This window comes from Pseudorca crassidens, chromosome 7 (genome assembly GCF_039906515.1).
Source record: "Pseudorca crassidens isolate mPseCra1 chromosome 7, mPseCra1.hap1, whole genome shotgun sequence".
NCBI classification, from domain to species: Eukaryota; Metazoa; Chordata; class Mammalia; order Artiodactyla; family Delphinidae; genus Pseudorca; species Pseudorca crassidens.
The window spans coordinates 15,699,365-15,771,453 of record NC_090302.1 but is presented as its reverse complement, the minus strand read 5'-3'; positions in this window follow the sequence as shown (position 1 = coordinate 15,771,453).

Genomic DNA, 72,089 nt, shown 5'->3' with positions numbered 1-72,089 from the left:
TCTACAGATTCAATGCAATCACTATCAAATTACCAATGGCGTTTTTTATGGAACTAGAACAAAAAATTCTTAAAATTTGTATGGAGACACAAAAGACCCCGAATAGCCCAAGCAGTCTTGAGGGGAAAAAATGGAGCTGGAGGAATCAGGCTCCCTGACTTCAGACTATACTACAAAGCTACAGTAATCAAGACAATATGGTACTGGCACAAAAACAGAAACACAGATCAATGGAACAGGATAGAAAGCCCAGAGATAAACCCATGCACCTATGGTCAACTAATCTATGACAAAGGAGGCAAGGATATACAGTGGAGAAAAGACAGTCTCTTCAATAAGTGGTGCTGGGAAAACTGGACAGCTACATGTAAAAGAATGAAATTAGAACACTCCCTAACACCATACACAAAAGTAAACTCCAACTGGAGACCTAAATGTAAGACTGGACACTATAAAACTCTTACAGGAAAACAGAGGAACAACACTGTTTCACATAAATCACAGGAAGATCTTTTTTGATCCACCTCCTAGAGTAATGGAAATAAAAACAAAAATAAACAAATGGGACCTAATGAAACTTAAAAGCTTTTGCACAGCAAAGGAAATGATAAACAAGATGAAAAGACAGCCCTCAGAATGGGAGAAAATATTTGCAAATGAATCAACAGACAAAGGATTAATCTCCAAAATATATAAACAGTTCATGCAGCTCAATATTAAAAAAACAAACAACCCAATCCAAAAATGGGTAGAAGACCTAAATACACATTTCTCCAAAGAAGACATGCAGATGACCAAGAGGCACATGAAAAGCTGCTCAACATCACTAATTATTAGAGAAATGCAAATCAAAACTACAATGAGGTATCACCTTACACTGGTTAGAGTTGGCATCATCAGAAAATCTATGAACAACAAATGCTGGAGAGGGTGTGGAGAAAAGGGAACCCTCCTGCACTGTTGGTGGGAATGTAAATTGATACAGCCACTATGGAGAACAGTATGGAGGTTTCTTAGAAAACTAAAAATAGAATTAGCATAAGATCCAGCAATCCCACTCCTGGGCATATACCCAGAGAAAACCATAATTCAGAAAGACACATGCACCCCAATGTTCATTGCAGCACTACTTACAATAGCCAGGTCATGGAAGCAACCTAAATGCCCATCGACAGATGAATGGATAAAGAAAATGTGGTACATATATACATTGGAATATTACTTAGCCATAAAAAGGAACAAAATTTGTTGAGACGTGGATGGATCTAGAGACTGTCATACAGAGCGAAGTAAGTCAGAAAGAGAAAAACAAATATTGTGTATTAACGCATGTATGTGGAACCTAGAAAAATGGTACAGATGAAACGGTTTGCAGGGCAGAAGTTGAGACAAGATGTAGAGAACAAACTTATGGACACCAAGTGGGGAAAGCCACAGGGGAGTGAGGTTGGTGGTGTGATGAATTGGGCGATTGGGATTGACATGTATACACTGATGTGAATAAAATTGATGACTAATAAGAACCTGCTGTATAAAGAGTGAGTAGGAGTCCATGAGGTGAACAATCCTCTGTGTGGCTCATGTGAAGAACAAAAAGGTTTTTTTGCTGAATTACAGATTTGATAATACAGTGATGAAAATTTTAATTTGTTTGGATCTGAATTTGCATTTGTAGAAAAAAAGACTGGATTCAGACTGTGAATGGACTGATTTACCAATTTAAAGAATCTAGTATTTACCCCACAAGAAAGTCAAGCGTTTAAGTTCATTATTGTGTTGGTTTTCCTATAACAATATATGGACATAATGTTTGTACCAAGAAGAGAGATCTGTTAAAATTCTCTACTTTCAATTGTAGGTTATGCTGAGTGTGTCTTTTAGAATTTTGTTTGGGTTGAAATAAACAGAAGGGGAGATCTGAAAACAATGTAAATGAGGCTCCTTAAGAGTGTTCATGTATCAGATAAACGTCCAATGCTCCATGTTGGGCTTCTTGATTCTGAGGTGTTCAGTGCATACACTTGGTGGTGGTTTCTGATGCAAAATGGGAATCTTGCCGGAGCATAGATAGCCCTTACAGAAGGAGGGTGACAGGAACTCAACTATGGCCTTTGAATCCTTTGCTGTGAGGCAGCCTTTGGTCTTTGCTACATTGTGCCTTTTTCCTGCAATAACATCAGATTTTTAAGCATTGTCACTTTAGATCCTATATGTCTTTTTTAACGATTGAACTCTGTCTGACATCTTTAAAGCAAGTATGAATTTTTAAGAAGAATAGTCCCTTTCAAAATTATTTCTATATGTGTCGGTTTTAATTTGGGCCTCAGAATATGAACTTACAATATTACATTTACCAAAAGTAAAATTAAAATGTGTTTTCTTTGAAAATTAATAGAAATTTGACCTTAGAGTTCACGTTGTATAGTATGGTGAGAACTTGGAGTATAAGAATTCAAATTTATGAATGGCACATTTATTTATATTTACAAATATATAATTCCTCAAACCTTATTATAAACATTAAGTCTCCTATCAGTTACAGAAACAAATATTGAATCAGGAATTATCAAACTTTCATTAATTGTGAACTGAGTTATTCCATAATGCAAAGTAAAAAAACTTTTTCCAGGAAAATATTCAGGACCATATTAAAACATAGATTAACATTTATGTTGCTCACTGGAATATTATTGTAATGGATGTCTTGCACAATGTGTATTTGCTTAAAGATATATCTTAGTCTAGATAGCTTTGAGGGGCATTTGATGAAAGGTATAAAATCACTGTCAAAAATAATGACAGCATCAAGCTGGATTTGAGTTCAATTTATCTTTTCATGATGGCTATAAATAAAGGAATTATTTGATTTGAATTTAAGCTAGCAAAGCTTATTGGGGGATGCATATCACATTTTTTATCTTTTAAACTCTGATATTGAATACTGAGGAAAATAAGGCACACAAAGTATGTAGAGTGAAAAGTATCTTGCATAGCAGTTTTTGGTAACAGAGCCTTTACGAAATTCTCCAAGGATCAAGAGAAGTTGAGCAGTGAGCACTACATAATTTCACTGATCAAATGTTTATATTGTTTATGGTAGTATTCATAGCTGTAACTAACTCCAAATCTTTAGAGAATTTATTTCTCACTCAAGTTAAGACTTACAATTCAGAGATTAAGACTTTGTCATATTCTAGGGTCCCAGAGGCCTTCCCTTTCAGCCAAGAGATTGGGAAAGAAAATGTGGAGAAAGGATACTTATTAACCACTTTTTCATGGATAAGATACACATCTCTTCTGCTTACACACCAATTGCAAGAACTTGTACTGTGACTCCAAGTAAGGGAGCTAAAAATGTAATCTCTAGTCAGGTCAATTTTTCCCTTTCCACTGCACTGTCAGATGGGATCTGGTGCAGAATCGATCATCCCTTGGCGTCCATTTTAGCTGCTATATGGCACTAGAAGACTAATAGTGATATTTGGTACCATTGCTATATAGTGTTTTCCACAGTTCCAAGGATGCAGTCCGTTGAAATATTTCATGAATAAAAAATAACTTCAATATTGTTTGGAAAATAATCTATGTAATAGTCATCTGCTTAAAGATTTGCTATTCATATTGATACATATCAACTCTAAAAATACATAGCGTGGGCTTCCCTGGTGGCACAGTGGTTGAGAGTCCACCTGCCGATGCAGGGGACTTAGGTTCGTGCCCCGGTCCAGGAGGATACCGCATGCCGTGGAGCGGCTAGGCCTGTGGGCCACGGCCACTGAGTCTGTACGTCTGGAGCCTGTGCTCCGCAGCGGGAGAGGCCACAGCGGTGAGAGGCCTGCGTACCGCAAAAAAACAAAAAAAAAAATAGCATTTCCAAAACATATAAGTTCTAAAAAATCCCACAAAGAAAAACCTGTTGAACTTTAAATTTGTGTTTTCAAAAAATTATTGCATGTTTATTGATATATAATTACATAAAATAAAATTGCATATAGTTAAATGGTTTGTTCTGAAAATGTAGACATAGGCGTATACCTGTGAAACCATCGTCACAATCGAGATAGTGTGCGTATCTCTCTTCTCCCCAAAAGTCTCTTCATGCCTCTTTGTAATACCTTCTTCTCTGAACAACTACTGATTAAATTTCTGGCAATATAAATTAATTTGCATGTAAAAGAGTTCAATATAAATGGAATCATATAATAAAAGCAAAAAACATTGCTTGATCTGTGTTTTATGGCCTAGAATATGGTCTATCTTGGTGAATATTCCTCTGAGCTTGAGAAGAATATGTGGTCTGCTCTCGTTAAAGGAATATTCTGTAAATGTCAGTTAGATAAAGTTGATGGGTATTGCTGTCCAGGTCAACTATATCCTTACTGATCTTCTACCTACTTGATCTACCAATTACTGAAAAAACAACAGTATTGAATTTTCAGTACAGAATTTTTCAATAATAATAGTGGATATGTCTCTTATTCCTTTCAATTATATCAGTTTTTGCCTCATGTATTTTGACTCTTATTTGTACTTGGCTCTGTTAGGTGCATACAGTTTAAGGATTGTTATTTCTTCTTGAGGAATTGACTTCTTTATCATTATGTAATATCACTCTTTATCCATGATAATTTTCCTTTGTTTTGAAATCCGCAAATCTGTATTTTCTTTAATCGGATGTTTCAACATTACCATCTAGGCCTCTGATCTTTTACTCCTTGAATCTGACCTCCATTCCTTTATCCTGTTGCCCTCCTTCCCCTGCTGAACTCCAGAATTCTCCCTCGGAGTTTCCACTGAAGGGCTTTGTGAGTGTCTTTATCTTTCTCCAGTAACCACAGCCAACCCCTGGCTGTGCTTCATTTCCTACAGAAATTCAGCTGCTTGGGTACCTATTAGGAGCAGCTGTTAGACAATCTGGAGGGCAAGCCAATGATGCTTGACTTGGGGCAGGATTGCTGATGGAGAGGAAAAGCGGAGGCATTAGAGGCATCCAGAGGCCTTGGATGGAGGGTCTCAAGGGGGATATCAGAGAGGAAAAAGACATGACCAGAAGTCTCGTTGTCTGGTGCCTCCTCACCTTAGGATAAGGGTACTGTGGGTTGTTCAGGCATAAAGGCCAGAGGCGGTGAGGGTCAGTGAGTTGGTAGTAGACACCAGTCATTGGAGCCACACCTGTGAGCGCTGCTTGCCTGCAGGAAGAGATGGTACTTCCTGCTGAGCCGGGGACACATTTCCACTCCCTAGTCCACCCTCTTCTCACCTTGAGGATGATCTTCAGGCCCCAGAGGTGGGATGAAAGCAGAAGTATTTAAAGCTGTCCAAGCAATCCCTGGAGAACTGCAGTGTGAAAAGCAGCACTCTGCTGAAAGCAGTAACTGCTTGTTTTGTCACAGACACTGTGTTAGGAACTTTTTGCTCTTTCATTTAGATCTCACAACTTGGTCTGAGGTGTGTGTGTGTGTGTGTGTGTGTGTGTGTGTGTGTGTGTGTGTACACACGCATGCATATCCCTGTTGTAAAACTGATTGAGTGAGCTAACTATTTTTTACATCACACAGAGATTAGAGGATGCATTTGTTTTAACCAATGTCCCTTGGACCAAACTCCTAGCCCCTAACTCATAACTGCCACGGGATAGGGCAAGAGTCTTCAAGTCCTTTCACAGTATTTAGAGGTGCTGTTTGTATCTAGCAGGAGAGCCAGGACCTATGGGTGAAAGTGATAAGGTGACCGAATTCCCCTGATATAATTCTGAACTTCTTCACAAATGAAGATTCAAGACAATTGGATGGGCTGCCTCACTAGAGTAGTTTCTTCCCGATTGATTGGAGGCGTTGAAACAGAAGCAAGGCAGATATTCACCTGGAGTGTCCTTATGGTCATTGATGCACAATACAGAATGGGCTAGATGATCACCAAGGTCCTTTGCAACACGAAGGATTTCTGATTCTCTGACTGCCAAGTTTTAGCTTGTTTTAACAGTTGGTGCTCTCAAGACTTCACAAAGCATGCAGTATTTCTCTAGATTAAGATTGCTTGATATCACATCCCTCAAACCCTAAGAGAAACATAATAAATTAAATAAATAAGTAAAACAAAAACATACCACTTAATGATCCCTCATGTAATTCCAGGCACTAAGTGCTTTGTGTACTTTAATCCTCACAACTCGTTGGGAAGGCTATGTTGTAATCATTTTATAAAGGGAAAGGGGAACCTGAGATTTGGAGAGGTTTATACAGTTTCCTCAAGTTCAAGGATAATAGGTAGCAGAAGAGGAAATGGTACCCAAGCCTGTCGGCTGCTATAGCTTTGTTCCTTATCATTTTATTATACCAGTTTTTTCCAAATGTTAAAATTTTCTTCTTCTTCTTAATAATAATAATATATCTGAGGCTTAGATTAAAAGGAATCTCTCATGGACTAATGGTTTCTTAGGTGCCCTGTGCTCTCACTGGACCTAAACAAATTCATTTAATACAATGATCCTCTAAAGTCATTATTATTATTATTATTTTATAAATACAAAACAAAGAGAAATGAAGACATTTCTCTTTGCCACTCATATGATAATTGGCAGAACCAGATACCTTAACAAACCTGGATGTCTGCAGTGAACCACTCTGACTTGGCACATAGGACTGGAAAAGTCCACGGTTATAAGGCAAAGTGACTTGCTTGGACCCTCAATACTTGGCAAATCTGAACCTAGAATCCATTTTTTTAAGCTTTAGTTAATTTTTTTTCCACACCAGCAATGTTGATCATAAAAAGTCAATAAGACAGTGTGGCTCTGTTTATTATAACTAACACTTCAAATCTCATGTTCTCGTTCATTCGTACTGTCTACACAAATGTAATAAGTATTTGCTGTGTCTGTTATACAAGTTGCTAACATCAAGCAATTTTGGGTAAATCTGTCTAAGAGAAAAGAAAACCTGTGCCTGGGCTCTGATACAGGAATCAAGTCCAGAGAAGGTCCCGTCGCACCAACAGAGACGTTGATAGTAAAGGATGGCTTTTTCCCTCTGAGTTCAGACTTACCTCTTAAACTCAGCAAAAGAGAACAAGGGAATGAAATGACTCTGAAGCACATTTTGAAAGGGGAGCAATGTTTCTCTCTCTGGGTTTTTTGAAGCAATGAAAAGATTTGTAGACATATAGGGGAGACAGGGTCGATCTGTGGAACTCCAATGATTTGCTTCAGTCTTCTGCACATCTCATATGTAGAGTTTCTCTCAGAAACTATGTAGAATGCAAAGCAAACTCAGCAGTCCAATGAGCTGTCATAGGTGAGTTGGATTCATCCTCATGGGCTAGAGACTGGTGAGGCTCTTTTTCCTACCACTATATTGTGAGGGAAGCTGAGGGTCAGGACATCTGGGTGATTTTCATATTCTAACACAGTGCTTCCCAAAAGGTGAATTTGTACCTTGGGTGTCTTCTGAATGTTTGTATGTAATACTTAGGATGATTGAAAATGTTCTCAATATGATTATACGTGGTACATAAACCCAGCCCTAAGAAAAAATGAATCACATGATGAGAAAATTATTTTCGTTTTAATTCTCTTCCAATCCTTCAGATGAAGTCAAGGAGAAACCACCATTTTGGGGCTAATAGGTCTTTAACACCTGATTTCACCCTCCTTTTTTTTTTTAACAAAGGAAAAGCAAACCTCATACTGAGAGTCTAGGACCAAAAAGAATATCTATCTGAGATGCAATCAAATGTAATTGTTTTCATTGGATTTAATGTTAAAGCAATAGTTCGTCCTCATTATTTGCAGAATTCACATTTATGAATTCACCTATTCACTAAAATTTATTTGCAACCCCCAAATCAATACTTGCAGCATTTTTGCTGTCATTTGTGGACACGTGCAGAGGGGTGGAAAAAACTGAGTCACCCCACGTAGATGTTCTCAGCTAAGGTTGAACAAGGTGACACTCTGCCTTCTTATCTCAGATCTCATACTGCAGACAAGTGTTCTTTATCATGGTCTATTTAGTGCCACATTTTTCTCATTCTTGTGAGGGGCTTTTTGTTAGCGATTTTTCTGTTTAAAATGGACCCTAAGCATAGTGCTGAAGTGGTATCTAGTGTTCCTAAGGCACAAGAATGTGTCTTAGGAAAATGCAAGTGTTAGGTAAGCTTCATTCAGACATGAATTACAGTGTTGTTAGCTGTGAATTCAATAGTAATGAATCAATAATGTATGTTAAATCAAGTATATATTACATAAGGTGTCTTTAAAGAGAAACTCACAGATACAAAGGTTATGCACTGATTGGTTGATGAGTGACCAGAGGCTCTCAGAAACATAACCCTGTATTCCCCTTAGGTGCAATGGTTCAACATTTGCTAATCTGTGTTTGTGGAGACTATACAACATTACTACCATGAATAATGAGGACTACTATACTACTTCCATTTTAGTCAAGGGATTTGGACCTTCCATTTATGATGGTGCTATTTAAAGTATCCTTTAAAATAAATTTCTTTAAGTAAAAAAGCATTATAAAATAAATAGTACATGTTTTTGCTGTTATAGCCAAACTGAAAAAGTCTGAAGTTTTCAAGTCACTGCTTTTTTGGGTAACCCGCCAACATACTGAATTAATCATTGAGCTTCTGTGCCCTTATCTCTAAAATGACAATACCTTTTCACATAGTGAGGTGCTTCTGAGGAAATAAATAGAGGAGCACTTTGAAGCCTATAAACAACCTTCCCAATATGAATGAGGCATCGTTGCAATCATTGTTACTGCCTGTTGCTGACAAACTGTGAGGATTACCAGCTACTCTGAGCTCCTCTGCTACTGCAGTTCCATTTGTCAGAAGAGAGAGAGAGAAAAAAAAAAGAAAAGACCCACACCTTCATTACCCGCTAATAATGAAAAAATAATGACCTTTTTTCCCATGTTGGTGAATATTTTTCCTGTCAACTCTGATATGCTCATAATGTGGGCAGACAGATTATTTATGACCAGGGAAATTAAATATTATTTCATTTCTCCTAATACAATCTGTGGCGTCTCCCAGCTCCCAATTCCTTCCCATTAAGGTTATTGTCTTTTCTGCTCCAATTGGCCGCATGCTGTTGGGTTGTAACGGCACTGGCAGGATGCTCGGAGCATAATGGAGGTGGGAGAAATGGTGTAATTTGCAAGGCTGCCTTTCCCGTCTCTTCTAAATGAAGACATTTTGTCCCTGCAAGTCAAAACCCATTTTGATGAGTCTAGTTGCATTTGGACTAATGGAAAAGGATAGCGACAGCCATAATGGGTTTCATGAACTGGGTTTTCTTACTCAGAATCGTGAGGGTCATTTAAGACCATCTGTTTCAAGTCTCTAGTTTTGCACACGAGGAAGCTGAGAGCAGGGGACTCATGTAATGAAGTCTGGTGAGAGAGCACAGTTTTCCATTGCCAAATCCCATTCTAATAATTATTCTGGATTTTGACTTATATCTATTTCAGGGGCCCATGCTTTTTCTAAGCACCTGGAGATATGATGACATTGTGTAAGGTCCAGACACAGGAATGTTTCCTTCATGACTCTGTGCCTTTGCTTATTCTGTTCCTTCAGGTAGTTAGGTGACAGCGCTCCTCATGGGATGGGATGGGGTTTTGTTGGGCTCGCACGGCAGCTTGCCTTTTCCCTCTGCCCCCTCTGGCTTTCCTCCCCTCTTTTCATAGGTGTTGATTTCTAATATAAGACCCCATCTCAATGCCTGCTCCGGGGGAACTTAACCTGTGGCCCAGAGGAGATGACATGTAAGGTCCTTCCTTCCCTATTCTTGTATTTGTTTCACACCTCCGGTGTTCCAAAACTGATGAAGGTCTAGTACGTAAGATACAGTCCCTGACAACTTAGAGATCCTACCGTGAGGGTAGAGATGGACGAGTAGGTACAGTTATGTTGAGCCAAGATTTAATCCAGACCACTCTTACCTTTATTTATTTATTTATTTATTTTGCGATACGCGGGCCTCTCACTGCCGCGGCCTCTCCCATTGCGGAGCACAGGCTCCGGACGCTCAGGCACAGCGGCCACGGCTCACGGGCCCAGCCGCTCCGCGGCATGCGGGATCCTCCCAGACCGGGGCGCGAACCCGCGTCCCCTGCATCGGCAAGCGGACTCCCAACCACTGCGCCACCAGGGAAGCCCCACTCTTACCTTTTGACTGGACTATGGCAATATGGCCCTTGCTTGATCCCATTTCTCATCTTGTTCCCACTTATTCACCCAAATCAAAACCCAGATTTGATTATGTCAGTTCTCGGCTTAAAATCTCTCAGTGAAGCACCATTGCAGTTCAAGTAAAGCCCCGGTTTCTCATTTAGCCCTGCCTATTTCCCCAATATCATTTCTTTCTAATTTATTATTCCTTATTAACACTGACCTGTTTTCAGTTTCTCAAACCCATATGTTCTTCCCCATCTCAAAGTTGCCATACCTGCTTTTGCTTCCATCCAGAACATTCTTCCTCTGCCTTCTCTGAGTGACTGACACACTCCCATTCTTGACACCTTGTTTTCTTTGCCATCTCCTCAAGCCTTCCACATAGAGTTTTGCAGGTTCTATACTACAAATCCTAGGGGATGCCACTCACATTGCTAGTCACTGTTGATTTGTATATTTAATATAATTATTAGATGGTATTTGTCAATAAAGACCTTGAACAAGAGATAGCTTTTACTGGTTTGCCAGAAGTCCCAAATAGTCACGATAAGTGGAGGGGGAGTACATCTCCTTAGCCTCCTTCTTTGACCACTGGATACAATTTATTCCCTTTATTGTCATTTTAATTGTTTATTCATTTGCTTGCTTACTTTAGTGTTTTTCCACTGCATTAATTATAAGCACTTCATGGTTAGGAAGATAATTTTTTTCACCCACAAGTATACTGTCTGCCTTGCAAAGCGCCTGCCATATAAAAAGTGCTCAATAAATGTTTGTTGCAAAAAATTGTTATTGAGTAAGTTAAGGAAGGTGAATGGGGGTGGGAAGGGGGGCATTTGGGCTGAAGTATGAAGTAAGCATAGGATTTAAGTACTGCTCCAAGAAAGAGAGGCATTTTTGGTGGTGGTGGAGAGCAGCCCCATATCTGTGAAATGGGACAAAAACACCTGTATTAAAGGAATATGCTTGGGCTTCCCTGGTGGTGCAGTGGTTAAAAATCTGCCTGCCAATGCAGGGGACACGGGTTCGAGCCCTGGTCTGGTAAGATCCCACATGCTGCGGAGCAACTAAGCCTGTGGGCCCCAACTACTGAGCCTGCGCTCTAGAGCCTGTGAGCCACAGCTACTGAAGCCCATGCACCTAGAGCCCGTGCTCCACAGCAAGAGAAGCCACCGCAATGAGAAGCCTGCACACCGCAGCGAAGAGTAGCCCCTGCTCACCGCAACTAGAGAAAGCCCGCGCGCAGCAACGAAGACCCAAATGCAGCCAAAAATAAATAAATAAATTTATTTAAAAAAAGGAATATGCTCACAAATGTAAAGTGCTAGCAAAATACTTGACATGGCAACACTTAAAAGACATTTCTGTTAGCATTATTCTCTACTATGGTTAATGTATAATAGAAACATTACTTTCATCAATTGATTTTTAAGTACACAATTTAAAAAATACAAAAATCAAAAGTTTATTATTACCTTGTCTGGTTTGGAGACTTCTCTGGAAGAATTTAGATTTTATAACTTTTGGGTTACATAACCACCTTGCAATTTATATTGAAACAGTGAAAAAAAAATAGACTTTACAGAAAATTACACACATACATAGCCCAGGATGCTGGGAGAGTGATTGAAGAGAGTACCAATGTTTTTCTTTCTTATGGAATTTTGCTCTCCCCACCATTGCCATGATCTGCTAAACCAATGCCCCTGGGAGGCCAAAGGAAGTTAGACAAAGTCTACATCACCAACATCAGGGCTCTCTTTAAACTGCACAACCAAAGGAAGAACGTTCAATGGCAAGTTTCCAGCAATTCCCTTTTATATCTCCAGACCTAGGAAGACATTGGTACCTCAAAAACACTTTTGAAACATCTTCTGTGTTAAGAAGAAAAACATTACCAACTTCAAAATTCCCAAGTTCATGGTGAGGACTAAGTTGAGGTCACTTGCTATTTTCTTCCAAGTAGCTGATCATCCTTCCATTTCTCACTCTTTCTTTATAGGTCAGTGGATTTTTTTTCATATTAAATATATTCTGTAATACATTGTACTTTCCAAAAAGCCAAAAGCACACACATACAAAAGAAAAATCAACCTAGATCTTAACAACTTCCATCTTTCCACAAGAAAATAAAATGCTATTGGCAAAGCTTTGGGTTGCTAAATGATTTGGGTGTTAGAGAAAATATGGGTGGCAGAATGAAAAACAAACAGAAATTTAAAATTTATTAAATCACCTCCCCCTTGCATCAGATGGTATTTAGCTATTTTCTTTTGATTAGGCTAAATTTCATTGTAAATGATAAACATAAGAATTTTAGTTTTTCACTAAGGCAAAATTCTGTGACATGGTTGAGTAAGCTTTTGCCCGTAGGTAGCTTTGTATCTGTGTATTCTGGCAGATCTTCAGGATCCTAACAAGAAATCATTCTACCTGGAGGCACAATGTAGCAACACTGGTGCTGCAAGGTCCTAAGTGCCAATTAAGATGCTATTCTCCTTACGGCCCAAATCATCCTTCTCTTCTTCCAGAGACCACACAAAGTGAGCCTAATTCACCTACTAAATGAGTCAGGGAAACATACCTAAAAGCAGTCCGTTTTTTAATTCAACATCCCAAGAGGTTGATGAAGCATCTTGCCTTTTTCTATGGTATAAAGTACAAGGAATCCTAACCGGATCTTTACTCTGGAGGAGATATCCCCAGAACCCTAGAAACTACTCTGAGGTCCATTTTTCCTCAGAGTTTATTGTGCACCTGCTGACATGCATGTCTCTTATGGTGACAAAGCGGTACCTGCTACTTTCTCCTCAGCAAATCATATTAGCAGAATGTCCTCAATGTGATAACCATAGCAATGGCCGTTGTAGTTCTGGCTACTATCTGTTGAGTGGTTACTATGTTCCAGGCACTGTTCTAATAACCGTACATGTATTAGCTAATTTAAAAGTCTCTATACCTCCGTGAGGTAGATGCTATTAGCATTTCCACTTTATAGGTGAGGAAATTGAGGCAACAAGATACTAAGTTACTTGCTTAAATTCACACACCCATCACATGGTGGAGTTGAGATATGAAGGTAGGTAGTTACTCTCAGACTTGCCCAAGGTAAGAGAGCAAATAAGAACAGAGACCATTTAAAACAAATCAATGCCTAGTTTTCACATAAGAGAACTATTGAGATGTTCATTCTGATGCTATAATTTGACATGTCATCACATTGGCTATTTGGTTGTCATTGACTTTAGTTTTATGGCTGCAGAAGAGAAAAGTTTTCTTTGTTTTGTTTTTGGTTTTTTGTGTTCCTTAATTCATAGAAAATCCCTAGATTTCAGTCCATGTTTTGAGCTAAGAACTTAGGGATTTGTGCACTCAATTGTCTTTCCTTATGGTTTTAAATTGTGATTAGGAGTAAACATCTCACCCTGCTGCTCCTGTCCTTCCCACTGTTTTATGCCCATGACAGTGTGGTTCCCAAAGCTCTGACTTTTTTTTTTAATGAGTACTTCATTCTAGGAACACACAGATGATACTTTAATTAGCTGTACCACTGCTTCCCGCCATGGGCATCCAAATTCCCTTTCCTGAATTCTAACAGAACTACTACTGCCTTCAGCTCCAACAAGGTCAGGTAATCTATCACAACTTTCTCCTTTCTTCTTGTGGACCATTGCCTGTAACCCACTCCCTGGTACTAATCTCTGTATTACTCATGGTTTTTGGTTGCTAACAACAGAAAGAGAATGGATACTTTGGTGATAAAAACAATTTATTGGAAAGATACTGGGTAGCTTACAAAATTAACCATAGACTAATCAATCAGGGTTCTAAAACATGCAGCAACCTAGAGAAGCTAGGCAGCAGGAGATACAACTGTGGGCTGCGCACAATAGGCTCCTTGCTGCAGCTAGTGGGGGGATTATGGATGTCGCCATTTGTCACTGGACCCTCACACCACCGCTATCACAGGGTTCTTGGTGCTGCTGCCAGCCTGAATAATCCTTTTCCCATCCCTGCATCTCTGCGTGTTTGCGTCAGTCCCTGAAGAGTCAAAGTCATGGGTGGGGCCGTCTGATTGCCTATCCTAGGGTCCTATCCCAGCAGGGGCAGGGGACCTCTCCCTGTTTTTTTCCAAATGAGCAATAGGTTTGAATATGAGAGAGTTATATAAATGGCAAATTTTAGTGGTAGAAAGTAAGTAATAAGTAAATTTTAAAACTTGTTCACGTGTTTTAATCAAGGGAAAAATGTGAGTTGAGTAAAGGGAGAAGTTCTTCTAAGAGATGAAGTAAATGAAGATCATATGGCCACCATCCCACAAAACTTCACACATAATCTCTCACAATCCATCATAAATCACAGCTGTATCCAAGGTGGGCCTTTTATTCATTCATTACAAAAGTACTTACTGAGGACTTATTTTCTAAGCAATGCTGTGTTAAGCATTGTGAGCTCAGCTCCTAACCTCAAGGAATTGACCATATAGTTCATTACTTTTGGTGACCCAACAGAATGAAATCGTTGACTGTCTTCAGTTTTATATACATAAAATTGAAACTCATTATGTCTTTTTCTGCTATTATATTGGCAAGGGAAATTTATTCATCCTGTACACTTCAATACCAATAGGAAAGGCTTTGAGCAAGAAAGCCCAGCCAAAAAAGAAAAGAAAAGTGGTTGGAAGATTGGTATTGGGTGTAAAGTTAGAGATTGGGGTGTTAGATCTGCTCTTAGACCACGGAGAGTCCTTCAGTAGATTAGTGAATCTCAGCTTCAGCCTCTTGATGTGTTAAATGGAGTAACACTTGAATCTACTTGTCTTATCTGTTTACCGAAATAAGATAGGATTCTACCTGGGCTGGGCTTAACTTTGGTTCTTCATAGTAAACAAAGAGACCTACTTTTAGGAGCATCAAGTGACAGATACTGACAAAGTATTTTGCAATCACACTTCATTCTCTACTCTAAGCTGTCAGAAAACATCTAGATATCACTTCATTTGTTCAAGTGGTTTCATTCTCTACCATTTTTTTAAAAAATTAAAAACCCAAGTCTTACAATCATTCCCACTGTCCATACACACACATTTTTTTAAAGTGTTAAGTGGTCAGTCACAAAGCTTCTGTTGCAATTGGATACTTAATTGAAAACTGAGAAGTTTTTCCTCCTATTTTATTATCTCTTCTATGGACAATGAACAGTGGGTTCTGATTAGAGCTAATTTTAATTTTCACTGCTAAGGAAGAATACAAATCCCCTATTGCTTATCCTTTTGTACAAGATAAAAATTTCTTTTCCTGGGGAACAAAATTTGGAAAATGTTTCTTATTCCTCTGGACCCTTCTTCTCTCATTATCAAGAGATGGTAGATTTCTACCAATTCTAATTGGTAGAATTAAGAGAAGGAATTCAGCATGATCAGCTCAGAACCTTTGTGGATCTCCCTTCAGAGTGTCAAGACACAGGCTTCTTTGTTCACTTGTGTCCTAAACTTATAGGAGATTGGGTGATGGATAGAGTAGATGCTGAACTTCCAAGGGGCTGATACACATTTTAGAGACTAAATTCTCAGGAAACCTAACTGTGGTTGCCGATGAGGTTACCAATTCTAATACAACTTTATCTCTAATAAGATGAACATTTTGCTGTCTGTTTGATTCCTTTGTCTATTTCTTAACGTGGCCACACTCAGGAAGTAGCAGGATGTTACTTATGGGATCTCTGAAAACTCTTAGCACATTCCTTCTGTGGCAGCAGTTTCATTGAGCAAGTCCTAATCTACTCTAATAGCCATATTATCAGCACATGCTAAGCATAATTTCTAGAGAGACAGAGGTCTCACAGGAGCGTGGTAAGCATTACAGAGTCTTTGTTTTTAAATACATGCAATTTATTTCTTTTTGAACAACAAATCTTTTTTTTTTTTTTTTTTTTTTTGCGGTACATGGGCCTCTCACTGTTGTGGCCTCTCCCGTTGCGGAGCACAGGCTCCGGACGCGCAGGCTCAGCGGCCATGGCTCACGGGCCCAGACGCTCCGCAGCACGTGGGATCCTCCCGGACCGGGGCACGAACCCGTGTCCCCTGCACCGGCAGGCGGACTCTCAACCACTGCGCCACCAGGGAAGCCCTGCCTTCTTAATAAGTATACTTTGCTCATCTCACCTGATTTTTTCCCTCTAAAGAGAGGAAACCAGCTTTAATTTTATGGCAAGTATCAGTGAGCTCTTTTAAGGGAGACATACAGAGGATTTAACTAAAATTCCCCCAGAACCCTTGTTTGGGGTTTTTTGAGGAGTAAATTAGACATACTAAGATACTAGATTGTATTGATAGAGGTCCCCAGGATAGGCCTTTATCCGGGGTCAATCAAATGACACCTTGAAAGGAGGCTTTTCCCCTGTGATCATTAGATGATTCCCTAACATATATGTAGCCTGCAGATACTAGATTATACACAATATGATGTGATTTTGCCATAGCACGGTAGTTTGGATTTCACAGCATATGCTATGCTTGAATAATAAGAGGGAAATTGGTTTTTAGTGATGTTACTTAAGAAGATTGATGGACTGTTTGTGCAGGGGCAGACTGGTCCTTTAATCCCAGGCCCTTCTTGCTAAGAGCCCAAACCACATCAAATTAACCTAATTCATTCATTCATTTGTTTATCGTCCGTCCATCCACTCATTCATTTAAAAAAATATTGTCAGTTGACCGATTTCAGTCATTTTTTCAAAGTACTAGAAATAAACAAGTCAACAAAACAGATAGGAATCTTGAATTCTAGTGGGAAAGACTGGCAATAAACAAAATACATAAGTAAATTTCAGAGAGAAAAAAATAAAAACAAGAAAGAGGTGTGTCCGATGAACAGGGGCAGAAAAGGTGTTTCACTTTTAAATGGAGTGGTCAGGCAAGGCCATATAGAGAATAAAGCATCTGAACAAAGCCTGGAGGAGGAAAGGAGGGGGACAAGAATATACGCAGGAAAGGGCATTCCAAAGAGGAAAAACATTCTCTAAGGCTCTAAGGTTCAGCCTGGAACACTTCTGCAGGGGCAAAGAAACAGTCAGAGGCTGGCGTGATTGGAGTCAAGTGAGTAGAGAGACGTTTAGGAAGAAATAAAGTCAGAGAGAGAAGCGAGGCCAGGTTACATGGAACTTTAGGGCCATTGTCTTTGAAATTACAGAACTGATACACTATTGACACTATGTATAAAATAGATCACTAATGAGAACCTACTGTATAGCACAGGGAACTCTACCCAGTGCTCTGTGGTGACCTAAATGAGAAGGAAATCCAAAAAGGGGGATATATGTATAGCTGATTCACTTTGCTGTACAGTATAAACTAACACAATATTGTAAAGCAACTCTACTCCAATAAAATAAAAAACTGAGATGAGAAGACACTATAGATTCTGGGCTTTACCTTTGGTTAGTGTGAGGGAATAGACGGAGAGGCGTGAGTTCAATCAAGGATAGAAATAGGGAGACCACTTAGGAGGCTAATGCAATAGTGCAAATATGTTGGCTTGAACCAGATTGGTACCAATGGATATGGTAAGATGCAGTCTGGATATATTTGGAAGATCAAGACAACAAAGTTTTCTATAAAGAGTGAAATAGAGGCATGTTTGGACTGGAAGATTAGGAGTTTTGCTCTAGACGTGGTAAATTAGAGATACCAAATATACAGTTGACTATAGAATGTTTGATTCCAGGAAAAAGTTCCAGGCTGTGGAAACACCCTTGAGAATATCCAGCCTATAGGTAGAATTAAAACCAAGATACTGGATGTGATCACCCAGTGAGTTGGTTTAGATAGAGAGGAGAAGAAAACCAAGGATATTACCCTGGGGTACTGGAAGATTAAGAGCTCAGAGAGATAAGGAAGAACTCACAAGTGAAAGTGAGAAGAAAAAGCCCATAGTTTAAGAGAAAAAGTCTGGAGTGTGCTCACTTGGAATTAAAGAGTAGATAACGGGGTTGGGAGAAAATAGAGTATGTCACACAATGCTCATAGATCCACTGAGATGAGTTCCAAGACTGGGCGTTGGATTTAGAGATGTGGAAGTTGCTTGTGACCTTGACAGGAGCAGTTGTTGCTGAAGTTGTTCCTGAAAGTCTTATGAGATTGGGCACAACAGAACAGTGGTGGATAAACTGGAGACCATGACTATATAGCTGCCTCTGGCCCCCTTTCCTTGAAAGCCTGATGTTTCAGTGGTAGGCAACACTGCTACTCACCAATAATTCTCACGAAATCCCCCTTTAAGCACCCAATAGGCTCACCTCTCCTCTCTGCCTTGAAATTAGATATGACTGTTTGTCTGGCTTTGGCAAATAAATTGTCAGCAAGTGACATGTATCCATTCTGAGCAGATGCATTAAGATCCAGTGTGTGATTGTCCATCGCTTTCTTCTTTCTGCTGTTGCCAGTGATATTCAGTAAGGTGGAGACTTCATCAGCCTTGGTCAAATCTGAACAGTAACCCTCCACAAATGTATGATGTTCATATGGTGTAACTGAAGAATAAACTGTGTTGTTTCAAACCACTGAACTTCGGGGGTCTGGTTACTGCAGCCTGCCCTAGCCTAACGTGACTAATAAAGCAGCATGTGCCCCAGCTCTGCCTCTGTTGTGCCTGATGAAACTGTACCTATACTGACCGACTGACCACAGCCTGCTCAACACTTACAGGGACCTCACAAGCTCTCTGAAAGATGAGCATTTCTCATCAGTATCAGCAAACTCAGAATAGTAATAAGCAGCCCTTATCCTACCCTAGACATAGAGCCCTCCTCTTCTCCCCAGGGAGGTGGCAGGAGACGGCAACAAAGCATGCTTTAGTTCAATGTAGCTGTGGGAAGAATAGGATAGGACCTGTACATTCAGTGTAAGAGTCCACTGGATTAGAAGGAAAAAAATCTGCTTTCGTTTTACATTGGAATTAGGAAATTCATTTTATGCAGAAAAAGTACCCATAAACAATGTGTTTGGTAATTATTAGCTATTATTTTTTGTTGCAACTAGTGCTCTAATATTGCCATTATTGTTGTTGCTTTTATTATTATTATATGTAGGTGGTCATGATGACACTGAATGTCAAAGTAAAATTTTATTTAACACAAAAATTTATTTTCCACCATTCCCTGTATACCAGGGGATACATGAAAAAGAAAACCTGAATTCATTCAATATTTGCTAGATGTCTGCTGCATACTGTGCTTGTACTCAGAAGATGAATGTTGGCCAAGCCATGGTCAGGTTCATTCCTCCACTTCAGCTCCTTGGGGATTGGAGTCATTCACACAGGAAAGGAAAGCTCTCCATCAACCCCATTTATCTTGAGAGGGGAATGCAATAGAAGGCCATATATTCCCCTTTTGGCACACTGATGGTGCTTTTTCCATAAGATTATGGCTCCCTAACCACCAACCTGCAAGTTGGAAAATTGGACTCAATCGGATTAGGTGATTTGTAAAGGCTGAAATGTTAAGTGACAGAGAGAGATAGAGAGAAAGATACAGAGAGACAGAGTGAGTAGAGAAAAAAAGAAGAAAATGAATACCTATGTTCTAAAAAATGAGTTTATTTCCCATTAAGTATTTTTTTTCATTGTCCAAGAGAATGTAAGTTTCTTATAATACATTGAATTTAAACAATGGCAGTTATGCAAGGAAATTGTAGCTACTGGAAACCCGGAACAGTACGCCAAATGACTCTGCATTCATTTTTTTTTTTTTTTTTACATCTTTATTGGAGTATAATTGCTTTACAATGGTGTGTTAGTTTCTGCTTTATAACAAAGTGAATCAGTTATATGTATACCTATGTTCCCATATCTCTTCCCTCTTGCATCTCCCTCCCTCCCACCCTCCCTATCCCACCCCTCTAGGTGGTCACAAAGCACTGAGCTGATCTCCCTGTGCTATGCTGGCTGCTTCCCACTAGCTATCTATTTTACCTTTGGTAGTGTATATATGTCCATGCCACTCTCTCGCTTCGTCACAGCTTACCCTTCCCCCTCCCCACATCCTCAAGTCCATTCTCTAGTAGGTCTGTGTCTTTATTCCTGTCTTACCCCTAGGTTCTTCATGACATTTTTTTTTATTCTTAAATTCCATATATATGTGTTAGCATACGGTATTTGTCTTTCTCTTTCTGACTTACTTCACTCTGTATGACAGACTCTAGGTCCATCCACCTCATTACAAATAGCTCAATTTCGTTTCTTTTTATGGCTGAGTAATATTCCATTGTATATATGTGCCACATCTTCTTTATCCATTCATCCGATGATGGACACTTAGGTTGTTTCCATCTCTGGGCTATTGTAAATAGAGCTGCAATGAATATTTTGGTACATGACTCTTTTTGAATTATGGTTTTCTCAGGGTATATGCCTAGTAGTGGGATTGCTGGGTCATGAGGTAGTTCTATTTGTAGTTTTTTAAGGAACCTCCATACTGTTCTCCATAGTGGCTGTACCAATTCACATTCCCACCAGCAGTGCAAGAGTGTTCCCTTTTCTCCCCATCCTCTCCAGCATTTATTGTTTCTAGATTTTTTGATGATGGCCATTCTGACTGGCGTGAGATGATATCTCATTGTAGTTTTGATTTGCATTTCTCTAATGATTAGTGATGTTGAGCATCCTTTCATGTGTTTGTTGGCAATCTGTATAGCTTCTTTGGAGAAATGTCTATTTAGGTCTTCTGCCCATTTTTGGATTGGGTTGTTTGTTTTTTTGTTATTGAGATGCATGAGCTGCTTGTATATTTTGGAGATTAATCCTTTGTCAGTTGCTTCATTTGCAAATATTTTCTCCCATTCTGAGGGTTGTCTTTTGGTCTTGTTTATGGTTTCCTTTGCTGTTCTGCATTCATTCTTGTCCACCTTTTTCTTCCATAAACTGCACCGAGACAGACCATTCAACTCCACAAGCCATTGAGGACTGTGAGATATTATGTCATTATACTGCTGATCAAACTCATGATCATCAAAAACTACTCAGCTCCCAAAATAGATGCGGCACAGTAAAATCTGGGTGAGACTGGTACCCAGCCTCAGGCCTGTCAGATCTGTTAATGTACTGGGAGCAAAAGGGTTAGTGGAACCAGCATTTATGGAACCTTAGATTCTTCATCTATAAATTGAGAATAGCAATCCTACCCTACAAGGTATCTAAAGGATGAATTCATTAAAAAAATACAATATTTTATTTACAATGTTAGGTCTCACTAGATACATGAGGCTGGCAAAGATTTGATTTTTTTAATCAACAAGCATACACTGAACAACTATACGCCATAATCCCTGCCCTCTGAGAGTCTTCAATCCAGTGCAGGAGACCACCAAGCAAATCACAGCTGAACACTTCCGTGTAAGTCCTGTAACTGAGATCAGAAAACTTGCTCTGATAAAATCAGGAAAAGAGAACAAACCTGGTCTGAGGCTCTCCTAGAAGGTTTCTCTGAATCCTGAAATATGTTTAGAAAATGTCTATGTCTTCACTAAGGGAACAGTTTATTCAAAGTCATGGATCATTGAAAGGGATTGAATTAATTTCCTAGAGTTGCCATAACACTGTTATAAACGGGTGGCTTAAAACAACAAAAATTTATTGTGTCATAGCTCAGGAGGCTGGATTCCAAAATTAAGGTTTTGTCAGAGCCATGGTCCCTCCAAAAACTTAGGAGAGACTCCTTCTTCACCTCTTCCAACTTCTGGAAGCCCCAGGTACTCCTTGGCTTGTGGCAACATCACTCTAATCTTTGACTCTGTCTTCACACCTCTTTCTTCTCCTGATGTGTCTCTGTCCTCACGTGGCATTCTACTCTGAGTCTACGTCTATGTCCAAGTTTTCCTCGTCTTACAAGGACACCAGTCCTATTGAATTAGGGCCCGTGATAATGACCTCACCTTAACTTGATTACATCAACAAGGACCCTATTTCTAGGTCACATTCACAGGTACTGGGGGTTAGGACTTCAGCTTCTTGTTTTGGACAGGGACATAAATCAACCCATTAAATTCATGGAAAGTTAAATGTGGCATACAGGGAACATGTTGGGAAAAGAGAGGAGAAGGCTGGAGCCAGATGGTGAGGAACACAAAATGCCACGTGGAGGAGCCCTTAGGCATGTTTCAGTTGGAGAAGGAATAAAGCAGCTTTCTCTTTATAAAGATAACTCTTAGGGAAATGAAAAAATAGATCAAATGGGAAGTGACAGTCTTGTGTGAAGGCCATAGAGGTTGTCCAGATGAATAGTAGGGAACCACAAATGAGGCCAGAGCTAAGGGGAGTTTCTCAGATGAGATGACAACTGATCCTATTGTGGGAGAATCAAGAGAGGAAGGAATAAAGAATGACTCAGAGGTTTCTAGCTTTGGGCACTGGGTAGTTGGTGAAGCCATTAACCAAGAGATGAGTCGTTTGCAGTAAACCCAACTGGGAATTAGAATATGGAGGAGGCAGCTGAAAAGTTTAATTTAGTATATGTTGAGTTGGTCTGGAAAAATATTAAGCAAAATTTTGAGGAATACAAATGATGAGTTAATTTTGCATTGGGCTAGTTCTTCTACATTTCAAAACTTTGAAGAGGTTGTATTCTTGACGGCTTAATTAATTAATTTAAATTGAAGTACAGTTGATTTACAATATTATATTAGTTTCAGGTTTACAACATAGTGATTCAAAATTTTTATAGATTATACTCCATTTAAAGTTATTACAAAATAATGGCTATATTTCCCTGTGCTATACAATATATCCTTATTGCTTATTTATTTTATTGACTCTTCTAATAGTGAGGCCACCAGGGTGACACATTATCCAAGGTATGTGAATTTTCTATTGCTGCATAATAAATTACCACAAACTCAGTATAACTTAGAACACACTTATTATCTCACAGCTTACATAATTCAGAAGTCTGGGCATGAGTTAGCTGGTCCTTTGTTCAGGATCCACCAGGCTAAAATCAAGTCAGGACTGTGATGTCTTCTTAATCTCAGTGTCCTCTTCTATGTTTACTGGTTGTTGGCAGAATTCAGTTCCTTGTGGTTGTAGGACTGAAGCCCTCAGTCTTCTCACAATTATGTGCCCTGTGGCCCTCTCTATTACAAGGTACTTTGCTACCCTAAGGCCAGAAGGAGAGCATCTCTGCTGCTTTGAATCACTTTCACTTCTAGACCATCATTTAAAGTACTCAACTGACTAGAGCAGACCCACCCAGAATCATCTCCCTTTGATTAACTTAAGGTCAGCTGCTTATATCTGAAAATTCCTTTCACCTTTGCCATATAATGCAACCTGATCATGGGAATGATATCTCATAGTCACAAGTCCCTCCCACACACAGGGAGGGAGGGAATTACGCAGGATGTTTATACTACCTGGTGGAAAACTTGAGAGCCATCCTAGAATACTGTGTATAACACAAGGTAACACATTAAGTGTTGGTAGAGCAAGGACTATACTTCCTATTTTCTGCCTCCAATTTTTTTTAATTAATTTTATTTATTTGGTTGCACAGGGTTTTAATTGTAGCACGTGTGCTCCTTAGTTGTGGCTTGCAGGCTCCCTAGTTGTGGCATGTGAACTCTTATTTGTGGCATGCATGTGGGATCTAGTACCCTGACCAGGGATCAAACCCAGGCCCCCTGCATTGGAAATGCAGAGTCCTAACCACTGTGCCACCAGGGAAGTCCCTTCTGGCTCCAATTTTTTTTTTTTTTTTTTTTTTTTTGCGGTATGCAGGCCTCTCACTGCTGTGGCCTCTCCCGTCGCAGAGCACAGGCTCTGGACGCGCAGACTCAGCGGCCATGGCTCACGGGCCCAGCTGCTCCGTGGCACGTGGGATCCTCCCGGACTGGGGCACGAACCCATGTCCCCCGCATCGGCAGGTGGACTCCCAACCACTGCACCACCAGGGAAGTCCTGTCTGGCTCCAATTTTAATGTTATTTTCCAATTTGTTATTTTGCCCCTAGTGATGACACACATCTGATTCTCTTTGGGTAATAAAATGTTTACGTAGGGTCATGATGCTGGACTCAGCAACTATCAGCTGGACTCTTGTATAAAATGTATTGACCTTCTTAACCATGATCATGAGTTTTTGCACATGCGTACCACCAGAAATAAAGATTCGCTTTGTACTACCCAGAATAAACTAACAAAACAAGAAAGTTGGCAAATATTTTAGAAATGTTTAATGAATTTAAATTTTCTAGGTATCCCCGATACTTCCCAGTCAATGTCACAACTGTAGCAATTAAGAATAACAGTGATGGTGATGATGATTACTCATAATTTGCACTCATCCATTTTCTCAAGTCAGCCTCATTACAACCCTGTGGATTCTATTAAATAAACAGTAATTTATCCTCACCTATGTGTATTTTAGTAGGCTCTATGTGTACAAAAATAAGTTAACTACAATGTTTATCCTGATCTAGCTCAAAGTCTAGTTGTGTGAAATATACAGATCATGCTATTTCATTTAAGAAAGGAAACAAGGTTCATAGAGGGAAATCACTGAGTAGAAACTACACAGTTTATTAAACAGAAGAGATCACGTATTCTGACTTATAGCCAACATTCTTCCTCCTGCCTCTATCATTGTTTTAGTGATATAATATTCAAATAATTCACATACATCTATTTATCCTTTAGAATAACACTTTTAGATAGATATAAGTAGTGGAAAGAGAGATAGCACTGAATAAAAAATGCACTTGATTTCTTCATAGACGCTGCTTTTTCTAAGTGCCTAAAACTCAACACACCTTAGCAAGGAAACATCTGACTTTGGCCAATAGGTTGTGTGGCTGTCTTTGTTGTTTCAATAGGTTGTGTGGCTGTCTTTGTTGTTTCAAACTGTTTGGAGCAATCTCTGACAATGAGACAAGAGTAACCTTCTCTCTAGTTCCGTGGACTGGATTGTTCCTGAAGGTCAGAAGAAATTTCCCAGGGAATCACAGCTGGAAGGAGGGCAAGTTTACCTAATTGCTTTGCTGATACAGAGGGGAAACAAACAAGCGAATGAACAAACAAGCAAACACATTCTGGAATCAGTGAAAGACAAGTGATTTTGAGGTCAGGGCAATCAAAGTAGGAATCCAGATTCTTCAGGGAGATCTCCTCAAGAATAATGCTACCTAAACAGATGCTGCAGAAAGGGCTAAATTGTTTTCAAAATTGCTTACCTCATATTCAGAGGAGAAAACAATATTCAGAAGTGAATGAAATAGCTTTGTGCCCAAACAACTGTATTGTTCTAGATAAGATCCTTGTTATTCCTTATTTAGAACTACTTAAAAAATTCCCATTGAATCCCATTGTATTTTTATGTCTGACTTCTAATTTGCTTGGGCTTCCGTCACCTGGGTCCTCCATCACAGTAAGCTAGGAAGGTTTTTTTTTAAAAAAAAAAAAGGCCGAAGTTTTCTATTCTGTACACAGCATTTGAGAAAGTTTCTTTTTTTCTTTTCATCAAGTTATTCAAATTCACTAATGATTAGACAAAGGGAGTAAATTGTCTGCTAATTAAATCTGCAGATGGTATTCAATTGTGAAGGTACCTGAGGATAAAGGAATAATGTAAGAGGCCTCAAAAGCTTTGCATTCTATATGGGACAGAACAGAAGGGCATGAGTCAGTGTGTGCAATTACATCTGTCAGATAAAAAAGCAGAAGGGAGGCTACTAGGAAAAAGAGCTATTCTATAGCAGTGAGAAGACATTTGCAGGAGAAGCAAGAGAGGACTCTAATAGCTGTGAGATAACAGTGAACGATGATTCCTGTCTGGGTTAGCTCCTTGATTTGTTTATAGGAGACTTCCCATGTATATAATTCTAGAGAGAAAACCCCAAAGCCTTGTCCCCCAAAGAGTTTCTGATATTTGGCAGACAACCAAGTCCACATCCTATCTCTGGCCACAACATGGCTGCTGAATTAGCCTTTGGGGTTTCCTTCAATGTCAAAGTAGAATAAGCTTATTGGCTATATAGTATGTGGCCACATGCTAGGAAGTGTGCAAAACCAGGTGATACGGATGGCATAGATTTCTTAATTATTCATTTTGCTCATGGCAACTAAGGTAAACTTGTTTTTATATTAAAACAAAAACAGGTACTAGTGTGGCAAAGAATAGACAATTTGCCTGGATTTTGAGCTATAACTCAAGACTTGAAGGAGATTAATGCCAGCTTGACCTACATCTCCAGATCTTCCAGGGTCACTGTTCTTCAGTGTTACATGTACTTAGGTAGAAAAAGTTAAGAAACTTGATATGTTCCAAATATGTGCATATCATGATATGAAACAATTATTTATTTTTAAAATGGATTACTGTATTCAGTATTTTTTAAAATTTATTTTATTCAAGTATAGTTGATTTACAATGCTATGTTAATTTGTGCTGTACAGCAAAGTGATTCAGTTATACATGTATATTCTTTTTCATATTCTTTTCCATTATGGTTTATCACAGGATATTGACTATAGTTCCCTGTGCTATACGGTAGGACCTTGTTGTTTATCCATCCTATATATAATAGTTTGCATCTGCTAATCCCAAACTCCCAATCCATCCCTCACCCACCCCCTCTTGTCAACCACAATGTATTAAGTATTAATAGAGAGCCTACTCTGTACCAGATACTTCTATTGGAATGAAAAGAGGTACACTACACTAGTAGGGACTACAATTCCCTACTCTCAGTAACTTGTATTCAAAGTCTATATTATATTTATGAAGTCCTTCATCTATGGTAATTTAACATAATAATGTGTAATGTATTATTAATTGCTATTCATTTATTAGTTTACTTTGTACACATTTCGGGGGTATCGCATGTGCTAAGCACTGTGCTAGGCATTAGAGCTACAGAAGTGAATATTCCAGTCCTGTCCTTTGCCCTAAAACAGCATGAATTCTAGCAAGGAAGTCCATCAATTAAGCAATGAGTTCTAATGCTATGTGGTCACTTTTTTGTTGTTGTTGTTGTTGCTGTACGCGGGCCTCTCACTGTTGTGGCCTCTCCCGTTGCGGAGCACAGGCTCCGGACGCGCAGGCTCAGCGGCCATGGCTCACGGGCCCAGCCGCTCCGCGGCATGTGGGATCTTCCCGGACCAGGGCACGAACCCGTGTCCCCTGCATCGGCAGGCAGACTCTCAACCACTGCGCCACCAGGGAAGCCCTGTGGTCACTTTTATGTAAGAGAAATAGAACTTGGTAAGGGATGCTTCAGCAAGGGTGTTTCATCACACTGGAATACATAAAAGTCCTCTAGAAGGAGATATGTTTAGACCTAAACTGGACAGATGGACAGAGTGGAAAACCCTGTATTTTAGGTAGAGGAGTAGCATGAGAGAGGCGGAGAGTTGAGCAGGAACCGCGCTTATGCTAGGCCGCACATAATGGCTAGAACGCATCATGAACAGAATGTGAAAAGATGAGGCTGCAGGCATAGACCTAATCATGGAGATCCTCACAGGTCATGCTAATGGATTTTTGTGCATTATCCTAAGGACGACTGAAAGATCATGAAGGGTTTTAAGTGAGGGTAAGACATAACCAAACTTGTGGTTTTTATTTTATTTTTAAATTAAAAAAAATTTATTTATTTGGCTGCATTGGGTCTTCGTTGCGGTGCGCGGGCTTCTCATTGCAGTGGCCTCTCTTGTTTCAGAGCACGGGCTCTAGGCATGCGGGATTCAGTAGTGCAGCATGAAGGCACAGTAGTTGTGGCTCGTGGGCTCTAGAGCACAGGCTCAGTAGTTGTGGCTCACGGGCTTAGTTGCTCCATGGCATGTGGGATCCTCCCCGACCAGGGCTTGAACCCATGTCTCCTGCTTTGGCAGGTGGATTCCTAACCACTGCACCACCAGGGAAGTCCAGAGTTGTGGTTTTTAAATGGTCACTTTGGCTTTAGTGTGGAGAATGGATTTGAAAGGGCAGAGTGGAAGCAGGGAAACCATTTAGGAGTTCATTGTGAAATCCAGGCAAGAGAAGATGGACTAAAGTGATATTTAGGAGGTGAGTGCAGAGGATTTGTTGCTTGGTTAGAGATGGGTCCAAGGTGAGGGGGTGGAAGGTGACTCTTGGATCTGGGATGGTTAACGATTTGCATGCGGTCACCACAGTAATTTGGGGAAGAGAAGGATATGGTTGCTTTGGGATATTTTGTGAAATCACTTGAAACATCTAAGTAGAGATAATCAGTGAAGAGAGAACAGGAGCCCAGAAAGCAGGAACAGAGTAGACCTTGAGTTTTTTCAAATAGGGTCTTGTTGACTTTGATGGTAACTTCTGTGGTTGGCAAAGCAACACCCTATTATATTCTGCCTGTTGGGCTAGATTTCCTACCAGGAGCTGACGCCGAGACTCTTCCCATTAAACCAGGGTGGGGGGCCGGAATCTACTCTGTCTTGTCATCAGGGAATAAGTCCAACCTTATCCTGAGACGTGTCTAAAGTGACGTGCAAGGGCTTGCAGCCCACCGGTGGAGAGTGGAGACCTACATGGAGGCCTGAGCCTGGGTCTGTATGCTGCCAATCTAGCATGCTTTTCTTTATCCCACCCCCAGTCCATGAAAGCCCACCCTATCCTCAGAGTCAGTGGTGAGTCTCTGTGTCTTGTTCTACCTTCAACCGTGAAGAGTACCCACGTGTTTTCCCCTGGGTAATGCTACAGGCCCCCACGCGGGAGCCCCTTCTCCCTGCTACAGGCCCCCACGCGGGAGCCCCTTCTCCCTGCTAAAGGAAGCCAAAGGCCCCTTTGAACAAGAGCCCAGTCTCTCCCCTCCCAGCCGTCACTGTCACACACTGGCCAGTCTGGCAGTGCGGCCAGCCGCGAGTGGACAGGCCGACGGACAGGAAGCAGGGATCTGCCGCTCACGTGCACCCAGGCAGCCCAGGGATGGAAAAGAGGTGTGCTGGGCCTGTCTCGCCCTGACGGCTTGTGCCACAGCAACGCATCCATCAGCACCGTGTTGTGCCAGCCCTCATGTCACTCAGAAGTAGTTCGGCACCAGCTCCAGGGGTGGCCTCCGGAGAGCCAGCGAGTGCCTGGGCTCCCGCGTAGAGAAGCGTTACCAGGTCTATCGCAGCATCCGCCACACCTCCTTCTCTTGCCAGATAATTAGGACACAGTCCAGGTGGGCGACTTTGTCCTGCCTGAGGAAGTGACAGCTAATACAGGGCTGGCAGAGGAGAGCATTCTGTGGTTCATAATGACTATCCAAACAGGCAGAAGCTGTCTGAAGCATCTAAGGAAAGTTGAGTTTGGCGTATTTTTTTTGGGGGTGTGGAGGTGGGTGAATAGCAAGGCCAGGTGTGCTTTGAAATGCCAATCTAACTATATGGACACATGTACACTTATTCACAGGGATACACACACTTGCACAAACACCTAGACACAAACCTGCCTATTCGTATACAGGCTAACTTTGCACAGACCACAAGCATGCAAACCGGTATATGTGCGTGGAAAACATGCATGCTAATATGCATGCTTATAAACACACTCGTGCAAACTTGCATTAGGATGCATGCTCGAAAAACACAGATGCATAAGTGCATTTGCTGCATGTGTGGGTGCGCAGAAGCACACAGACATTGACATACAAAGGCACATGTACAGTCAGACTGATGAACTCATATAAACACAGGCAAATACAGGTATGAATATGTGAAAGGACACTTGTAAAACACATGCACTTGCGTCCACGCCTGCACGTGCTGTTATCTCAGGGAAGAATTTAAAAAGAAAGGGAGAAAGGATGAAGAACATTTATGTATTGGATTTTCTACCTGTCATGACTCACATCATTTTCAAGTGTGTAAAGCAGGAGAGGAAAAAATCAATTCTTGATAGGAGAGGTTCAAGGAGGTGTGAAATCAATTATATTTTATTTTCAGATATCATTCAGAGAAGTTTACACTCTTTTAGAAAAGTCTAGTCTCACCAGGGGGCAAAGAACCAGCTGGAAATGGTAATGTGAAAGGCACTGCAAAGTTCAAAGCAAAGGCCAGTGCTGAGGTCAGAAATGACACTTTCATCTTCTCTGGCAGGAGAAGGAGGTTGGGAGGTTTTCAAGTGCCTGATTCAAATAATGGCCACAAGGACTATCTGATGTGACACCGGTCACCTCATTGATTGCTAAGTTTGACTTGGTCAATTCACATTAAAAAATAAATGTTCGTGAGATCTGAAGAGAGCCTTGGAAAACTCCTTTTTTTCTTCTCCCTTTTTTAATACAAAGAGACACAGGGGCTGGAAGAAGAGGCGTGGCTTGCCCAACATCATCCAGGAAGAGGGTGCAGATTCTGGGGCTAAGCCCAGCCAGCTGATTTCCCAGCTCCAAACTTCCTGCTTCTCCCATTAGACATCTGCCTTCAGAGCACCCTCCCTACCAGGAAGAACTTTGGTTCCTCAAAGACCTTTATAAACATTGCAACAAATGAACTCATGTAGTGTTGGGGGCATTTAATTACCAGACACCAGGCTGAGGAGTGGTGGCTGGCCAGAGGTATCAGCAGGGCCCAACGTGGGTGGCATGTGTCTAAGACTAGCACAGCCCAGGCTCTTTTCTATGTGAATACTTCCCTGCCTGTGGGATCACTTTTATTCCTAAAATATGCTAAAGTTGCTTGGGCCTTGATGACCAGGGCTGGGTTCCAGAATATACTGTGGGATGGTGTAGTGAAAAAAATTAAATTAAAAAGCCCAGCATACTTTGTAATGCAGAAACCTTAAGCAGCTCAGCTCAGCAAATAGTGAAAGGATCGGGGGAAAGTGGCAGAGAAGGCGACATTGACCAAGTCAGATGTTACCATTATAAGTTTCAGGTTTCTCATTGAAGCTGAACAAAAAGTTAAATCTGGGTTGCCAGGGGAGTGAAATTAGAGAATGTATCTGAAAACGCCTTGTAAATGTATTGGACAAATGTCAGGTGTGTTACTGTCTACACTCTCAGTGAAGGAAAACATAATCCCAGAGCGTTTCTTTTTGTTTGTTTGTTTTTGTTTTTGTTTTTTTTTGCGGTACGTGGGCCTCTCACTGCTGTGGCCTCTCCCGTTGCGGAGCACAGGCTCCGGACGCGCAGGCCCAGTGGCCATGGCTCACGGGCCCAGCCGCTCCGCGGCATGTGGGATCTTCCCGGACCAGGGCATGAACCTGTGTCCCCTGCATCGGCAGGCAGACTCAGAGCGTTTCTTTATGTTGTTACCCCCACTGCGAACGACCTTATTCTTCACAGAATCGGACTTGAATCGTCCTTTAAATATTGGCCAAGTGAGCTGACCTGAGCCGCCATCTCTCAAGACCATGATTTCTGGCATTTTCCACACTGCTTCCGGGACACATGAAGGGATGTTACTCGGTGCCATGTAACAGTAGGTCTTATAATAAAATAATTTTACGAAGTGCTATAAATAAGATTTCCCTCTTGCAGAGTCACAGAACACAGAAGCATCGTCAGAAGCATCTTCAAAGTTCTGAGAGGTCTTTTGGGAAACAAACCTGCTCAATTTGGTTAAACCTGTTTCTAAAATGTTTGCAGATGTTTTCATCTTGGGCCAGCCGTGCCTCTCTCACAAATACCTTAAAAATAAAAAGTTGCATACCTATTAATATCCTAAAGAGGGATTTTCCACAGAACGCAGTTTTGGGATGTGCTCATCTGGTTCAATGTTCTCATTTTAGATAGGAAACATCTGATGAGGGAAGTAGGTTGGCCAAGATCACGTAGCAAATGAAGGATAGACCTATAATCCCTGATGTTCTTACTCTTCTTAGAATCCATATTGGGTACAATTTAGTACCTGGCTACACCCTGTCTTATTGTGTTATCCTTTATTTATAAATTTGTGCATATTTTAAAATGATGTACGTGTAAGATCACTCACCATAGTTTCTGGAACATTTCAATGACTCAGTGAATGTGGACTCAATACGCCTACGTGTGCGGCTTGCCCAGGTAGACCGTGAGGTCCTGGGAGGGGCCGTGCCTCCTACACTTCTGGGTGTTCCCACGGCTCCTGCAGTCCTTCCAGGCACACCGAGGCCCTCCGTAACTGCTGTCTCACCTACTGATGGCGAATCGGAGGCAGCCCTAGTATTATGCCCATTGGAGGGAAAGGAGAAAGCAGGACCTTAAAGCAATAAAATGAACCGTTTCCCCTACAGAGTTAGTCTAACATTAGTAAAAGCTGCATGTTGCACTATTATCCTCTCCTCTTATTATTTTCATGTATTTCATGCTGGATATAAATGTCAGAACACTTTATCTGTCCTCATTTCCATGGGATTTATTGCCACTGAAGGAACACATGTGGCAACTTCTGGCAAGGGAAGCCTTGTCCTCAGTGGCCTTCCCTCCCCAGCCCTGTCCAAGGTCCCTCAGTGACTGCAGAGCTGTAGAAACTGGTCAGGGAGTGCTGTGTCTGTTGTCATAAGCCAGGATGCACAACCACTTTTCCTGTTTTCCAGTTCGGAGGCTTGGGGCAACTTGCTTTTACTCTCTGGACTTCCCTGATGGGAAGCAGGAATGGTGGTTTTGAAGCATTCGTTTCCCCTCACCACACCCAACTCTCCTTAATAGAACCATGATTGTGTTCGGATCTGTATCCATCCTTCTCAGGATCAGATGATTCATGGGAAGTTATGCTTACCCCAGAACCGGGGATATATTCTTATTAATCTGAACCAGTGATACTTCAATCTGCCAAGCACCAAAATCACCTGGAGGGCTTTTTACAACACAGGTCGCTGGGCTTCAGCCACAGAGCCTCTAGTCCCATAGGCCTGGGGAGGGAGTGTGGAATGTGCATTTCTAATGTGTTCCCAGGTGAGGCTGATGTTGGAGTTGGGCCCCCGCTTTTTAAACCACCCCTCTAAGCCACATGGGGTTTTCCCATTCTCCAGTTGGTCTGGCTGTGCTGTTTTAAGTTGTTTCAACTCATTCGCCTCAAGAACAGGATCTAAGACAAGGATCTGGGCTCATGTAGTTTTTGTTTTTTGTTTTTTTTTCCCCCAAAGTAAACAAGGGGATATCCCAAATTTATTTTTTGAGACAAACATAATCCTGGGGCTTCCCTGGTGGCGCAGTGGTTGAGAGTCCGCCTGCCGATGCAGGGGACACAGGTTCGTGCCCCGGTCTGGGGAGGTCCCACATGCCGCGGAGCGGCTCTGCCTGTGAGCCTGCGTGCCCAGAGCCTGTGCTCCGCAACGGGAGAGGCCACAACAGTGAGAGGCCAGCATACCGCACAAAAAAAAAAACAAAAAAAACCCCCAAAACGAACAAAAAATAATCCTGATACCCAAATCTGGCAAGAACACTACAAGAAAACAAAATTATAAGTCAATCTCACTCGTGAACATAGATCTAAAAAACCTTAACCGAAATATTTTGGCTCACGTGGTTGATTGGGACTTGATCCTAGGAATCACTGTGAAGGAATGAGGATGTGAGAGGCAGAAGCATGGGAAGCCACCAAGGGGAAGTCGTGGGTCAGTGTCCTGTGTTTGCCGTCGGGAGTTACTGCTGTTGCAGACCTTCTGTAAGTCTCAGAATTTACCCCCTAAGGAATGAGGAGGCCAGGATTTTTGTTCCCGTTTCTCACTTATATAAGTTTTCTCCTTAGGACTTTGACTCTCTAGCATTTCCAGCCTGGCCCATGGGATGCTGAGCACAGGCCAGTGATGGCCCTCAGGCTCAGAGATGCAGTTTCCTGAGGAAAAATCAGGACATAGATGGGATTTGCCCAATAAATTTCAGGTGATCTGGGCACAGGCTGAGAGGCATAAGGTGCTGTACTTACAGCGTCTGCTACTGATGAACGTATGATGCGGTTCTGGCCAATAACATGTGAGGAATATCTGCTGGGGGACTGTGGTCAAGGTTTCTTTGTTCTTAAAAGGACAACAGTAGAAGAGAGAGAGTTTCTTCCGGATGTTGTCATAGTCTGCCTTGGACACTGAAATTGCTATATCCATATCATGGACAGGAGGAGTAGCCTTCAGATGAAGGTGCTGCTGAGGAGAGCAGAGTGGGGAGATTGAAGCACCTTGGGTCTCTGATGAATTTGCTGAGATACTGACGTACTATAGCTGGAGCCACCTTACTTCTGGGTCTATTGTATGAGACGTAGCAAATGGTGTCATTGTTTAAGACATTAATCCGTTGTTGGATTTGGGCTTTTCTATTACTGGTTACTGAAACACCTGCTATGCTGATTCCCTGAAATGCAAAACTGAAATGGCGCTTACCACCCTTGCTGCTTCAAGTGTGGTCTGAGATTTAGAAGCATCACTGGGGACCAGAATTTCAGGTCCCACTCAGACCTCCGAATGAATCAGGATTTGCATTCACCAGGTCCCTGGGTAACTCATGTGCATATTAGAGTATCAGGAGCCCTGCCTTACGGAGCTGGTGATGATTAAAAGAGATGATGGACAGGAATCAGACTACCCATGTTGAATTTGGTTATTGTGCTATATTGACCTTCATATCTCCTTCTAGTCATTTTATTCATCATTCCTTATTCTAAAACATTATATCAACCTATGCAAATGTATACAAATGTGAATTTCATTGCTGGTTAACTAGTCTGGAAGGTAATTTCTTTTTTAACGTAGGAGTTAGTTTTCCTAAATATTAATGAGCAATTAGAATTCCATGCTGAAAATAGAAGACATTGTGAGTTGAGGGTGGGTGGAGGGAGGTGAGGAATAACAGGATGCACAAGTAAACATGGTTATATATTGGGATTACTTCATGGCCTTGTACTTTTCTAAGCCTGACACCTGGCAATTCGAATGAAAGTAAACCAGCTAGCATCAGGGTGACCCTCATAAAAAAATGAATCGTCTACTGGAAAAACAAGGAACAAATCAAGCAAATAGCAAGTGTCGCTATCATTTTAGAAGGGCTTGAAATGTGACTTTAGCTGGAGATAGCCTAAAGCATAATTTCTTACGGTGCATTCTTCAGAATTTCATGGAGTAAAATAGGTATCACTTAAATAATGACTGTGGTCAAACGAATTTAGAAAATGTTGGGAAACGATGATAAAGAGGTGGGCAGTTTGTTTACTAGATTATTACAATAGGTCCCTATTCAAGAGACTGTTTTCCCTCTTCCAGAACTTCGCCAAAATGTTCCTAACAGGTTCCTGTGTTTGCACACTTACCCCCCAAAATATTGTCTACACGGAGCAGCCATCGTACTGTTCTCAAAATGCTAATGATTTGGATCATCCTTCTGCTCAAAATGCATCAATGCATTCTATCTTCATATTTGTATTTTTTTTCCCTCTAACATTGCTGACAAATTCTTTCTTTAGCTGTTACGTGTTTTTCTCATGTTCACGGCTGACATCCTCTCGCATTCTTCCATTTTGCTGAATATGCCAGGACGTTTCATTTTTTTTTTTTCTGCGGTAGGCGGGCCTCTCACTACTGTGGCCTCTCCCGCTGCGGAGCACAGGCTCCGGACGCGCAGGCCCAGCGGCCATGGCTCACGGGCCCAGCCGCTCCGCAGCATGTGGGATCTTTCCAGACCAGGGCACGAACCCGTGTCGCCTGCATTGGCAGGCGGACTCCTAACCACCGCGCCACCAGGGAAGCCCGCCAGGACGTTTCTTATCTGAGCTTTCTTACATACTTAAATATCATTTCCTCAGACAGGCCATTTCTTATGCTCTCCCCTTCTCTTAGAACACCCAGTAAATTTCTTTCAGAGCAACTTATAATTCATAATAATCTTTCTATTTGAGTAGTTAGTTATTATTTATTTATTTATTTATTTTTGCAGTACGCGGGCCTCTCACTGTTGTGGCCTCTCTCATTGCGGAGCACAGACTCTGGACATGCAGGCTCAGCGGCCGTGACTCACAGGCCCAGCCGCTCCGCGGCACGTGGGATCTTCCCGGACCGGGGCATGAACCCGCGTCCCTTGCATCGGTAGGTGGACTCTCAACCTCTGCGCCACCAGGGAAACCCGAGTAGTTAGTTATTTAATATTTTTCTCTTCCCCTAAAAGGAAACCTATAAGAGACTTATTTCACTATCATATCCTTGTGCCTGGCACAGTGTCTAACGCATAGGGGACAATAAGTGAATATTTATTTAATAACTGAATAAATTGTGAATTGCTAACAGCAATGCCTGGGGTTTTTCAAATACTTTTTTTTTTTTCTTTCTTTTTTTTCTTTTTTTTTCTCTTTTTTTTTCTTTTTTTTTCTCAAATACTTTTGAACGTGGGTTTTTTTTTTTTTTCCTTTCCCAGCCTAGAAGTAATATTCATGGAATATATTTTGAGAAATGCTTTTCTGAAGTCAAATCTACTCTTCCTAAGTGTGAAAAGGGGAATATAAGTTATAACTACATTTCAAGCTCTGACTAGCTGTGTGATCATGGGCAAAGTTGTTTCAAGCTTGAGACTCACTTGTGCGATGATGAGGCTGGATGAGATAATCTCTACAATCCTTTACAGCTCCCAGATCCTGAAGTTCTAATCACACAGAATCTTGCTCTCTCTTTGGTCCCGGGGTGAGCTCTCCAAGAGTAAGTCAAATCAGACTGACCTCATTTCACTCTAGAGTATTTATAGCCTGGGATGGAAGAACAGAGAAAGGAAGTCGATACAGCATATCTGGCTTTTCCACAAGTCATTTCACAAAGTCTTCCTTGATGTCTTTGTAGAAAGGAGTGAGGAATGGGGGCTTGATGGAGGTGTGATGGACTGGTTTTGTAACTGGTTGAAAGATGGTCCCCAGGAGTGCTAATTAATGGATCAATGCCAACCTTGGGGACAGGGACTGGAGACAGCCTGCAAGCTCTGTCCTTTGTCCAGTCCTGTTCAACATTTCTGTCAATGTCTTGGATAAAGAGTGAGAGCTCACAATCATCAAATGCGTAGGTGACATGACAGTAGGAATATGTTGAATGACGGACTCAGAATTCACAGTGATCTGAACAGCCCAGAGGAATGATCTGTATCTAACACAGAAATGTAGTAGTATAAAAGCAAAGTCCTAGAAATAGAAGCCATTGCAAACATTCATAATTACAAAAATGTGTGTATGAGTGTGTATTTGTGTGTATGTGTGTTTGCACTTAGGTGTTGTATGTATATGTGCCTGGGGAACCTTTGGGGATTTTAGTTGATGGCAAAATCGAAATAATGGCTAGACATATTGTGGTGATCATTTTGCAATATATGCAAATATTGGATCTTTATGTTGTATACCTGAAACTAATATAATGTTATATATCAATTATAACTCAATGGAAGTCAATTTAAAAATCAGAATAATAAAATAATGAAAGATGGCTATTCAACATGAATGTTTGCTCTAAACTGAAACTTCAAAAATAGAAATCTAGCATGTAAAGAGTCAGATGATAAATAACCCTAACTACTATTCAGATGGGGCTCACAGTACCATTTCCAATTTTTAAGAAGGGAAGACAAATTAGAACATGATCAAAGGAAAGAGACTAAGATAGAGAAAGAATTGAAGGAATTGAGATTTAATTCAAAGAAAAGACAACATAATTTGGAGGCCACGGTCATGCTACCTCCGCCAGTCAGTGATATATGTCTCTGTGACGTAACTTTTCAGTACCTGAAACTCTCTCATCATTCACTCATCAAGTTTTGTTTTCATTGCTTACATATGTCCTTCGTGAGGCCAAAGGTTCTATAAGGGCAGGGTTTGGATCTGTTTGATCACCACCAAACACCCAGTGATTACTTCAGAATCTGGAGCTTGAAATCAATGAGTTGATGAATAAATAGTTATTTTCCTTAAATATCTTTAATATTGTAAGGAAGAACCATTTATGTTTATGCTCTTTAATTCAATGGAAGAGCAAAAGTATCAAGGGCAGGTAAAATTTTATTCCGTGTAATAATCATAGGTTTCTAAACACGCCATAGACTATTGGGACAAATAATGAGCGTCCTATCACTGGTGGCAATCAAGCCAAATATGGAATTTGGAGGACCATTTGGCTGAGCCACTAGAGACAGGACTCAAACCACACATTCTATTACAAGTCACCACACATGGGTGACTTTTATATCCCTTAAAACTTGATTTTGATTCAGAGATTTGTTGTTCCATAAAATATGTTCTGATCCAACAGAACGACAAGTTATTTCCTAAATGACCAAAACTAATCCCTTCCTCCTCTTCATTTCTGTAGAACAACCATCCCTCTCTTACATCCTGATCATTTTCTTCCATATAGAGTTAGCTGTTCTGCCATATAGAGTTCTAACTTACTACCAATTCAAAATAGAGGGACATTTCCATGTGCAGGAGAATTCATATATCCATCAATAAAAGGATTTCCCTTTTGTGCCACATTTCTGCTAAAACCTCTTAATTAAAATTGCAAGATTAGATCAGCTACTCAGATCTTTTAAATATGCATTTTTCTGCCTATGAACACCAGAATGCCTCCTGGTATTTCTTTTTTCTTACTATACAAATATGTGTAGAAATAAGTGTCAGACCTGTTTTTCTTTGCTGTGCAATTGGAGACTGAAATCTACTTACCCTCAAGGTGTTGTTGAAATAGAGGTGAAAAAATAAAACACAGACCACAGGAAAGGAAATGAAAAACAAGGAAGGTGATTAAAATACGCATTAAGACTCAGAGTGGCAGAAAGAAATCAGGATGATAATATGTCACTGTCACTTCATTTTGGTTGACACGTTTGTTTACCAACATGCAGCTTCTTGTCTGGCAGAAAAAAAAGGTGTTCAAGAAATTCTGTTGGGATTCTTTCATATTTCTCTTTGGGCATCCAACAGTTTCATCCAAAAATATTTGGATGATTTAAGAATAAATGAAAAGCATATGGATTAAAGTCCCCTTGGAATGTTCTCTGATTTTAGAAGAGAGGGCAAAAGTTCCTAGTGGAAGTCTCTTCCAGGTATGTGCTTGACTTGGGAACAGCGCACATCATCTAGGAATCTCTAGGAATCTCTCTTACTGTGGGTCCACCTCCCCCATACTCCCACCACTGGCTCTTTTTTAATTTAACAGTATTTGGTAGTAATTACTTTGCCTACAGCACTGGGCTTTGTGCCACAGAGAACCAGATGGATTTCCTATCCTTAGAAAACTAATATTTATTAAATATCATAAATAAAAGTCAGTGTCAGGGTTCTAAGCTCTTTGTAGGTATCACTGTATATACTATTTACAATGACCTGATGAGAAAGGTACCATGATATTCTTATTTGTACCATGATATTCCCATTTTCCCTCATGATATTTCGTATTTTGCAGATGAAGAAACTAAGGCAGAGAGGTGTTAAGGAATTCATTCAACATTAGAGAGCTGGCAGATGTGTCAACTGGGAATTGAACCCAGGCAGTCTGGCTCCAGCAATCTTACGTTTAACTTCTACACATCTGTTTCTCAACGCGACAGCTACAAAACACATCCTTTTAGCCCAGAGTTAATATACTGCCTTGTTTTATTCTCAAGTCTACCCTGCAAGGTGGATATTCTTCCAGTAGTTTTATAGGTGATACAACTGGTCTCAGAGGCAGTTTGAAAAAAATGTATCAAATTCACAGAACTCGTGAGTGGCAGGACCCATAATGTGAATTCAGATTTCATCTAACACCTGCCTCAGGCTCTTCTGTGCTCCAAGACTGGCCCCTAAATTAACCGTATCAGAATTGCCTAGGGTGGGGTGGTGGGTTTGTGTTGGTTAAAAAAAGGTCCAGATTTCAGACGATCTTTGTAACCACTCATCTCTGAAGTAGGGCCTCAGGATCTTCATTTTAAAAAAGTGATCAGGTGATTTGAAAAAAAAATTTATTTATTTTACTTTTTTTGGCTGCGTTGGGTCTTCGTTGCTGTGCACGGGCTTTCTGTAGTTGCGGTGAGCGGGGGCTACTCTTCGTTTCAGTGTGTGGGCTTTTCATTGCAGTGGCTTCTCTTGTTGTGGAGCACAGGCTCTAGGAATGCGGGCTTCAGTAGTTGTGGCTCGCGGGCTCTAGAGCGCAGGCTCAGTAGTTGTGGTGCACGGGCTTAGCTTCTCTGCGGCATGTGGGATCTTCACGGACCAGGGCTCAAACCCGTGTCCCCTGCCTTGGCAGGCAGATTCTTAACCACTGCACCACCAGGGAAGCCCAATCAGGTGATTTTTGACTCACAAAATTGAATTCCTCATGCTGCCACCAACAGCCTCTCATGAGGAAGAGACACCCACCAACCAGTGTTATTAGAGAATTTAAAAGGAGATAGAAGACGAGCATGTATTGATTGTGGGCTGACAAAGGAATGAAATAGCTTCAAAAATACAAATTGGAAAATCAGCTAATTCTGTAAATAGTCCATTTCTAGATTCATTGCAGAACTATGGCTGGTTATCAATTCTGGAGGCTTCTCGGGGTTTGGGGGCATGGAAAACAGGAGAGAGGTCAGCATGGTAGGAACAAAGAACATAGCGCTGGAGTCAATCCCTACCTATCACTCTTATTTGGCCTTGACTCTGGGTGGATTATGAATTCTCTGCATTTTAAATTCTTGATCTGTAAGATATTTGCCTCCTTGATTATTTTATATGCAAATTAAGTGAGCTACACGTCTAAAGCAGTTGACACACAGCAAGTATTCAGTAGGCTCTTATTTATTTTCTGTCTGCTTATGATGCTTCACAACCAGTCACATTTCTGAGGCAGATTCAATTGTCAACTGTCTTTCCTACCCACACCTGCATTAAACTAGCCATAATGAATTTCCAGTTTGTCAATTATTTCCATTCCCTTAGACCATAAAACTGTCTCTTTAGGAAAGCATTGGTCTGTTAATGTGAAGTTCATTGTTAATGGTAGGTGATGACTTACCATCCACGTGCACTTTCATTAGAGAAAGATGAAGGCATGCAGGATTATACCAAAGGAATGAATGTCTAATGGGAAAAAAAATCAGAGACATACATTTGTAATAGGAATATTTGGGGGCAAAATTTATTCAAGGATATCATTTAAATCCTAAATTCTATTACCTTCTCTATTTGAAATATCAGTTCAGAAATCACATCTTTCTTTTTATTTTTTGGTGGAAACAAAATTGTCAAGTTGCAAATTTAGAGGTCATTCAGAAAAACTCTTAGGCAGTGCTTCTCCTTGGAGTAAAGAAAGCAACTTGCTCATATTATGTACGCAGAACACTGCGGTTCTCATGTGTTACTCAATAAACCCGATGAGATAGAAAGCCAGGCACCATTTTGCAGATGAGAAAAGCAAGGCTGAGAAAGACACAGATGTTTGCCAAGGTTGCCCAGATTACCCAAGACCAAGACTTGAATCCAAACACTAGACTCCTTCTCATTTACTCCCCTCCCTAAGCTATAGTACTTCCCGATTCCAGGCAGGCAAATTATTACGAATGAATTCCTTTCTCTATCTTTTTCAGTCTCTCTTTTTAGAAACTTTTAATTAGTCTCCGACTCTCTGCCATTATTAGTATTTGTTATTAAGTATTAAGAGCCATCCTTGTTCCTTTCTCCTCTCCTGTTCCCCTCCCCAAGCTTCCTACTCTGAGGCTTCTGGTTTTAATTGTTATATTTTTTCACCAGTGATCAGTGGAGCTTCCCTAATGATCTCAACTCATTTGGAGGGTTTATAGCTCCAGCACAGAACTCCAATAAAAGGAAAAGAGAAGCTTCGCTGGAATCCCCTGAGGCTTTGCTTCTGAGAACAAAATCTGTTGCTGCTCACTCCTCCGCCTAAGCCTTTGTCTTGGGTAGCAAGACTTCCATCTCCTACTTGGGGGGGCTGTTCTCCTTTCTACCCTCCTGTCTTTGACCCCTCCTCCTCCTCATTCTCCCAAGGTATCTGTTTGAGATTTCTGCACACGGTAGGCAGGCACATGATTACTATTTGTTGAAAGATGCAATAAATCAGGGCATTAATGAGGGAAGAAGGGAGGATGAAAGGAAGATTTATGGGCCACTTAGCTTTGCCAGGGATTATGCAAAGTTCTTAGATAACACTACAGTTTACAACCATGTGGAAGTAGTTTTATATATAAGGAGACAGGCACAGAGCACTGTTAATATACTCTTAATGGCCAGACACATAGTGGGACTCATAACAGCTGACATTACTGAGCATTTACTACGTGCCAAGCACTTTATATGTATTCACTCTTTTAAGTATCACTGCAACCCTCTTATGCACTTGTCTTATTATCCTCATTTTGCAAATGGGGAAAATAAATGGGCAAGCCAGTGTTCTTATCTAGGTGCTTCAGATCCAGAGTGTGGGTCCTTAATTTTTACATCATAGTAATACTGTGATATTAGGACATATCTCCCAAGGACTAAGCATGATTATTATGCATTTAAACCTTTCAAAGGCTTTGTCAATCTATTATCTAATTTAATCATTATAAAAATGATCAATGATGTGGCAGAAAAATAATACTCCTATTCATTTTTGATTTTGGGAAGAATTGAGGGCTAGAGAGGATTATGGCCCTTCCCCACATCTAAAACCCTCCAAGGATAGATGCAGGGCCACAACTCAAGTCCATAACAGTGAAAGGTGATAGACAAAGTGACCGTAGAGTTTAGTAATGTCATTCCACCCCTGGCAGTTCCATGTGCTTATCATTTTACAAGGTTTAGGCTGTTTAGCTTCTCCAAGCCCTGGTTTTTCTTATCTGCAAAATAAAGATGAGAATGCCTATCTCATAGGATTTGGGTGAGAATGTTATTAGATATTTTTATCTGCTAGAATATGGTAGACATATTATGCATTTGATTTTCCTTGCCAGGTTCATCATAGATATTTTGTGTCAAAATGAACCCCTCAAATACTCTGGGCAGGAAGGTCCTCAGCTCATACATATGAGACTAGGCCTTCTTATCTTACTGTTCCATGTTGTTCATCCACCAAGGAGAGAAATGAGAAAAACCATCACATATATGTATGAATTGACTTCTCTTTGCTGACTCATGGTTGTCCTAACTCTCTTGCTCCTGGATAAAAAAATGAGGTGCATATCAAGACAGTGACCACAGTAATCCAGACTCCTAGAAACTCAAGGTTGGGAAGAGGTAAGATTTAAATCCCTCATCTTAAAGAGAAGGAAAAATGGATGTATCAGGGGAGAAGAATCACCTATGCTCACATGGTTTGAAATGGCAGAACTGGGACTAAAACTCAGGTCTGGCTAAAATCATACATTTCAATCTTATGCTGCTGTAGTAAGATTACCTGGAGAATAGAGCTTGGCATGGTTTCTAAGTCAGGGAGACCAAAACAAGGAACTCTGAAGGTATATTTCCCCAGTGAAATTGTTCACACCAGGAGCAAAGGCTTCCAAAGCTGTCCAGGGAGTCACACCAGCTGACAGTGATGGAGCCCATCAGTCCCCTGTCTGATTAATGAAGAACATCTAATAAACACGAGGAGAAAGGCCAAGGATTCTAATGTTTAATTATCTGCACAATGATTGAAAGTCTAATTTCATTTGCTTGTGCTTGTTTGTGCAGGCTCCTATATTTGCCAGGAAGGGAAGAACTTCAGAGTGCAGGGATTTAATGCAGATGAATTCATTAAGGTGCTTATTAATCTACACATCCTAGTAGCTTAATATTCAATCAGTTATCAACTCCTTTCAATTCTGGACATGGAACCAGAAAACTGGGAAAACAATATTATGAATTTTTCATTTCAATCCAAACTTAACAATGTATTTATTGATCATCGATTATAATCCAAAGAATTTATTAATTTATTTTGTTTAATTGTTTTGTTTTATTTTGGAATTAGATACAATTATGCTATAGTTCACATGGATGTGCAAAGGGCCAAAGACATATATTTTTGGCAATATGGCAGACTAGAGGGCAACAGAAGCCTCAGTCAGTACACAAAATTTAGTACACTGAATTTAAATAAACAAATATTAACTGTTTTAATTTTTTATGCACCTTAAAAAAATCAGAGGAAAAAAAATGAAGCCAAAGACTACATGAAAGTGTGAACACAAGTGGATAAATGAGAGCCTTCTAGACAATTTTCTGCTGAAAGCATCTGCCCGTTACTTGGGGCCTACACCCAGAGTTTTAAGGACACTTTTGAGCCAAATGAAAGGAGAAAGCCTGGAACCTTGTACTGTGAGTTCAAGCAGATCATCTACATTAAGCCAAGACCCCGAATGGCAACACTATCACTAGATGAACTCAGAGGAAAAATGCCCACAGGGGTCTCTGTGAGGTTTGGTGACACAAGACCTACATTGATGTCTCAATCCTATTCATCAAAAGTTCGTAAATCAGAAGGAAGGTGACCAAAATTAAGTTTTATAAGTGTGCTTCAGGGATTTTATTTTATTTTTTATGGAGAGGTGACTAGATTGATTAATTTTATGTGTTATTAAATATGTATGTTATAATTTCTCAGGTAATCATTAAAAGAACAGTAGAGTGTATAACTTCCAAATTAGTTAAGAAGAAATATTAAGTCATTCTGAAAGAAAGGAGAAAAAAAAAAGAAATAAAAGTAAATTATAGAAAACCGGAACAGAAAGAAAACACATAATAAAAAAAGGCTCAAACCCAACCATATCAGTAATCATAATCAATGCAAATAGATTACTCTTTGCATTTAAAAGATTAAAATATATTTAAAAAATCCACCTATAGACTATTTACCAGAGAACACCTAAACACAAATGTAAAGATTGAAAAACCAATAGAAAAATATAACAGCAAGATACTTAACAGACTTAGACCCGGCTTTGTTGTTCAAACTTCAGATCATCTGGAGACTAAGGATAAAAAAAGATCTTTAGAAGAGGGTTGTTCTGTAGAGAAAATGAATTCAATTTACTAAGAATGTGTCAAAATTTTAAACTTGTAATCACCTAATAATACAGTTTCTAACTGCAAAGTAAAGGATTACGGACCTTCAAGCAAAAGATGACAAGTCCACATCATAGAGAGAAACTGTAATACATTTCTCAGTAATTAATAGAGAATATAGATAACTCAAACAACATACATAACGAGCTTGATTAGTGGGGTACTGCCCCCAACAATATACTGTGGACAATTTAAATTAATTGATCATTTTCTATGTCAAAAACATTTCTCAGTTAAGTTTCACAAAATTAATATTAGATCACTAAATTTTCTGACCAAAATGAAATAGTTCGATGTCAGTATAAAAAGAACAAAAGTAAATATAAATAGATGAATATATATGGATGTGTACTCAGGCATACACATATCAGAAATAATCCCATTTATACATATATTCAGAAATTTAAAATGACATCCTAAATCACCCATGGGTCAGATAAGAAATTATAATGGGCATTAGAAAATATTTAGATCTGTTTAAGTAGGGAAATCCTATCTATCAATGTTTGTGCTGCAGCTAAAATGATACTTAAAAGTTTATAGTTCCAAAATTTTGATATTCTAAAGCAAAAGAGGTAAAATGTAAATTAATTAAAAATTTTAGTAAAAGAGCAGCGGGAAAGTACCTAAAGAAATGAGGATTTAATAATAAAGGTAAAGATGTGTGTGTGTGTGAGAGAGAGAGAGAATGAGAGAAAAAAAGCATAGACCACAATGTTAAGAAAGGGAGACATAACTATAGTTTCAAAAATGATTAATAGAAATAATAGGCAATATGTGTAATAAACATTCTAATAAATGGAAAATTATTCACATGTATCAAATGTTCAAAAATATGGTTTACTAAATTTTACACCCTTACAACCAAAACCACAAGAAAGAGTATATGATAGGAACACAATAGACCACTGCCACTCATGAGCACATGAAAGTTCTAAATAAAATATTAGCAAGCAGCATTCAACACTAAATTAAAAAAATGATGTATCATGGTTAATATGAGATTGTTCTAGGAGTGATTAATATTAGAAAATCTATAAATTTATTTAGTTATATTAACTGACCAATTAAGAAAAATAAATCTGAATGGTTACAATAAAAACTTTCAATAAAACTTGGCAATCATTCATAATGAAAACTCTTACTGAACTATGAATAAACAGGAACTTCCTTACTGGATAAAGGACAGCTTAAAAAAGTCTACCAGAGAAACAGAATAGAAAGAAACCTACACACATAAGGAAATATACTATATTAAAAAAAAATGGCAAAACAGATTAGTAGGAAAATTATAGTCTATTTAATAAGTGGTGCTGCTGTGAAAAGCAGTTCTCCCCATGGGAAAAAATGAAAAGGGATGCTCCTCCTGCATCATAAACAAAAATCATTTCCGGGTAATTTAAAGACCTAAGTATGATAACTAAATCAATAAAGTTTTCAAAGAAAAAAGGATAATACTTTTATGTTTTCTGATGAGGGAAATATTTCTTAAACAAAACCCAAAAGAACAAAGCATAAATAAAATCATCAATTTGACTTCTGTTATATTAGGGACATCTATTCATTGTTAGACCCAATAAAGAGATGAAAAGACAAGCCACAAACTGAGAGAAAACATTTGTAACCACATAAATGACAAAGATTTACCTCGCAGAATGTATAAATATTTTTAATAAATCAATAAGAAAACTCAGCACAAATTAAAAAGGGGGGAAATGGGAAAAGATACGATCCTGCTTTTCATTACAAAGGAAATGTAAGTGGCCCTTGACATTTGAAAAGATATTCACCATATCAGGAATAGGATGCATGTACAATGAGCTGCTTTTTCATAGCTACAAGATTAACAAAATCTAAGACGTTTATCAATACCAAATATTAGCAAGGATGCAGAACAAAAATAGTTCTCATGCTCTACAGTATTTTATGAAAGCAATATAGAAACAGGTATTAACATTTAAAATACACTTAACCTTTGACCCAGCATTTCTTACCTGGGCTCTTTCCCACAGAAATAAAGACTCAGGATACAGACATCTATGGCTACAGATGTTTATTGGAGCATTATTCATAAAGGCAGAAAGTAGCAACAAAGTGACAAATAGGGGAAATGATGAAATAAATTATAGTACATTTACACCAAGGGTCTATGGTACAGCTATTAAAAATAATGGATTAGAGCTGTGCTACCTGACAAAGAGAATTCTATAGGGCATTCTTGATTAGAAGCTTAGAAGTGGGAAATATGTATAATAAGAAAAATAATGTGTGAGATAAGGTCCCATTTTGGAAAGTAAAATTGGCAAAAATCCCCATTCGGTCTTGCATACACACAGACACACAGATGTGTATTAGTATGTGTGTATTGGTGCCCTGTACATAAACATGGACAAAATATGAAAGATACCTCCCATGTTGTTATGGATGCGATCTTGTGAGAGGAAATGGAGTGGAGGGGGGGAAGCAAAGGTAGACAAAGGAAAAAAGACTGCACAGAAATGCCTGATGTGGGCTTCCCTGGTGGCGCGGTGGTTGAGAGTCCGCCTGCCGATGCAGGGAACACGGGTTCGTGGCCCAGTCCGGGAAGATCCCACATGCCGCGGAGCGGCTGGGCCCGTGAGCCATGGCCGCTGAGCCTGCGTGTCCGGAGCCTGTGCTCCGCAACGGGAGAGGCCACAACAGTGAGAGGCCCGCATAACGCAAAAAAAAAAAAAAATGCCTGATGTAATTCTACTGATGTAAAATATAGCCGTGTGTATGTACAGATGAAGTAATTACAAAAAAACCTACTGTAGTATAGATTTATACTGAGTGACTGTACCATTTTGTGATGGCTTCCAAGGGGGGAAAATCAAGCTGCAGATTAACACATAGTAGCATTCTGTGTGTGAAGCAAATTTCTGTATATATATACTTCTAAATACATATGTTTAAAGGAGAAAGGCATATTAGGATATATATCAGGCTGTAAATGTTGGTTACCTAGGGCAGTAGAGGTGAAGATGGTGGTGGTGAAGAGCAGAGGTAGGTAGAAGGAAGATGATTCCATTTGTCTTCATCTATGCACTGTATTGCATCACTTCTCACAACAAGCACTTCTGTATCCATTATCTACTGCTGTGTAATGAACCACCCCCGAACTACGTGATTTAAAACAAGAAACATTTATTCTTTTTATGATTTTGTGGGTTTGCTGGTGGCTCTTCTGATCTGGACTGTCTCAGTTGGCTCAACTGGAGAATCACTCACGTGTCTTAGGAGTTGGCTTGGTGTCACTGATGTGATGGAGATCAATTGGCTATGTGTGGATCACCACTTAGCAGGCTAGTTTAGATCGACGTCATCATAGTCACAGGTCTCCCAAAGCAACAAGGTAAGCTCCAATGTGGAAGCACTTCATAAGTCTCTGCTTGTGACATATATCCATATCATATTGCCCAAGGCAAGTCACAGAGTCCAAGGAGGAGTCCTAACAAAGGGCACAGATAGAAAAATAATAATTTGTAGGCATTCTTACAACCTATCACAATGTATTTGCAAACTTATTTTCATTTCCATTTTACTCATTTCTGTTCTTTCCCACTGAAAGCATCCTGATTCAGGCACTCATTATCTTTTTTTTTTTTTTTTTGCCACACCCTGCGGCCTGCAGGATCTTAGTTCCTTGTGCCTTCCGCAGTGAAAGGGTGGAGTGCAAACTACTAGACCGCCAGGGAATTCCTGAGGCACTCATTATCTTTTAAGGGTAGACTTTCTTAGAGGGATCTCTCATGAATTGATTTTTATTCTCTTCTATGCTATACTGCATCACTCATTTTGTATTCCCCCATTGGAGTGTGGTCAAGGAATCTATAATTCCTAGTTTACATGAGATGGCCCTGGTTTATGTTTGTTGCCTTGTTTCCCCATCAGGTTAGGGTTAGGATTATTACTTATTTTTGCAATAAAACAAGCCAGAATAGGTTTGAGAGACATCTATTTTGCACTTACTGTTTCTGTTATGGTTTCATCTAATAGCCTGTGAGATGCATGTCCAGAAGCAAATTTTCACCTTAGAAAATGCCTATACATGGAGAATGACCAGAAATAACCTACCTCTCTTTTGCAGATCATTTCTACGTGTTATACTATAATACATCTCTCTTCAGAGCCTTGAGGCAGTTAGATTTAGTGTTAGTGTGGTGGAAGAAGTATACCTGCTGCCCCTGCTGGCCATTTGGTGTACTAGCTGCTTGTGCTGTACCCCATACCACGGCATGGAATTAAAATCCCTGGGGCCGAGCATCCAGGGTCAGTGGACAATCTGGGAAATTGCAAGTTACATATACATGAAATACATCAGGAAATAGTGACTAACCATTCTCTCTGTCTGACCACAATCACGACAGCGATTCTTCTCAAATAATTTAATGTCTGGTAATCACTTTGTTTCTTTTTGATGAATCTTGTTGGACACAATGAGATTTAAAAAGTGAATGCTTAATTAAAAATTAATACTGAATTCCAGTTACTAAAGAAGGTTGATGATGAATGCTATCTTCAAAAAACGTTTGTCAACATTTACCATCCACCATGAAAAGCACAGCAAATCACTGACCACGGAAAAATGGAATACACAAATATGCTGGAGAAAAGTCAGAGTTGCTTCAAGTTAGCAGTTAATTTATGAAGAATGTTTCCACAGGGCTTCCCTGGTGGCGCAGTGGTTGAGAGTCCGCCTGCCGATGCAGGGGACACGGGTTCGTGCCCCAGTCCGGGAAGATCCCACATGCCGCGGAGTGGCTGGGCCCGTGAGCCATGGCCGCTGAGCCTGCGCGTCCGGAGCCTGTGCTCCGCAACGGGAGAGGCCACAACAGTGAGAGGCCCACGTACCGCAAAAAAAAAAAAGAATGTTTCCACAAACAACTAGGTAACTCAGGAGACTGCAGCAGCAAATGTTTCCTTATCTGTCTGCAAAGCATGACTTTACATTGAAATCACATGCTGATTCTATTTTCTCTCATTTTTATTTGGAGTTTTCTCCAGCAAATATAAAGCATGAAGTGATAGTTGTTAACATGTTGGTTCCATTAATATAAGAAAACTTCACACACATGTAAATTAAGCAAGTTTTATATTGGTAGCACCATATGCTATAAATAGAAAACTAGTTAATTCTAATAAAGATTTGATTTTTAAAAAATTCTTCTTAAAATCAAAAGAAATCTTTTGGAAGTTCATTAGTCAAATGCTAAACATCTGACATTTGGGAGAATGATGTAAATTCAGGTGAAAGTACAACATTGAAAATAAAATTAGTTGTTTTCATTGTGATAATATGAATACAAACTATGATGGAGCAGATGATGATAAAACCTATGTTTTTACTAAATTTATGGAGAGGAAGTGTGCATGGAATTGTTATTGGTGCCCTTTATAGTCCATAATTATGTTCATTCAAGCAGTTAAAAAAATTCATTAGACTAGCAATGCCTGCTTTCTTCTTGCTGCTCATCATAAATCAGATTTTAGCAATATTTCAGCTTTGGAAGAACTATTTTGTAAATCAATCTGAGTGTTTTAAAATGATAGTAAGCTATTTTATTTTTCAAATGTGTCTTCTAAATTTTGGCTGCATATTGTTAAAAATCATTAACAATGTATTAATGATATGAGTGCCAAAAAGTCTTCAGATTTTTAACTTTTAGAAAATTGAATATGTATTCTGTACTGGAATGTGATGACATTGAGAAAGTCCTCTAATTTGCAGCAATTTGATTTAGTGAAATGTTAAAAAAGAACCATATATAGAGCAACATCCTTGACAGGTTTTTGTCTTGTAAAAATATTTATCATAGTAAGATTCTCTAAATGGAGGGGAAAAGACAATAGCGGTGAAAATATTTAGCTGAAATATTTATTCATCTTAATATACAAAATATAAGAGTATACTCCATTAGCAGAATTTGCCCTTAGTTTAGAGTTATCTCGCATCCACAGAGAGAATATTTCCTTAACTGAAATGATAAAGTGTAGAGATCAGAGTCCATAGGTGATATCAACAACTTTAAATATGCTAGCCATAGCATGAACCTTTGAAAAAGATTGGAAATAATTTCATGAATAAAATAGTAAGACCACAGTGAAAAAAGTGCATTCTCCAGGGGGAAAAAAACCCAAACAAACAACAGCAACACAGTATTAGAAAGAGGTATTGCTAAGAAACTGATTAGAGTACATGAATATAGGCCAAAAATAAATATTCTACTTATTAAATTTTAATGTTCAGATAATTAAATATAGCATGATTTTACGATATTTAAAGTTATTTTATATTTTGAAATTAGTTTTAAATCAACTCAGTTATTTGTACACTAATGTAATAAAACTGGTCAGTCAATAAACATCTCTAAACTTCATATGAAATTTTAAATTAATAAACTTTATTTTTTAGAGTAATTTTAGGTTCACAGCAAAAGAACAGAGAGTTCTCAGATATCCCCCTATTCCCACACATGCATAACCTCCCCCATTATTAACATCCCCCACCAGAGTGGTACCTTTGTTATAATCGATGAACCTACACTGACACATCACTGTCACTGAAGGTCCATAGTTCACATCAGAGTTCATTATTGGTGTTGTACATTCTGTGAGTTTGGACAAATACATCATGACATGTATCCATCCACCATTAGATTATCATACAGAATTGCTTCACTGCCCTAGAATCCTGTGTTTGGCTCTTCATTTCCCTTCTCCAAACCCTGGCAACTATTGATCTTTTTACTGTCTTCATAGTTTTTGCCTTTTCCTTAATGTCGTATAGTTGGAATCGCATAGTAAGTGGGCTTTTCAGATTTATTTATTTCATTTAGTAATATGTTTTAAGGTTTCTTCATCTTTTGATGGATTGTGAGTTCATTTCTTTTTAGCACTGAATAATGTTCCATTGTCTGGATATACCACAGTTTATGTATCCAGTCACCTACTGGAGAACATCTTGGTTACTTCTAATTTTTGGCAATCATGACTAAAGCTGCTTTAAATTATCTGTGTACAGGTTTTTGTGTTATGTTTCAACAAACATCAACTCATTTGGATAAATACCAAAAAACAAGATTGATGGGTTGTATGGTAAGAGTATGTTTAGTTTTATAAGGAGCTACTAAACTGGTTTCCAAAGTTGCAATCCTGCCAACAACAAATGAGACTTCCTGTTGCTCAACATCCTTGTCAGCATTTGGTGTTGTCAGTATTTTGCATTTTGGTAATTTTAATAGGTATGTAGTGGTATCTTATTGCTAATTTAATTTGCATTTCCCTGGTGACATGTGATGTGGACCATCTTTTCTTATTTGCCATCTGTGTATCTTTTTTGATAAGGCATTTGTTTAGGTCTTTTATCCATTTTTAAATTGAGTTTTTATGGTTGAGTTTTAAAAGTTCATTGCATATTTTGAATAACAGTCCTTTATTTTCTCCCAGTCTGAGGCTTGTGTTCTCATCATCTCTGCATTGTCTTTTGCAGAGCAGACAATTTTTAGTTTTAATTATGTCCAGCTAATCAATTATTTCTTTCATAAACTATGCCTCTGGTGTTGTGTCTAAAAAGTCATCACCGTACACAGGGTCATCTAGGTTTCTCCTATGTTACTTTCTAGGAGTATTTATAGTTTTGCATTTTAGATCTATGATCCATTGGGTGTTAATTTTGTGAATTGGTCTAAGGTCTCTGTCTAGATTCAGTTGTTTGCATGTGAACATCAATTGTTCCAGCACCACTTATGGAAAAGACTATCTTTGCTACATTGTATAGTCTTGCTCCTTTGTCAAAGATCAGTTGATTATATTTATATGGTTCTATTTCTAGGCTCTCTATTATGTTCCACTGATCTATTTGTCTATTCTTTTCAATAACACACTATCTTGATTACTGTAGCTTTATAGCAAGACTTAAGTTGGTTTGCCAGACCTCTGACTTTGTTCTCCTTCAATACTGAGTTGGCTATTCTGGGACTTTTGCTTTTCCATATAAACTTTAGAATCATTTTGTCCATATCCACAAAATAACTTGCTGGGATTTTGATTCAAGAAATTATACTTTTGCTCTTGAAGGCTCATTATTTTCACTGGCAAAATTTCAGTCATTTAATAGTCAACCACTTATTGCCTTTTAGATGACAGATGCTCTTCTAGGTGGTGAAGATAAACAATAGTTAAGACAGACAAAAATCCCTGTCCTCATGAAGCTAAAATTCTAGAGGAGTGATAACAAGCAATAAACACATTAATAATATAAAATATGTATGTTATAGCATTAAATAGCAAAAGCAAATTTATCAGTGGAAAATATGGGAGATTTGGGGGGGTAAGGAAGATTGCAATTTTAGGAAGGGTGACCAGGGAAACACTTGATTCTTCAGATTATAATTTGAGTGTAAATACGAGGATGTGAAGGAGCAACACATGTGGATGTCTGGGAACTCAAAGATTTCCAATAAGGAGAAACCAGGCGAGGGCTTTGAGGCAGGAACTTATCCATTCTCTTGGAAGGAGAACAAGAGAGCCAGTGTGGCTGGAGCTGAATGAAAGGAAGGACAGTAGGACATGAGATCAGAAAGGAAGTTAGAAGGCTATGATCTTGTAGAGTCTTGGAGGTTATGGTACATATTTTGGTTTTTACTCTGTGAGATGAATATGGAAGTGACATGATCTGACTTATACTTTCACAGATTCATCCAGCCCCTTTGTTAAAACAGACTAAAGATAGCAAGCATGGAACAGAAAGACCATTTATTATCTTAAGAGAGATGATGGTGGCTTGGGCCATATTAGCAAGAGTACTGGTGGTGAGAAGGGGATGGATTCTGGGTAATTTTGGTGACAGCACCAAAAGGATTAGCTTTTCCATTTAGAAGAGTCAAGGATAACTCCAAGTTTTTGATCTGAACAAATCAAAGGATAAAACTAGAGAGTGGCATGGACATATATACACTACCAAGTGTAAAATAGATAGCTAGTGGGAAGCAGCCACATAGCACAGGGAGATCAGCTGGGTGCTTTTTGATCACCTAGAGGGGTGGGATAGGGAGGATGGGAGGGAGGCTCAAGAGGGAGGGGATATGGGGATATATGTATACGTATAGCTGATTCACTTTGTTATACAGCAGAAAATTACACAACAATGTAAAGCAATTATACTCCAATAAAGTTGTTAAAAAAACAACTAGTAACACTTATTGCACAGTGTTATGGAGATTGAGTGCCAAGATGTAGATAAAGGGCTTGATTTTTCCTTCTTCCCTTCTCCCAAAACCATTAAGATGTGTGTATTATTTGTGCTAGTTTTTGACTATGTAAGGAAATTTAAAAGATTACACCACTGGTCTTGATTTGCTTTTAAGCCTTTTGTCGAAGAAAGAAATGGACTACCAGGTAGGTGGAGTTTAATGAGGGCTGAATTTGAGGAAAGATCTTGAGTTCAAGATTCAGATTTAGCAGATGTATGCTGAGTGCCTACCTGAGTCCAGGATGGTACTAGACATGTAGACATATTATCATTTAATCCTCATAAAAATCCCCACTTAAAAATTTGAGGTTTCATACCAAAACCCTTTGAGCTTTGCGTTATAATCCCCACTTCATAGGTAAGAAACTGAGACTTAACAAAGTTACATGGTTTATCCACTGTCTCAGGAAAACAGAACTATGATTTAAACAAAGTAATGCTTTATTCCACCACCTGTCTTTGTGGAAACTAAATCTTCATCAGAATCTGTTCATCTCTCAACTCATTTTAAGAAACAGATTGATTGGTGTGGGGAAGCACTTTTGTTCTACATTTTCCATCTGGGTTACTTCTTTACCATTTTTATATCATAACAATGCTGAACCAGTTGTGTATTTTTTAAACTTTTATGCCACCCCTGATCTTTTACGTATCTTGTTTCTTCTCTGTGAAATGCCCTCTCTTTACACATCAGGAAAATTTCTGCTTAACAGAAGCTTAAGGAATGTATTTTTCTGTAAATTCTCTCATTTCCCCAAGTGGAATTAAGGTTGTGTATACCTCATTTTCTGTTTCATCCTACAGAGGAGCGATTGCCATATTGTACTGTGAAGGAGTACTTGTCTCCCGGACAAAGATATAAGCTTGCTGGGCACAGGAATTTTGTCTTATTTGTCTCTGAATTCAAGCCTGAGTCACTTCCAAGAACACAGAACTACGGTAAGGGCATGCTGATGTACAAATGAAAGAACTGCTCAAAATTCACATGGTGTGCATGAAACGACATCAGGAAAGCTTTCCTTGAACCTTAAGGCTGGGCAAGAAAAAAAAATCTTGGGGCCTGATGTTGCCTGTCTCTGCCAAGTAGAGTCATTCTGATATAGTTGAATCTAGACTTCAAGGTCTTCTTTGAAGGGGTCATTGCTCTCTCCCAGGGATTAGGAAACCTTAGAACACATTAAAGGAAATGACTCTGATCCCATACCCTCACCCACACTCAGTCCATTTGGAGATTTCCCCTCTGCACCGTGGGCTGGCATCATGAGAAGCCAGGTGCTCTCTGCTCTGAGAACTCAGTCTGTGCTGAGGCAGTCCTCCAATGAGTGCTGCCCTTTGCTATACTATCCCAGGGTTGCATCTGACAGTAAATACTTCTGATATTTCAAAACCCACTCACTGCAGTGACAGATTTGCTACAGGGAACTTCACTGTAAAGAGCTGCTGCTTTTTTTTTCTTTTTTTTTTTTTTTTGACAAATGTATAGAGTATATTAGCTTTTCCTGCTCTAATTTATGGTGTAATAAAACCTACTGTGCCCCAGCCCCGTTAGAACAGTAGAAATAAAGGGCTCCTCTTGCTGGCTATTGATAAATCCCACCAAATTCTTACCATGAGCAGAAAGGATGATTGAAATTTAAAAGAGCAGAGCAGAAGAAAGGACACCCAGTTCAGGACGGTGAGAGGTGAGAGAGACAACTCCTGAGAGGTGATGCAAAGCCCTGGCCCACCCCATATTTCTCCAGTTGCACTTTATGCCTTTGGGATGTCACTTCATCTTGGCTAACATTTGGTTTGTCATGCACGCATGCAAACCCGCAGGTGACAGGGGCTCCAGTCTGAGGCCTGAAGGAAATCCAAGGGACATAATTTTGCCGCTGACTCTGCCTCTATATCCCCAGTGAAAATTTACATGTAGGAAATGAAGAAAGGGATATCTACAGTTTGGGACTTTGAGGGAAGAAAATCAATACTGGGCAAATTTTTCTGTGGGCTGACTTATTTGTCTGTGGGCTGACCAAGGACTTATTTGCAAGGGTATGTTAAAGGAAGTCTCCCAGTACCTGAAAAAAAAAAAAAAAACTCCCTTAGAATCAAAGCAGATTTCTTCCTCGCGGCAAACATCAAACCCACTCAGATGCTTAATAACTACTTTTGAATTAATTAGAAAATTATATCATTGTTAATTTAAAAACAAAACAATAATAGCTAACATTTATGAAACAATGGGACACTTTTCAATTGCCAAGTACTTCATATTAGTTAAGTACTTGGATGCACTCAGACTAATTAAGGTCATTTTATATCTTACCTTCATCAATCCTGACCATAAGACTATATGGTAGTGTTTACTTCTCATTTTATAGGGGTGAAAACTGAAACTCAGAGAGGTAAAATTATTTTCTAAGAGCCACACAGTGGGAAAAGGAGTAGGCAATCAGAGTACCCTGACTTCAAGTCAGTTTCAGTCACTGACAGCTTGTTCTAATCCAGAAATATTGTCAAGAAATTATGTAGTTATCTAATAATTTAAAATGTTTAAATAAGTTTATTAAAGATAATTAATATGTGGTTATTATAAATAGTCAAACCACTTACATAAACAAAGAAAGAAATTAGTATCATCTGAAATCTGCCATTGAGAGATAACCAGTTAATGTTTGGGTGAGCAGTCCATCAAGCATTTCTCTATGGTTATGGACAGAAATATGCACAAGATTTTATATAAATGGAATAATATTGAACATACTGTTCTAAAACCTGTTTTATTTTTCACTCAGCAATATGTCACGGGCATCTTTCCATGTCAGTAAATATAGATTTACATTATCATTTTTAATTTCAGCATAATTAGAAATCACAGTATTTTAGAGAGGAAAGAAATGTCAAAAACTGTCTACTCCAACCTTTTGTCCAGTGTAGAAATACCCTATATAACTTCCCTGGCTGAAAATCATGCAGATTTTGCTGCATATTTTAATTCAAAAATGTTCATTTTAATGGTAAGAGAATTAAGCCAAACTTTCCCTCTTGGTACCTTTCACATGCTAAAATGTAGGCCTATATTATTAAACCCAGCTATCATCCCTGCTGTTTCCTTTCCCAATCAAGTCTTCCCTAAATTAAATATCCCTAACTCTTCCTTCTTCATGAGTCAGAATTTCCAGACTTTTACCAACCTGAACCCCCCAAAACTCAAATGAGTTAATGATCAGAGCATGGTTCATCATTTGTGATATGACCAGAATATAGTGACGCTTCACATTCCAGTGATGTGGACACTTTTCCCAATATAGTCTAACGCTGAATGCTTTGGAGAGACGAACAAACGGATGGGAGTCATGTAGAACTGGGGTCAGTACTACAGATGTGCATGGAATCTTTGTTTCCAAATCTTTCTTTCAGGAGGCCTTCAAGAATGACAAAAAAGTGATCTTTTAAAAAAATTGTTCAGATATCTAAAGACAGTAAGGTGGAACAAAGACATTTAAATGTTCTTACTCATTGAAAAACCAATGCTCTGAAGTAAAGAAAAAACCTATAGATATTATGGAAACTTCCATGAAAGTTGACCAGATAATATTCAATACCACCTTACTCAACATTTTTAAAAATTATTTTTCATAATTGGCTGGAGGCCCAAATGTTTGCAGAGGCTTGCTCAATGTCATATGGTAGGGAAGAGGGAAGATTGTATTTCCTGGAACACGTATGCAAAATGGTGCTACCAGCAAGTTAATAAAGTGATGAAAGCTTTCATTGAACACTTGGTAACGTAGCTGATATGCAGGGAGATTGACTAAACTTGACGGACTGTACTTCAAAGTCAGGGGCCAAGTTCCCGTTTCAGAACTATATGAAAAGTTGCCGTTGAGTTTTGTTGTTATCTTGAAGACAGCTGAGAGTCTGGCTTGAGTAACTAAAATGCTATTTGGAAATTCACCATTCATCAGAGGAAATCGCAATGAGTCAATTTTCTTTTCTTTCTTTCTCTTTTTTTCCTAAGTGTTTTCTCTGGTGATGGCAGATGTGGTTGTGAATTCATTGTGTGTCCTAGATGTAGAGAAATCTTCTATTCAAGCTGAGTTTTTTTCTCCTGTATTTTTGTTGATTGTCTACTTAAATTAACCTTCCCTAATGAGACGGAGATTCATTGGGTATGTCTGTAATTTACTGGCTGTGAAATTAGTTAGTCCGGATAATTCATCCCATGGGTGAAAAGCGTGAGATCACAGATTGAATGGCCAGGTGAGAATGGAGAATGTAAAAATGGCCCTTCTGCTATTGCATCCACCATCTGCATGTGGAAGCTATTAGGAGAATATATATGATAAGCCCAGCCTCTAGATAACCCCAGTTTATCACCAGCCCACCCTCATGCCCAACACACTCCATTGGGAGCTTAGCTGGGACAGACCGGCCACTTAGAGTATAAAACCACCAGATGTCAGTATTGGTGCACAGTAACTGTAATAAAACTTCCTTCTCGGCCAAACCACAAAACCTAGCTTAGAGAAAGATGTAGACAAGCAATGGAAAAGTAGAGTATTTGAATTGTTAAACATTTATTTTTGCTGAGTAGGGGCTGACTTATTCTAGAAGACTATCATCTTAACTTCTTCCCGGAATCTCTGTATAAGACTTCTGAGATTGCATTATTACTAAATTTGCCAAGTTTTTTTTTTCCCCCCCTAAGAATTTCTAAATAAATAGTCTTTGAGGTGTGAGAAAGAAGAGATAAAATTCGGTAAGCAAATACATTTGCACAATGCTACATATAATTATATACGTACCACACGGATTCTTAGAATTGATAATGCATTTATGTCTTACAAGTCTTCAAGATAGGAGAAAGGTATACATTGCTGTCAACATTAGTTGGCCATGTTATTAAAAGAAAAAAATTCCCAGAGTATTCTTTGTAAATATTGACTGCTAGGATCTTCTTCTTTTGCACATAATGAGCTCAAGGTTATATGACCAACTGCCAAGCTCAGTACTGCCTTCAACTTAAAGGCCCAATTTTGTCCAATTTCCCCACCCATATGCTCTTATGAAATATCTGTACAGTATCTGTAGGCAGCATTCAAAAAGCTAAGACTGTGGCTAGAAATGGAAACTGGGTTAAAATAAAATGTCTGGAGGCCACTGAAGGACTGACACTAAGGTGCTCATCTTTGTTGTGCTTAACATGAAACTCAGGCCAGAAAAGTGTGAACATTGCCAGAAAATGCTGCAAGGTGAACTCATAACCAACAGGTTCCTGGGCAAAAAAATTCTGATAGAGACAAATGATAGACTGCCTAATGCCCAGAAAGAAAACCTGGAGGAGTTTTTTGGCAAATTAAGACATTTAATGACACCCATCCCTATGGAGGGATGTAGAAAGCCGCATGCATCTCCAGGACAACATGCATGCTCGAAGACCTGAGAAGAGCCTGAGATTTCAGCTTAGACTGATCCCTAGGCTAAGTACAAGCCACTGGCTATTCGTGCCCCAGGAGAACCAATTAGCAAAGGTATTTGGTTTTGTTTATTTTGTGTATGTATGCTTCTTTTTTGTTTTTGATTTTTTTAAACTCCTGGCTTTCAAGGAAATCTCTGTCAAATTAATAGCTGAACATGAACTAAAGAAATAGAGACTTAAATGACCACACATGACAAGGAATACAGTCTTTGTAAGAATAGTTTGGAAAAGTCACTAAATAATGGACTGTTATAGACTTTCACAGCCAACAAAGAAAAATAAATACAGGAAACTCAGGAAAATGGCATCTGATTTTCAGAGTTGCCACATTATAATATTCAAATGTTCAGTTTTCAAAAAATCAAAAGGCATGTAAAAAAAAACAAAAACAGGAGAGTATAGCCCATTGAAAGAAACAAAATAAATTTGCTGAAACCATTGCTGAGGAAGCCCAGACATAGGATTTACTAAACAAAGAAACAGTTATCTAAATATGCTCAAAGATCTAAGGGAAAACATAGACAAAGAAATAAAGAAAATTAGGAAAATTGTGTATAAAAATAAAAATATGTATAAAGAGATACCAACCTATAGGATTCAGCAAAGGCAGTGCTCAGAGAAAAATGTATACCTATAAATACTTATTTTAAAAAAGAAAAAAAAATCTCAGAATCAATGACCTAAATTTACACTTTGAGGAACTAGCAAAAGAAAAGCAAACTAAACCTAAAGCTAGTAGAAGGAAGAAAATAATAAATATTATAGCAGAGATAAAAAAAAATAGAGAATAGAAAAACAATAATACCAAAATTTGGTTCTTTGAAAAGATCAACAAAATTGGCAAAGTTTTACTTAGACTGACAGAGATAGAGAGCGCGTGCGCGTGCACAAGAGAGAGAGAGAGAGAGAGAGGGAGAGAAAAGCAAATAACTAAAATCAGAATAAAAGTGGGATATTATTACAAACCATAAGTAAATAAAAGGGATTATAAGACAATACCATGAGCAATTATATGCCAACAAATCAGATACCCTAGATGAAACAGATTTCTAGAAATATGCAAATGACCTAAATGGATTAAAAAAGATATAGAAAATCTCAACAAATGTATAACACCTAAAGAGATTGAATCAGTATTCAAAACTTTGGAACAAAGTCCAGCATCCAATGGCTTTAATGATGAATTCTACCAAACATTTAAATAATTAATACCGGTCCTTCACATACTCTTCCAAAAGCAGGAAAAGAAAGAGGAGGGAAAACTTCCTAACTCATTATAAGACGAGCATTACTATGATACCAAAGCTAGATAAAGATATCACAAGAAAAGGTAAGTACAGGGGCCTCCCTGGTGGCACAGTGGTTGGGAGTGCGTCTGCTGATGCAGGGGACGCGGGTTCGTGCCCCGGTCCGGGAGGATCCCACATGCCGCGGAGCGGCTGGGCCCGTGAGCCATGGCCGCTGAGCCTGCGCAACCGGAGCCTGTGCTCCGCAACGGGAGAGGCCACAACAGTGAGAGGCCCGCATACCGCAAAAAACAAAACAAAACAAAAATAGAACATTACCTTCCAAACTTGCTATTACTACCTCAGATCAGCAAGTCATGTCATGTCCCCACATCAGTCCTAAGGATGTAGGCAGTTCTCATGAATTTAAAAAAAAAAAAGAAAAGGTAAGTACAGACCAATATTTCTTATTACTATAGATACAAAAATTCTCACAAAATACTAGCAAATCAAATCCAACAGCTTATCAAAAAGATTATCCCCGTGACCAAGATGGGATTTATTTCAGTAATGCAAAAGTGGTTCAATATAAGAAAATAAATCAATGTAATATATCACATTATTAGAAAGAGAGGAAAATATGATTATCTCAATTGAAACAGAAAAGGCATTTGACAAAATCTAACATTTTCTCGTAATAAAAACACTCTGAAAACTAGGAATATAAGGGGACTTCCTCAACAGGATAAAGGCATTTTTTACAAACCACAGCTAACATCATACTTAATGATGAAAGATTGAAAACATTCCCCCTAAGATCAGGAGCAAGACAAGGATACCCACTTTACCACTTCTATATAGCATTATATTGGAAGTTCTAGGCAGAGCAGTTAGGCAAGGAATAAATAAATAAACCAAAGGCATTCATATTGGAAAGAAAAAAGTAAAACTATCTCTATTCACAGATGACATGATCCTATATTTGAAAAATACCAAAGAATTCATAAGGAAACTACTAGAACTATATAACTACTATAAACAATTTCAGCGAAGTTACAGAGTACAAGATCAACATGCAAAAATCAATTGTGTTTCTGAATATCAGGAATGAGCAATTCAAAGAAGAAATTAAGTAACTAATTTCATTTATAATAACGTCTAAAACAATAAAATAACTGGGAATAAATTTAACCAAAAAGGTGAAAGACTTCTATACTGAAAGCTACAAAACCTTGCTGAAGGAAATTAAACAAAACCCAAATGAATGTAAATATAACTGTGTTCATGTGTAAGAAGACTGAATATTGTTAACATCTCAGTATTACCCAAAGTGGTCTACAGATTTGATGCAATTCATGTGAAAATTTCAACAGCCCTTTATGAAGAAATGAAAAAGCTGATCTTCAAATTTATATAGAAATACAAGGGGCCCGAAACAACCACAAAAACCTTGAAGAAGAAAAATATTGAAGGACTCACAGTTCCCAATTTCAAACTTACTACAAAGTTATAGTAATCAATCATAATAGTAATAGTATCTCCCATATGCCCACAGATGTGTATGTGCATTTATTTTATGTATTTTACAAATATTAGATTATTTAAAGTAATGGCCTTAATCATTTAAGGGTTATAGAACCATTTAAGACTCTAAAACTCATAGTATAAATATAAGTACGTATGTATATGTATACACACACATATATAGAGATATAGACGTTTTATATACATAGTCTATATATTCAACATATACACAATATCTTTCAGTGATTTAATCCATGAAAAGAGCTTGGTACATAGTAAGTATATTATAAATGTTATCTAATTTTATTATCTGTTATATAACAGGGCTCAGTTCAAGTCTCCTAAATATTTTGATCCGTGTTCTCTAGTCAGATTCTAGATTGTTTCTCTCTTAAATATGATGTACAGAAATAAATGCAGGTGTGGTCTGAGAAGTCAGAATAGAGGAGCTATATCACTTTCTTATTCTTTACACACACACACACACACACACACTCCATAGCTTTATATATGTAAATATGTATATCTTTTCTTCTATCTATCCTGTATATAATACATTCATACATATGTATACATATATGTATAGATGAATGTATATGTAATGTGGCATGTAATATTTCATTAAAAGGTCTAAGGGGTCTGTGGTACTCAGATTAATAGCCCTTGACTAATAGAGAATAGCTTCATCCCTTGAAGGGTGATGAATCTCCAGTCACTGAAGGTGTTCACGTGTCAATGTGACAACTAATTGGTGAGGATACTGTAGAGAGTAAATTCACCATCCTGGACTCATTGAAGCTGCAATGTCCTATAAGATGTTACTGGAGTTTCTGGAGCTATTTCCCACATCCAAGCACACAAACAAACAATAGCAATGGAGATTCTTCATTTACTCAGTTTAAAAGTATACAGGTTATACAAATAGTTTGGGGATTTCCGGGATCTATAGGTTCTCAAAGGTCATCCTTAATGGTAAAAGTTGTACGTAGTATTTCTTTTATTTATTTATTTAAAATTTATTTATTTTATTTTTGGCTGTGTTCGGTCTTCGCTGCTGCACGGGCTTTCTCTAGTTGCAGCGAGCGGGGGCTACTCTTCGTTGGGGTGCATGGGCTTCTCATTGTGGCGGCTTCTCTTGTTGTGGAGCACAGACTCTAGACACACAGGCTTCAGTAGTTGCGGCACATGGGCTCAGTAGTTGTGGCTCGGGGGCTCTAGAGCACAGGCTCGGTAGTTGTGGCATACGGGCTTTGCTGCTCCGTGGCATGTGGGATCTTCCCGGACCAGGGCTTGAACCTGTGACCCCTGCATTGGCAGGCAGATTCTTAACCACTGCGCCACCAGGGAAGCCCTGTAGGTAATATTTCTGTAAAGAAATTCAAATGCAATTTGAAAATCAAAAAAAAAAAAAGAATAAGATTCCTTCTGATTCTAGTATTCTGTGATTCTATGGTGCAGAATTTATTAGGATGTTAAAAAAAAGCTTAAGCAAAATTTTACTGATCACACCTATAAGGGTCATGCTTTGTGTGAGACAGAGACGTGATTGTGTAGACTGTATATTATTGGGCCCAAACTACTTTTATAATCTATGCCTGAAAAATGCTGCTGCAGATTACAATGGTGATAATCAACACAATTGAACATTTACTCTATCCCACACAGTATTTTAACATTTTGCTTATATAATTTTCATTTGAACTCTAAATATAGATTTAATCATTATTCTCATTATAGAAATAACAAAAATTTGTGGCTTTAGATATTAAGTCATTTAACCAAGATAGAGTGGACAAGTTGTGGAGAAGAGATTTGAACCTGGACAGTCTGCCTTTGAACGTGCATTCACAAATATCACGTTGACCATATTTCAAAAATCTGTAAGAGTTTAGAGAAGAGATTTAGTAGCATGAGCAATCAGAGGACATGTGTCAAGTTAAATGGAATAAGGCATCTTGAGCCATAAGTATATGGTAATTATGTAACAGTGACAAATTATCAATAGTTTGTTATAGTAGTCTAAAGCTTTCCATTGGCTTTTACATTCATTATCTTGATGAATTATTACAATATTTATAAATAAGTCATGATCATTCCCATTTCATAGATGAGGAATCTAAGACAGATAAAGTAACTATTAATGTTGATTCTCAGTGGCAGAACCAAGACTTAAATTCATGTCTAAGGCTTTTTTATTTTTATTGTACCACAATGCTTCTTATAAAAGATATTGTGAATATAATGTGATAAGACAAAGAACTGATTTTTATAGAGCCCTCTATCATTCACTGCATCTCCACTGAGCTCTGTGTCCTTTGTAATGTTCAGAGATCTCATCTATAAAATGGAGATAATACAGTGGCATCAATCTCAAGGGTTATTGTAATCAATTGCATAATTCATAGACAACGCATTGTCATATATTGAGTACCTATTAAGCATTTTATTAAAGGTTAACTCATTGTTACATTATTCTATTTTCAACGGTGAAATCAGAACCAAGCATGATTTAGGCAGCTACTATGAAAATCCACACTGCTGTTCCTTAGTCAAGGGTTGGGAAAACAAAACAAAACACAATGAAAACTGACTTGGTTTGGGCACATGCTCTGTGGGATACCAGCATGTCGAACCATTATTACTGAATCTACAGGATCATGGACTTAGGGGATCGTATATATTTTGGAATCAAAGACTAGCAGACTTATAAATTATTAAGTTACACCTTCACTGAATAGCACTAAGAATCAACTCTTGAAATCACCAAGTTCCTGCTGAATATATCTGGTAAAAGACCCCTCATCTCTTGGAGCATCCAATTTATGTCCTGGATAGCTATGAAAGCTAGAAAATCACACATATGTCAATGTAAAAGAAGTCCCCTTAAACCACCCCGGACCCTAGTTCAGTCTCTTGGGGCTATATAAGAGACAACCAGTCATCTTTGAATGATGAAAGAATGCACAGGGGACATGTGCCTACTCTCTTTTACCTTGGCTTTTAACCTATTAATGTGGACTTAACGTCTTTTCTTCTCCTCCTTGTATCTCCTTCACTTCCTGCCCCCAACTTTCCTTTCCTCTCCTGTTTCTCCTTTAAGCACTTGAGTCCTTAGTTAGCACATGCAGTTTCAAGTTATTAGGACACAACGGAAGTTAGAAAATATCAAGTCACTCCTCCACATTGTACAGATGAGGATACTAAGGTCTAGAGAGGCTAAGTGATTTGTTCATGGTCAAACAGCTCGCTCAGCCTGAAAGCACACAATCCAGTAGGTAAGCATATGGCAAACGTGGAGTTCTGGGAACTGTTTGTTTATTTTTAAGTTTCACTTCATGTGATAAGACTACATTTAAACTTATCAGACAGAAAGGACCCTGAAGAACTCTGTCGACTTTGTGAATTTTATTCCCAGGGAATGCAAGGATTATTTTTCATTCTGTCTCTGAAAAGGTATGCATGGTGGAAGTGCCTTTTTTTCCCTGTCCTTGTCATTTTGTCCAGATAGTTCCCACTTTCCATTCTAAATTCAGGGCATGTTGCTGCCTTGTGCCTTTGGAAGGATAAAGCTTAAAAAAATGCAGTGGAGCAGTGAAGCAAAGAGAGAGACTCTGGTATCAGTTGGAATGGTCTGTTCACGGGAGACCAGCAGGAAGATGTTGGGCAAAGAAAGAAGTGGGTGTTTTTAAAAGGAGAGATACTTATTAAAAATTCTATCAGCTAGATACCCAAGGAGCTTCCCTCTAGGGGAAAACGGAGAACTCACTTATGGAAGTCAGTTCAGCTTTATTACTGGTCCCAGTAGAGGCAGATGGAAGAGTAAGGCAGTAGAGGCAGATGGGTAAGATTTATAGTGAAAAATCTGGGAGGCAATGGTGTAAGTCATGAGAAACAGGTTCTTATCCTGCCTGTTGAATTGAAATATCTGAGCGACCTTGGGCAAGTTACTTTCCCTATCTGTACCTAATTTTTTTCTGCATATTAAATGACTAGACAATTTCAAACACCACCATTGATTTTAACATTCCTTGATTATAGATTTCCTAAACATAAAGGTATGTGAAAGAAACCCTGCAATGGTCAAATTTGATCTCTCAGTTTTACAGCAAACTTTTGGAAAGTATTTCAGGTATTTCTGGGACATGCCATCCTCCCAATTACCTGAGTTCAGAGAGGCATGATGCTCCCTTTAGTCACTGACTGACATTAATCATGTCAGCTCCTTTTTCTACAAGAATGACTGCTTTAATGGGAAACTCCAGCCACTGTCAACATGCCAGGGGGTGTGAAGAAGGAAGGGTAGATGAATGGGAGGGTGTTATTAGAAAGGAAATGATGGATGAGGAAATCAAGCTCCTGTATGCTGAAAGGGGGATAGGGTTGGTATGGAAGTTGAAGCATGGCTTGAAGTAGCCTGACCCATTGTCTCTGGATAATACTTTAAAATGTTCAGCAGAAAATTGAGGCTTCTTTGTTCTACTTACCTTCATGCACACCTCCCCATGCAATGAAGGCTGTAGAGTATAATGGTTAAGGGTGCCGGCTATGCACTTGGCTCGGTTTAGAATCTTGTCTTTACTACTTTCTAACTATATTAACTCAATTTTCTCAACTAAAAATTGGAGATAATACCAGTGCCTATTCCACAGGACCATTAGGATGATTTAACAAGATAATGCTCATAAAGTGATTAACACAGGTTCTGGTAATATTAAGCCTTTATAAAGGTAGCTGTTATTGCCACACTTTAATTCTGTTAATTTACATGTCTCATTTACACCATCTCATTTGATCCTCACAAAACTCACTAATGTAGGGTAGGAATTATCACCATGCTGTGTGCATGAGGAGACCAGAGTTCAGTAGTATTGGGACTCAGATCAGTTCTGAAGTTGGGGCGAGAACCAAAGATCATCTGTCTCACAGGTCAGCATGTGAGCACACATATATTAAACACCAACAGTATGCCATATAGTCTGTTTTGTGCTTTCGTAGAGACTCTCAGCCCTCAAGACAGCTTGATGATATATAGTCTTGCTTGTATAAAGATAACTGAGGTTTAGGGAAAGCAAAAGATTTCCTTAACAATGCAGGTCAGCTAGGGAAAGAACCAGAGTTTGAATCAGATTCTGGGACACTAAGTTTTCTTTCCACCTTAATCTGAGTGCTTCCCTCATCATACAATTAATCTATTACCTGGTGTTTGGTGACAATACAGACAAATTTAAAGGGTGCTTTGTAAGATGAGTCCCTTATAGCTTTAATAATGCATCCAAATCCCATAGCTAGTATCTCCAGCAGTGATTTTCAAAGGTAGTTTTCTCCAGAACTACGTAAGGACTAAGAATTGGTTAAACAAGTTGTCCTATAGGGTATCCTACCAGAAAAGAAGCATGAGAATATGCTCATGGCATATACCATGAGGCTTGAAGGCAGACACACAGACCTGAGATCATATTCCATGACATTTACCACTTCTGTGTCTTGGGAAAAATTACCTTAATTTTTTTTTTTTTTAATCTGTGAAAGAAAAACAATTCTACCTCTCAGGATCATCGTGAGGATTAATTATATAATGGGAAGTAAACAGTGCTTACTCATTAAACGTGGCTCTCACAAAGAAGAGTGTGCTTTTCATTGCAGGTTTGAACCTACTCAGAAATTTCTACGTGTATGGCCTTATATATGAAATGTTTCCTATGCAGATAGTTATGATCAATATTTAAATCAATAAGGAAAAACTAATTCAGTAAATATGTATTGTTCTTTTACCTCAAGTAACGTTGATTGGCACTTTCCTTACACTGGGGAAGTTCCCATGGAGGTTTCACTTCAGACTCTAACAACATGAGCCTATAGCAGAAAGACACACGATGCATTACAAGCTATATGGTATACATGAAGCTTAAAACTAACTTTTATCCCTACGTACTTTCAAAAGGCAAAATGTTAGCCTTGGTCAAAAATTGTCCCAGGGCATGTATAATTTTAATGTGCCTGTGCATAAGCTAAAGGACTTTTAAATTTCGCTTAACATCAGTTATCACCCTCATTTAATTTTTGTTGAGTATTCACTAAGTCATGGAAATATATGAACATAAGAATAACTGCAGAGGCCCATTGGCATTTCTGTGGTGTCCAATAGAACTTTCACTGATGCTGGAAATGTTCTCTGTGCTCTCTCATATTGAACATAATCTGTATGACTGAAAAACTAAATTTAAAAATTTTATTTGATTGTAATTAAGTTTAAATAGCTACATGTGGCTAGTGGACATTGTATTGAACAGCACAGGTAACAAGGAGAGGGCATTGTTCTCAGAGTCAGACAACTTGGACTTGAGTCTTGACCATACCACTAGTATGAATATATATAAAACACTTTTATTGAAATGTCTGCTCTTTTGCTCTGTCTGGGGTTAAGTATCCCTATTCATAGAATGAAAGGGTTACAGTAAGTCCAGGACTGCAGATCCATGGCACTGAAGCCACCAGTGCTGATTACTGTGCTCATGGCAGGCATCACTAATCAATCATCACACTTCTTTGCACTGAGCCAGAGGTGGCATTAATATCCTCCATATGATGCTCCAGCAAGCACTTGCCAATACAGTGCAGTTGGCATGTGAGAATGAGCTTATGTGCATTTTCTGTACTAAATACCCTCTATGATCCCTTCTAATTCCAAATTATTTAGATGAGTACAAATTTTCTTGCATCTTAAGAGGAATAGAATCTTTTTTAAAAAAGGATATTGTCCTCCTTGAAGTCAAGCTGAAAGATAATGGCTATGATTCTATCATCTATGAATTTACCTAAGTAGTTTTGAACCTATTTGTCTACCATGTGGTAGAGGGAACCGTGGAGTTAAACTCAGAACAACTGAGTACTAGTCCTGACTCCTTTAGTTATTTGCTGTGCAAAATCAGCAGCCGTTCAAGGTATCTGAGCCTCAAATGCTCCATCTGTAAAATAGGGAGAATTAAATGATCTATTGTATCAATTGCACTGGCAATGAGTTAATGGCAGTAAAGTACTCAACTAAGGGGAAAAACCCCTCTATTGACTTGCTGGTGGTGAAGTGTGGCCACATAGTATTTTTAGTTAGTATAGGTGATCTTTTGCCAAAGCGTACAGCAAACATTCATTTGAATTAAAATTATGGCTGTTTTATTTTCAAAAGATGGTGTGGATAAGGGTTATCTGTGATGATTGTTATGTATCCATGCACACACACATACACACACACACACATACACACACACACTTAAACATGTACTTGCTGTGGGAGGTTTTACATTAAGACCAGAGATAGAGGCATGGGATTATGAAATGTGATAAATGGCAGAGAGCCTGAAGGTAATCTGTTACAGGTTGGGTTCCCCAGGTAGCAGACTCTGAGATGGAGATTAGCATGGACAAGGTTAATTAGAAAGTGTCCTGGTATCAGCAACTGTGGAAGACAAGAAGAGGCAATAGGCTTGGGATTGGGAAGAGGGGAAAGTCAACCCATGGTTCAGGCTCAATAGGACACCTTAGCCAACACCGTGGGACATTCTAACGATAGTATGAACTTTAGATCTGTCTTGAGTTGGAGCAAGAGAGCCAGGACTTTCCACTCCTGCGAGTCAGTCAGTCATTGGCTGTAGGCTATTCCAGGAAGCGAGTGCAGCCTTCGGGGAGGAAGTTGTCTTCAGCTGAGGCAGTTCCCAAAGGTCCTGGGAGCTGAGGACTGTCTTCTGTCCTCCGGAAGATGGAGAATAAGTCCTTTATTTCTGATGTGGGAGGGATCTGGATAGCTCTTTGCATCACCCATCAAATCCTCCAATTCACCACACTCATCTTTTAAAGTATTGAAAAAGAAGGCTGAGTTATAAATTGACAGTACAATTCTGAATTCAGCAAACAGAATTCTTGGGTCTACTCAGACTAGAACTCAAATCTTCATAGTACCGAGTAAGTGCTTACCCATCTACTCACACTTCTGACTTCACTCTACAGGCTACTTAAAGGCAACAGTAATTCTGGTCGCGTGTGCTGAGTCCTCAGCGTTGATTGTACATCTAGTATGGTTAATGAATCACAACTTGACACCATTAGGTGGACCCAGATGAGTATACTGAGCTAACTAGGCCCTCTGCCCACTGCTGTCACTTCAACTACTTACCCCTTATTGACACTGTGGTTCATTTTCTTTCTTTTTTTTTTTTTAACATCTTTATTAGAGTATAATTGCTTTACAATGGTGTGTCAGCTTCTGCTCTATAACAAAGTGAAAATCAGCCATACATATACCTACATCCTCATGTCTCCTCCCTCTTGCGACTCCCTCCCAGCCTCCCATCCCACCCCTCTAGGTGGTCACAAAGAACCGAGATGACCTCCCTGTGCCATGTGGCTGCTTCCCACTAGCTATCTATTTTACATTTGGTAGTGTATATATGTCCATGCCACTCTCTTCATCCCAGCTTACCCTTCCCCCTCCCCGTGTCCTCAAGTCCATTCTCTACATCTGTGTCTTTATTCCTGTCCTGACCCTAGGCCCTCCAGAACCTTTTTTTTTTTTTTTTTTTTTTAGTTTCCATATATATGTGTTGGCATACGGTATTTGTTTTTCTCTTTCTGACTTTCACTCTGTATGACAGACTCTAAGTTCATTCACCTCACTACAAATAACTCAGTTTTGTTTCTTTTTATGGCTTAGTAATATTCCATTGTATATGTGTGTCATATCTTCTTTATCCATTCATCTGTTGATGGACACTTAGGTTGCTTCCATGTCCTGGATATTGTAATTAGAGCTGCAGTGAACATTGTGGCACATGACTCTTTTTGAATGATGGTTTTCTCAGGGTATATGCCCAGTAGGGGAATAGCTGGGTTGTATGGTAGTTCTATTTTTAGTTTCTTAAGGAACCTCCATACTGTTCTCTATAGTGGCTGTATCAATTTACATTCCCACCAACAGTGTGTGGTTCATTTTCTTAAACAGTTATTCCAAATAGTTTCTCTGTTCCACAACTGCCAGTCCCTCTTATCCTGTCCATTTTAGCAACCCCACTCCAAAAAGTAAGTCATAAATATTAGCCTTGTACAAAAAGGCCAGAATGTACCTTCAGAAGTTGTCTCATCCATGATAGTTACTACTAGAAAAAATTTAGAGCAGATTTTTTAAAACCTTGGCATTATTTTAGGCTCGATGATTGTTTTCTGTGTGGAACTGTGTTTTGCACTGTAGGCTGTTTATCAGCATCCCTGGCCTCTATCAACAAGGTGACAATAACATGTCCCTCTAGTCATGACAATAAAAAATGTCTCCAGGGGCTTCCCTGGTGGCGCAGTGGTTGAGAGTCCGCCTAACGATGCAGGGGACATGGGCTCGTGCCCCGGTCCGGGAAGATTCCACATGCCGCGGAGTGGCTGGGCCCATGAGCCATGGCCACTGAGCCTGTGTGTCCGGAGCCTGTGCTCTGCAACGGGAGAGGC